This window comes from Ictidomys tridecemlineatus, chromosome 2, assembly GCF_052094955.1.
Source record: "Ictidomys tridecemlineatus isolate mIctTri1 chromosome 2, mIctTri1.hap1, whole genome shotgun sequence".
In the NCBI taxonomy this organism is placed as follows: Eukaryota; Metazoa; Chordata; class Mammalia; order Rodentia; family Sciuridae; genus Ictidomys; species Ictidomys tridecemlineatus.
Window position 1 is genome coordinate 68024786 of NC_135478.1, and position 72089 is coordinate 68096874.

The window sequence follows — 72089 nt, forward strand, 5'->3', positions numbered from 1 at the left end:
GCAGGGCCCTGGGGAGATGTCAGGGCATTCCAGGGCTGTGCCAGGTGCTCTGCATTGGGCATCTAGTGTGAATTCTCTCTTTCTGCTAAGGAAAAGCAGGTGGGGAGATCTTAGGCTACAAAGCTTTCTTCTTCCTCCTTATGGAGCTTCTCATATAATGTTGTCATTTATTGAACACAATAATTATTTATCGAGTATCCTCTATGTGTCAGGCATTTTTGAAGAAACTAAAGACTGAGCCGTGCGCAAAATGCAAGTATCCTTGCAGAGGACAGGGAAATAGGAAGCAGGTCACATTCCTTAATAAGCCAGTTCATCTGGGCATGGGGTGCATACTTGTAACCCCAGTGACTCAGGAGGCAGAAGCCAAAGGATCACAAACTGGAGGCTAGCCTCAGCAAGTTACTAAGGTCCTAAACGATTTAGTGAGACCTTGTCTCAATCAATCAATCAATCAATAAATAAAAGGGCTGGTGATGTGGCTCAGTGGTGAAGCATCCCTGGGTTCAGAGTAAGGCTGATGGCAGGAAGCAAGGCCAGGTGTCTCTGGGTCATGCCAGGTTCTCTCCTTCTGGGTATTGCTCTCAGAGGGGAGCCCCTCTGCCCTTCCCCCACAAAAGCCCCTGTGCCCACACGAGGCCAGCCCATCCCTGTGTCTGGGTCCTGGAAGGAAAGATGGCCACTTTCAGAACTGGGAAAATGCTCCTCCCCTGCCCACGGTGCTCTACCTGTTTGGAAGAGAGGTGCTGCCCTGGCAGGTGGCTCTGAGTGGGCCCTCATGTCAGTCCCATGCTCTTTATCCACTGTCCTGGTCACAGAGGGACTGAGTTACTAGGGCCCCTGCTGCCTGAGAGACATGTGGGAAGACTGTGAATGAGGGCTCAGATGAGCCACCTCTAACTCCTCCTGTCATTCACTCCCCAGCACACAGTGGGCAAGAGATGGATCACTGTTTACATTGGTTGTCATGAAAATGGCGAATGCAATGATGTAGGAGAGACGATTTTGCAAATGGCAACTCTTCCATTTTTAGCGTCTATTAGCATCTGTCCTTGCATTTTCCCAGGTTCTTGCTTGAAGTGGGACTTGAGTAATTCTCTATGGACTGAGTCCTTACTTTATGCAGCAGCCTCTGGGCTCCTTGGCCCAGAGCACCAAGACATGTGATAGTGCATTGCCCAGCACGGAGGTGCGAACACTGAGTCTCAGGGCCCGGGGTGATTTGTGCACAGTCACACAGCCAGGGAGAGCTGCAGCCATGACAGATCCTCTGCTTGTGTCACTCCAAATCTACCAAGTTTCTTGGTGGGTTGCTTTCTTTAGTTTCTTCATTTTTTTTTTGAGGGACAGAGGAAATGATAAAAGTAATGCACTCTTTCTATAGAGATTAGAAAACCACACACCAGGAAATAGAACCTAGAGTCCTACTAACCAGGGAAAGCCATTGGTGACTGTTTTTTTTTTTCTTTTTATTGGTCTGGGTACTCAAGAGTGCACTACCATTGAGCTAAATCCCCAGACCTTTTCATGTTGAGACAGGACTGTGCCAAGTTGCCCATATTGGCCTTGGATTGGTGCTCCTCTTGCCTCTGGAGTAGCTGTCATAACAGGCATGTGGCAATGCACCCAGCTTAACTTTTTTTTTTTTTTGTACTACGGATGGAACCCAGGGGCACTCGACCACTGAGCCCCATCCCCAGCCCTATTTTGTATTTTATTTAGAGACAGGGTGTCACTGAGTTGCTTAGGGCCTGGCTGTTGCTGAGGCTGGCTTTGAACTTGTGATCCTCCTGCCTCAGCCTCTAGAGCTGCTGGGATGACAGGCATCTGTCACTGCGCCTGGCTAAAATCTTCCATCTTGCAGGACTGAAACTCTCTCTACCCATTGCACAGCAGCTCTGCATTCTCCCTCTCTGCCAGTCCCAGCAGCCATCCTGTTCTCTGATTCTATGAATCTGGCTATTTCACATTCCACATGTGAGTGGGATCCTGCAGGATGTGTACTGTGTGTGTGGCTTGTGACACTCTGTCCTCAAGGTTCACCCATGTTGGAGCATGTGACAGGATTTCCATCTATTTTAAAGTTGAATGAAATAATGTTGCATTGTGAATGTGTGTATGAGAGAGAGAGAGAGAGAGAGAGAGAGAGAGAGAGAGAGAGAGAGAGAGAGAGAGAGAGAGAGATATTCTGTTTCTACATCTAGGGTGTCAATATGTTTGGAGAAATCTCCAGAAGCAGGCTTGCTGGATCACCTGGTCATTTTATTTTTGTTTATGGAACCTCCATGCTGTTTCTGGGTGAATGCATCCTTGGATGTTCCCAGCCACAGCTCACCAGCCCTCCCTTTTCTCCCTGTCCTCCCCAACGCTGGCCATCTTTTGCTCATTTTGAAGGTGGCCCTTGGAACAGGGGCAGGGTGGAATCTGATGGTGGTTTTCAATTATATTTCTCTTCCCATAGACCTGCAGGCCATTCGTTTCTTTTCTTTTGGACACCCCCTTTTGTAACCTGGTGTTCCCATATGCCATCCACCACAAACATTTCTCCACATATTCTTTGCTCTGTGGCCAGGCGCAGTGGTACATGCTGGTGATCCCTGCAGCAGCTTGGGAGGCTGAGGCAGGAGGACTGCAAGTTTGAGACCAGCCTCAGCACCTTAGAGAGACTCTTTGTCTAAACAAAATATTTTAAAAAGGTGGAGCTGTGTATGGCTTAGTGCTTAAGCACCCCTGGGTACCAAAACACAAAACAAAACAAAAAACTAATACTGGTTCTATACAACCCTTTCCAGGAAATATAAGAGGAAAGAACATTTCCCAATTCATTTTTTGAAACTAAAATCCTGATTCTAAGATCAGACATACACAGAACAAAAAAATTGAAAAATAAAAAACAAAAATGCTGCCGGACACAGTGGTGCACACCTGTAATCCCAGTGGCTCAGGAGCCTGAGGCAGGAGGATTGCAGGTTTGAAGCCAGCCTCAGCAACTCAGTGAGGCTATAAGCAACCTAGTGAGACCCTGTCTCTAAATAATATTTAAAAAGGGCTTGGGATGAGGCTCAGTGGCTGAGTGCTCCTGGGTTTGATTCCCAGTACAAAAAAAAAAAAACACATATTTTTTCTTTGCCCCTTCCTTCACCCTGAAGGCAGGGATGTGAACTTCACGGCCTAGAAGCCCTGCAATGTCTCTGTCAGTTTTGGCACAGGGGCAGTGGTGTCAGGCTGCCAGGGTAGAGGTGGTAATCAATCCAAGACAGTCTCTGGAGCACTCAAACTGGCAGGATCAACCTTGGTGGCAGACAATCCGAGGTTCAAGTCCAGATTTTGCCACTTGCAGGCTGCCCTGCTTTGGGCCACTGAGTCTGCCTGCGACCCCTGGTTTCCCCAGTCCCACCTCTCCACACTTCTTTCCCCTCCTTCTGAGATGCTCAGGCCCACTGCATCTGCCTCCTCCCAGGCCTCTCTTCAATCCACACAGCCTAGGCCAGTTCCCAGGACAGACACACTGGGGATAGAAGGTGTGGGGAAGGATGGGTGGCAGGGTGCCAGGATTACCTCCTGAACAGCAGGCTCATTTGCTAACCTGAGCTTGGTTCACTTCAGGGACAAAAGAGGACTTCATTTCCACTTTGGGAGAGGCCAGAAGGAAAGAGAGTGTGGTACTACAGCAGTAAAGATAAAGGATGGATAATAAGAGGAACTTCCAGTTGCCATCTAACTTTGATTCCTGGCCTGGGGTACACGTCCTTCTTGGCTGTGGGAAAAGGGCTGAAATGGAAATGACACAGGCTGGGCCTGTAGCCAATGGGACCTTCCCCATAAAAGATGCCACTTAAAAGTGTCATTAAACCCTCAGGACTCTTAAAGTGGAGAATAAGGGAACTAGGAACACCCTGTAAAGTGATATGGAGAGTTCCCAAGAGACGGCCGTGTCTTTCTCGCTTCCCCTTCCTTGGAATGGAGACAGGTGGCTCCTGCGACGTCCCCCTCCCACCAGTTTCTTCTCTGTCTTCCAGCCCAGCCCTACCAACCCTGGGGCCTTGAGCCAACAAGTCCACATTGATTCAGGGGCTTCTCTGGCTCCATCTGCCTTGGTTGGATTCTACCCATTGAGTGGTTTTGGGGGAAGAAAATAAAGCAGTAGGGACCATGGTCTTCCACCTCCAATCGGCAACTTCAACCTTGGGCTGGGAACATTCCTGGGTTCCATTCTCTCCAGACGAGTAGATTGGAAATTAGGTGCACTGCTACTCTCACCATCTTGGGAGCCAACAGAGAAATGTCACCCCAGCCTCTCCTCACCTAGCTCTGATGTTACTTCCCCATCCATGGGGCTTCAGGCTCTTCAGTCCAGGAGACTGCAGTGTGCATTTAGCTAGCTGCCTCGGTGGTGAGTCCCACATTCTGGAAGTCTTTCTTGATGTCTGACCTGAAGCCTTTTTGCTGCAACCAGCTCATTTTTTTTCTCCTCATTCTATCCACAGAAGTGTCAGAGGGAGACTTCTTGTTGAAGGTCACCTGTGAATGGAACTGAGAAGACTGGGAAGCATAGGCTGGACTAGGAAGCCTAAAGAACTCAAGAGTCAGACTGGGGCTGTCGCTCAGTGGTAAAGCACTTGCCTAGCACGTGTGACGCAGTGAGTTCTGTCTTCAGGACCACATAACAATAAATAAAATAAAAGGATCGTGTCCATCTACAACTAAAAATAAAAGTTTAAAAAAATGAAGAGCAGAGTCTGCTAGAGTGGGCGCCTCTCCTTAGGTTAGTGACTTTGAACAATGCTACGCCTACGGTCTTTGGTATTGGCTCCCAGTTCAGCATGCTGTCCCTCAACAGTCTCTCCTGTTACCATTAGTCCTGCCTGTTAGTCAATTATTCAGCCAAGGGCTGTGTGCTCCTCCCAACCCGTGGCACTACTGGGGGTAGGGTTGGCACTGTCAAGGAGGGGACCCATGCGGCCAGGCTGTACCCTTCAGGGGCTCCCAGCCTCACGGTCCTTGCTGGCCTCACATCTTCCTCAACCCAGGTTGGAGGTGGGGGCGAGAGGTGCTTCCAGTGCATCAGAATTGGGTCATTAAAATCACTCCTCTACCCCTGACAGATGACTTCCAAGGTCCGTTCCAGTCCTATGATTCCAGGATCCCAGCTGGGGGGATCCAGTTAACCCTTGTGATGCTTGGCTGGTGACACGGGCTATAGAGTGGGAAGGGGTGGGGTGGACGAGGCCTGAGGAAGGCCACTCTCAGCACACACTAGCACACACTGTCCCCTTTGTCCCATCCCTCCTCTTCTGCACCAGGCCCTGCCAGGGTGCTGTCTTGGGAATTCAAGTGCCAGTGGAAGGAAGGAAAGCACTATCAGTGGTTGTGGGTCCAGGCCAGCTCTGGCCATGTGTGGGCTGGACCAGGCCTTTGGATCAGGCTCAGGCAGAGGGTGTCCCCAAAGCTTTGAAGAACAGAGATAGGAGGATGTGGGGGCTTTGGAAGGAAAAGAGAGAGCAAGACCCCTGGCCAGTAAACAGGCCATCCAGGGGCCTGGAATCTTGGACCATGTGTTGCCACCCAAGAAGTGCAGGTGCCAGGTGGCTTTCTCCTGGTGGAACATTTGGCCAGTTCTCCAAAGGCATGACATTGGGCAAGTTTTGGACTCTGCTCAGGATGCTTATGGAGCTATCCGTGTGCCAATGGTCAGAGGTGAGGTGGGCCCCAGAGATGGCCATAAACAGGCACCTGGGCCACTTAGTACCTTCTGAGTGTCTCCTTTGGCTCCCATCATGCCTACATCAAGAACAAATGATGTGCCATCATTGAAAGGAGTTTTCTACATAAAAATCCAGATTTATAACTTTGAAAATAAACTCTAACAATCTAGTAATCCTGGGCTCACACTCACAAGGCCATAGACAGCTGAGGCTGAGTGGCAGCTGTCCCCTGGGCCAGGGCACATACTCTCAGCTTCTCCATGGCCTTCACCTGCCTGAGTTGGCTCTTCCTGGGGTGAATGGGGAGATCAAAGCCCACAGAGAAAGGAGGGCCCTCCCTGGAGATTCCCCAAGGATGAGGGACAATATTCTCCCTCCACCTTCCTCCCCAGAGCTTGGCCAGAGGCTACAAGGCCCCTCTGCCACCACCATCCCCCTCTGCTCTGGAGAACCGGCAGCCTCTGTTGCCAGGCTTTGCTGGCTGCCTTCCTGCATAGCCCCCTCAGCCACCTGGGCCCCAGCCCAGGCCCAGGCCACCTGTGGGTGGAAGCAGAGGCGCTGCTGGGCCTCCACAGCCCGACCTTCTCTCTCACAGCTTGGAACAAGAATGTCATGAAGTGCAGGGGGCGCCGCTGCCAGGCCTGGGGAGCCTGACCACAGAGCTGGGCCTTCCTTCTGCAAACAGCCCTGACTGGCCCAGCTGGGCCGGCCCTGTGTCTGTGAGCCCAAGGGGCACTGCGGCCACCCATCCTGGCCCCCCAGGCCTCTCTTGCTGCCTCTGATTTCCTTGGCCCCTTCTTTCCTGTGGCCACCCCAGGCTGCCAGCTAGGGGTGGCCAGGGTATATCCAGTAGAGCACGTGGAGTAGGCTCTGAGCTGAGATTCTGGGGAGACCATAGCAGGTGTCCCCTGTCTGGGGACAAATCCTTTCCTCTTAGAAGCAACTCCAAGTAAGGGATCACCTTGGTGAACTTGGGATACTGGTTTCCTGTCAGGAGGCCGTGGTCCTAGGTCTACCCACAGCCTTCATGAGCTTTGGGGATCATCTGTTCTCCCCTCTGAGTCTTAGTGTGGCCAACTGTACAATGAGGTGATTGGAATTAAAGATTTCTCTTTTAGACACAGAGGTCATACTAATAAAAGGATTTTGCAGGATCAGATGACATTAAATTATTAAACTATATCTTAAGGAAAAGGACATCTGTAACCCTAAAAATTAAATGATGTGTTTACATCCCTGACAATTCTGGCAATATGACAAATATCATTAAAGTTTACATGCTCAGATAGAAGCCATGTCCTCAGCTACTTTGTCATGGAAACAATATCTTAGCTCCTGGTTCTTGGTACTTCCTGGTGGAAAACATTGTTAGTCTTTGTCTTTGCCATCATATTCATTGGCACATTCCTGTGCTATGGCATTTATTGCTGCATCAATATGGTTTCAGTACTAACGAATTCTTGTTTCTCTTATAGACCATCCATCACTCAAATGGCCCTCCAGCCTATTACTTCTCAATGGGACTTCTGTCATGGACCACTTCTATAGACTCGATTTTTAAAGGGGGACTCCAAACTGCTTGCCCCACACCATCCCTTTTCAGCCTAAAGAAGCCAGAAAGATCTTCTTCGCACCCCCTTCCTTATAGCAGTAAGGAGTTCCCAAATTAGAGGGGGGGGAATGAAACCAGATTTAAAATTAGGTAGTCAGTGTAGTTAGGTAAATCAGGTCTAATACTGAGTGAAATCTAAAGTGGAGGCCATGCTGAGAATGATTCCAGGGAACGCAAAACAACTCATGAAATGTGAAACCCTTCAGTAATTATGATTCATTACTTTTAAGATTAAAAGTAGTCATAAAAAGGAGTGGGGAATGAAAGGACCAAGCAGTATAAAGCTTTTAAGCTGCAAAGCCTGAGTTAAAATGTAACGGACCAGGTATTATTAAGTTTCTAAGCTACACTCAAAGCCTGAAATTCCTGAGGCAGTTAAGACAATACCCGGTACTGCCCATTAGATATGTGACAAAATCCCCCCCCACCACTGAGTTGTTTAACAACCTGGATCCAGTACACCTCAGCATGCAGGCACCTCAGGGCCTAAACCAATCACTTTGAATGTGTACCCCGCTTTAGGACTGACCTATCACCCCTGTCCGACCTGTTCCCGCTAATGAATGTACTAATCATGTTTGAGTGTTGTTGTTTGATTTTCCCGTGGTGTATGGTGATTTGCTGAAGGGGACTGTGATGTATGCAAAGCCCCTGCCATCCCAAAAAAGTGTACTTAAGCATTGCCTAACCTCTGCTCGGGGCTCTGGGCCACACTCCCTTCTTGAGTGAGCACGGAGCCCCAGCACGCTGGAATTAACCCCCTTTTGCTGTTGCATGAGGCAGTCTCTTGGTGGTCTCTTCCTCCATCGTTCACTGGTCCCTTATACTTGGAGCAAGGAAGTCACTTTGCTTGTGGAAACCTCAGTTTGCTCATCTGTACAATGGGGACAAGAATGATTCCTTCCCCCAAGGGTTGTTGGAAAGATGAGATGAAGAAGCACAGAGGAGTGATTTGTAAGCAGTCAGGGGCTGTCATAGGAGGGGTGTTATATTATCTACATAGCTTGGTTGGAGAAGAAACAGGTAGCTTTTTCTCTATCATCTGAGGGCCCATTCCTCAGTTCTTTCCACTTGATACAGGGGGATTCCTTGAATCCTTGGCCCATGGATGGTCAGGACTCAGAACGCTGGGTTCATGTGTGGCTGGAGGATCTTCTGCAAGCAACTGGACTCTTTGGAGCCCCAGAGAGGTGTACAAAGATGGGTAGAGAAAGGGCAATCTTGCTCCTCCACTTCCCCTCCCAACTGCTCTCCCTCCTTGTGGCTGACATGATCAAAGCAGAGGTTCACACAGAGGTGAGACCCAGTGGCCCAGAAAGGCCCTTTTCAGACGTGGCATGGGGAGAGGGTTGCAGAAGAAATGTGGCCACGTGAGGGCTTGTGCGTGTGTGATGGAGAACATGGCTGGGTGGGCAGGGGCTCTGATGAGGTCCTTTGTTGCTGAGGGTTTGCTCTTTTCTCTTGGGGGCTGGGAGGCCTTGGTACTCACCCCCTCCCCTATGCTCCCTGCAAAGCTGTGCTCGTGGCCCCCACTCAGGCCCAGTAGGAAAGAAGAGTAGGCCACCTACCTGGCTGGCTACAGAGTGCATTTGCAGCCCACCCACCTGAGCAGCTGGCAACACTCCGCCTCCGGAGTGCCACCTTGCCTCTCGGTGGCATGTGCACTCACAGGGCCCCTTGATTCCTGGGCTGACAATTGGAGAACTCTTCTGCTGGCCCCTGATGGCCCAAGTGTCTGACATGTCCCACAGCCTGGGTTTTGCCCACCCCTTGTGTGTATAAAAAGCGGCCTGTGGTAGGGGGCAAGGGTGTCTTCCTCCTGGCCCAGGACAGGGACTCCTGTGTGGCAGGAGAGCTGTGCACTGGCCTGGGCTGGCTGGAGAGGCAGGGCTCAGCTCTGCAGCTCTAAGTCCTCCTGCAAGGGAAAATGGAAACAGAAACAGTTGCTTTGTTTTAGAGAAGAGGAAAAAAAATGGTGTCCCTCCTGAGTCCAATCCAGTATCCCAGGAGCTTTTCTGCCAACTTGACCAGAAAATGTGCCTTCCAAACAATGCCCAGGCCAGCCTGCCCTATTCCCCACTTCTCATCTGTCGTGACCCCTCGCCGGCAAAGGAAACATGACACAGGATTCTTCTTTCAGCAGTTTACTCAGGACCTTTGAATCATGATGAGAAAACAGGAACAAGAAAGGAAAGAGAGCGAGCGGTCGGTCTGCCCTAGCTTAAGTACCCAGCCTCACCAATGAACTAGCACCATGTGGAAAAGTCTAATAGGTACAGTGCAGCGGAACCAGGCCAGAGCCCAGCCCCACAGCCTTACAAGGAGTTGTTTACTTCTAACAACTCTAACCGCTAAGTCATCAGAAGCAGGAGGCCAGCGCCATTTTCAGGGTGTGGTCGCCGGCTCCCAACACCCATCCTTGGTGGAGATCTTGGCGGAGACACCTTTGACCATTGTTTCCAGAGACAGCTCACTAGAGCCAGGCCTAGGACAGGCTGTGGTCCTCAGCTCCCACACCTATAGGGAGGCACAGGATGTCCTAGAGAAACAGTCCTTCCAGTCTTTGTTCTTGGCTGGGCAGGAAGCCACAAGGACACCAGGGCTGGGTGAAAGGCAAGCATTGGGTAGACAGTTTCCCTTTGGATTTCCCTTGGGAAGGGTTTTGAATGAGAGGAGACTGAGGTAAGGAGCAGATACTTGGCTCAGGATAATGGCAGAATTAGAATGGCACCATAACATTGAAGGAACTCTAGAGTTGATTTAGTTACCCTCTTGAATTTTGGGGAATGGGTTTGTCTTGATCAGGGTGTTTCCTCATAGATAAGATCCATGCCTGTTCAATAAATATTTGTTGGGTGCATGAATCTCTGCATTCCAATCTGATTTTTCCACTCACAACACCAAAAGTTGACAATTCTCCTGGTGCTCTGAACTGAGAGTTCTGTTATATCTCTCCCTCCTTCCCTCTCTCCCTCCCTCCCTCCACCCTTCCTCCCATCCTTCTTCCCCTCCTTCCCTCCCTCTCTTCTTTTTCCTTTTCCTTTTCTTGCTCTTTTTTTCCTTTAGCACTGGGGATTGATCCCAGGGGTGCTTGTCCACTGAGCCACATCCCCAGCACTCTTTATTTTTTATTTTGAGACAGGGCCTCAAAAAAGTGTCTGAGGCTGTTCTCCAACTTGCAATCCTGCTGCCTCAGCCTCCCCAGTCACAGGCCTATGTCACTATGTCCAACTAGCCACATTACTCTCTAGCTACATTGCTTTTTATCTAGAGGATGGCAGGATTTGTTTTTTTTTTCTTTCTTTACAAAATGGAGATAGGTGTTTCTATCTGTAAGTTGTTGAGAGTCATTTTCCTGAGGTACCTTTGGGAGGTGTCCTGGTGCATAGTTTAAATGTTTTTCTTTCCCCTTTCTACTCTCTGAGTCTTCTGTTCCAGCAGCCTTAGACATTCCTTATTATTTCCTTTGATCCTCACAACAAGCACTATCAGATGTGGTGTCGCCAAGATCCCCATTTTACAGATGTTGAAACTGAGGCCAGATGAGAGTCATTATAGTCACACAGAATGAGCGAGTCAGGGTTTGAACAGCATTCTGACTGGTTTCTTATGTTTTTCTCTGATGTAATATTTGCCCCTTCCCACAGATGATATCTTCTGTCTGACTCTAGCCTTGGGATATCAGGCTCTTCTCTATATTTCTAGGGCCTTGCTTTCTTCAGCTAACTCATGGGAACAATTATCCCACATGCCCCACCCTTGTTGACAACCAAATTGGATTGACCACTGGTTGCCATCCCTCTGAGTGACTCGTAGACCATGTGCCTTGGACTGCCATCCTCCAGGCATTCCAACCCCTCGCCGCCGTTTTGTGCTCTTTCAGGAAATATATCTGAAAGCAAGGGAGTGAGAGGGACATTATTAGAGGAACAATGTTGGGTCAACTATTGTTTATTAAAACAGCAGCAAATCACTTTAAAAACTATTAGCAACAAATGACTTTTGACACAGTACAACCGATAAGGACACACCAGTGCACAGAAGCTCCTGAGGGAGAACTGCTGGTGTTTCTGATTGCTCTTTTGGGAATGCGTAAAGTCCCATGCAAATGCAAGCAATAACTAGCATTGTTCTTATAATTAGCATTGTTCTTAGTCTGTAAAGATTAACACCAGAGGCTTAAATGCTAAACTACTTGGGTTTAAATGCTGGCTCAGCCACTTCCTGGCTGTATAACAGCAGGCAAGTTACTTGTTACCATGAGACCTCAGTTTCTCCACCTGCTAAATGGGAATAATAACAGTATCCACTTACCAGGGTTGTGTGAGAATCAAATGAGATAAGTTAAAAGTGCTTAGCACAGTGGCTAGTTCAATGGTCCACAAACTACAACTGCCGGGCAAGTCCTTTTTGCTGCCTGTGTTTATAAATAAAGTTTTATTGGACATAGTCATATTGATTAGCTTACCCATCATCCATGGCTGGTTTATGCTACAATAACAGAGATGAGTGATTGCAACATTAACTCTATAGCCTGTGAAGCATAAGATGTTTATTCTCTGGTCCCAGGCAGAAAGAAACTCTGCCAACCCTTGTGCTAGTTCATAGGTGAATTACCCAGTAAATATTAGCTGCTGTTACTCCACTTCATTTAATTCTTCCAACAGCTCATTAACTGTGCACATGAGGATCCAACTCCAGAGAGGGGAAGTGACTTGTCCAAGGCCACACAACTAGGATGGTTCAGGACTGGGAGTTGAACTTTCAGCTCCAGGAACTTTCTAGAATGTGATACTGACTGCTGCAGTCTGGATGGGCATAATAACTGAGCTGCCACAAAGCCTTGTAGATTCAAACAGCAACTCTTTATTCCCCAACTCTCACCGACACTGCACACACCACATGGGAACACATTCCCTCCACTAGGCTCTGTCCAATCTCCCTGAACCTCCGGGGAAACTTATGGGAACTCCAAAGTAGCTGGCAACCAGGCAGCAAGAGCCACCCTATTGCCCGACAATAAAGGTCAAATATACAATACAATCAATCCAGGATCACAGCGATTATACACAGCTTAACTCAAATCATCATCTCAATGGTTCCCTGGCATCACCTTTTAACCATTCCCTCTGGCAAATGCCAGGCATCATTCTGACTCAGCTGTGGCTCTCAACAACTGACCAGGGATTCTCCCATGCTTGGAGTCCTTGGGCTTTGAGTTCTTCCTAAATTAGGACTTAGGAGGAACAGGCTTATCTCCCTAGACAAGGAAGGCCCACTGCCAAGTCCAGGGACACCTCCTCCCTCTCTGTGCCAAAGGCTCTCCCCAGCCAGCAGGCACAGAACAGCTTTGTTTCCCCATTTAGGCCTTTCAACAGCCTTGTCTTCCTTGCTCTCCTTGGGCCCATGGCCTTGCTAGGCTGGGCTGCAGTGGCCACCTCCCTGCGTGATTGATGTTTCTGTTCCACACTCAGGACTCTGTGGTCTGCTTATTGGTCTTGCCCTTGTTCTTGTAATGGACTGGTCTGAGGCCATTTCCATTTCCCTTGGTGTGTTCTCCTGTCCCATAGCAACTACAACATGATTATGTTGTTCTCCCTTATCCTTAATCCTCTCAAACTGCCTAGTTATCTTTAATTTCCTGTCCATTTCCCATACTGGGAAGTTAAGTGGAGCTGAGTCAGGCCTGTAGTGATGGAATAGCATGGGAAAGCTCAGAGATGCTCACCCTGGGTCCCTGGAACCCAGAGAGGTAGCTTGGGCCCTGGAGCCTGTGGAGGCTGGCAGGATACACCACCCCCAGGCTGGACCCCTGCTGCTCCAAATCAGAAATAATTAGCAGACAGCAGTGCTGGGTCTCTGGGCCTTCCTCCCTCTTGGGTAGTCTAGGTTCTTTTGAACTAGTAGGACCAATAACCTTCCCTAGCCACGTATATCAAATAATACACTCTCAGATACCTGTCCCAGTGTCCCTAAGTCTCATGGACCCAGCAGTGACAGGCCCAGGACAAATTCTACCTAGACTGTGCTGTGTGTGTGTGTGTGTGTGTGTGTGTGTGTGTGCATGCATGCATATATGTGTAGTCTTGCTCACGTCCCCATGGCCACAGACTTCCTTTGGCATAGAGTCTGGCATATGCTAGACACTCAGCATGTGGCATTTCCTGCCTCTCTTGGGTGACCATCATGCTTAAGGTTCAGCAGAACTAATCAGATCAGCACACAGTAGATATTTATTAGATGAGTAGATTGACGAAGTGTATTCTTCCTAAAATTGTCCTCTGTACATGTATACATGTGCACATGTGTGCATGTGCGTGAAATAGCTGCACCTTTGGCATGGAGTGTCTATACAGTATGTGTTTCATGTGGGCAGCAGTGTGCATGACATGCTGCTCTGTTTGTCCCCAGGGGGATGGGTGCAGGCAGGAAAGCACAGTTATTCAGAATCTGGGGCGCATACTCAGAAGTCAGAGAGACCCAGACTTGAGTCCCAGCTCTGCACTTTCTCATGGTATTACCTTGGTCCCTCAATCTATGAAAGTCCTAGCTTCGCTTCCTGTCAAAAAGCGAAACACTTTAAAATACCAAACTCACAGGGATGTAGGGAGCTTTAAATGCTCCAGTGTAGATCAAACTCCTACTATGTGAATGACACATGCTGAGTGCCCTATAGGGGATAGTGGCTGATGGTGGGGATGATCATTAGTATGTGGAGCAGCTTGCTTTTCAGGGGCTCATGGTGGTGCCAGAGTGGGAGTGTAAGCATGTGCATGTGCTTGCTGTTGTGGAATGTTGTATGATGACAAGTCTAGAAGGATTGGGTAGCCCCTGGGGACGCCCCTTGGGAAGGGAAACTCAAAAAGCAGGGGCACAGGTAGCTTCAGGCATAGGGTGATCTGGGAGCTGCTGAAACTTGGTAGAAGTGTCTGATGACCTTTTCTTTTTAATACTGCGACTTAATCCCAGAGACACTTCACCATTGAGCAAAGCCCCCAGTACCTTTTAGTTTTAAGACAGGGTCTCACTGAGTGGCTGAAGCTGCCCCAAAACTTGCTATCTTCCTTCCTCAGCCTTTCCAAAATGGTGGGATTCCAAGTGTGTGCCACTGCGTCTAGCAGCATCTGGTGACTCACTGACCATCGTCCCCCTGAGCATCAGAAGGAATGGGGTGAAGTGGGAAAGGACTGTTGAGCTGGAGACTCAAGAAGCAGCCTCCAGCAGGGCAGCCTGAGTTTCCCCCGAGGACCTCCGTGGCTCTCCCCCGAGCACGTCAAACTTTGGCTTATCCTGGAGAGGGAAGAAGAGCCAGAGAGGGCTGGCAGGCAGGCTGTAGCACAGGCTGGCGAAGGTGGAGAGTTTGCAGGGCTGCAAGAGGCTGAAGAGCAACAAGGAGCAGCAGGGAGCAGGGGTTGGGGAGAAGACAGAGGAAAGAGGAAGGCCCATCCCCCTCCCCCTTCACCTGCTGCTGTCCCCTATCCCTATAGGCTTCCCGTATAGTCCCTCAGAGCCCTGGGGCCAGTCTTAAGGGCCACCTCCAATGCCTGGGCTGCAGCTGAGAACATGGAAGGGAACCAGAACTGCAGGTTGACTGAGGGGTGCCAGAGTCTGTGGGAGACATGATCCTTAATCCAGAACAGAATCTGGGAGCCAGACACTCTAGATCTAGCCCCAGTTCTCCTCCAGGACATTGTCCCACTGTTGGGCCCTCTCCGGAGGCTTCCATGTCTCAGGGCACCATCATCCAGCCTGTCTATGGGCCCTCGTCACTTCTGAGGCTCTGCTGAGTGTCATCTGGATGGGAGGCCACTGCCTTTACTGTTTGCAGTCCTGGCCCACTTCCATGCACTCTCCAGGATAGACCTGCACTCCAACAAGAGATGCCTTCTTTTGCCATAGTTGATGTGGGCATCAGAGGCCTCCATACTCCTGCACTCTGGGTATTGATCCTCACTGTCTTTATTTTCTGTCTTAGAACCTATCAATTTTCTCTAGGCCTTTGAATGCAGGGACCAAAATGATCTATCTCATTAATGATAAAAAAATAGTGATGATTTTTGTCATTCTCAGGAATGACGGTGATTATCACCAATAAACATAGTGAAAATGTCAATTGTGATGATGACAGTGTCAGTAACAATGGCATTGTTGGTGGCGGTAGTGATGAAGGTCATGGTGAGGATAACAACAGAATCAGTGATGGAGATGATGAGAGTGGTGGTGAGTGTGATGGTGGTAATGGTGTTAATGGACTTGGTAATGTTGACCGAGGTAGTGGTGATGGTGGAGGTGATGGTGGACATGATGGTGGAGGTGATGTTGGTGGAGATGATGAAGGTAAAAGGGATGGTGATGGAGGTGATGAAGGTAGAAGGGATGATGGTGGTGGAGGTGATGACGGTGATGTTAGAGGTAGAAATGGAAGCAAGGGAAAAAAGGAGGGTGAAAACTATGATTGAGATAGTGACAACTGTGGTGATGACAGACATAGGGATAAGAGTGCAGATGTGGTGATGGTGTCAATGAAGGTGGTTATGATGGTGGCTATGGTGCTTGTTGTAGTAGCAGTGCTGATGGTGCTGACTGACGCAGATGTCTGGGACATTGAGAGCAGTGAATGAGACAGTGTTAGAATAGTTGAATTGGAGGAGAATGGCAACGCTAATGGTTGTGATAGCAATACAAATGGCATTGAGGAGAGAGATGGTAGTGACAGTGGTGATGACAAGCAGAGTAATTACAGAGGGCAATGATGGTAATGATCTGATAACAGAGGATCTAAGAAGTCCACTTCCTATGCCTCTCATCATTCCTCTTCCTCTTCCTCCAGTGATTCTTGTCATACCTTCCATCTTACTTTGACTTTACTTTCCATGTTTCACAATCACTGTGGAATTAGAAAATGGGGCCAATAAATAAAGATACTGTGCAGCTGTTGGTTTTCAAAAGAGAAGCTGGGTTCCCCTAATATCATTTGTTATTGGGGGTGTCTGAATTTAGGAAGTGGTGTCCCCCATTTTCACTAAAGTGAGACGGAGAAGAATTGGCCTCAGAGACTCAAGTTGGGGGTTATGAAGAGCGTCATGATGGCGGGGCAGGCCACACTGGAAGGGGATGTCAGGAAGGCTATGGAATGTCTTGCCTTTGAGATGGCTCAGAGCAAGAGAAGGCCCACACTGGTGTCAAGGAAGGATAATGAATGGCTTTGGGAGTCTGAACATTTACCTTGCCAGGTAGGGACAGGAAGTTTATTTGTTTGGGATGTGGGCTGGGGTGGTGGCTCAGTGGCAGAGTACTTGCCTTGCACACATGAGGCCCTGGGTTCGATTCTCAGCACCACATACATCTACAACTAAAAAAATATTTTAAAAACATTGGACCCATCTTCAAGGCCAACAGGAATCAGATGAGAAGAGGAAGTCAGGGAATCCAACAGGGAACACAGCCTCGTGGTTTGGAGAAATGCTGGAGTTCTTGTACAGATTTCTGGTGGTTGTGAGTGGGAGGCGACTGGGGATGTGGGCCTCTGTGGCGCTGCCTTTGGCCCTGCATCTGCCAAGAGGTCGCCCTCCAGGGACATTGTTTCCCTTCCCCTGGCAGGCTGCCCTCAGAAGGAAGGGAAGAGGAAGGAAAGAGGGAGGGGACCCTGCTGACAATTCGCAGGAGTAATCTGATTTCTCCCACAAACTCTCGGAGCTCTTGACTCCCCTGCAGTTCCCATTTCTAGGCCGTCATCTCAGTTCTGAATTTTCTTTTTTTTTTTTTAAATATTTATTTTTTAATTTTCGGCCGACACAACATCTTTGTTTGTATGCGGTGTTCAGGATCGAACCTGGGCCGCACGCATGCCAGGCGAGTGCGCTACCGCTTGAGCCACATCCCTAGCCCATCAGTTCTGAATTTTCCTCTCAGCACTTTCCATAACAGTCTTAGCTGCTGGCAGAGCCAGGGACTGGGCCTGGCCCCTGGGTGGCCAGCCATGCTTTGCCTCCCAGGGGCAGTGTCTGGGCTCTGGCCTGCCCTGCAGTGGGTGCACCTTCTGATCATGTTGCTTGGCTCCCCAGGCTGCTCCTCTGGTAGCCCAGATAATGAGACCTGGTGCTGTGCTGGAGGGGTCAGCATGGTGCAGGCAAGGCCTGAGGCAGTCTGTGCAAAGCCCGGTGGTGTAGCCATGGCCCCCGTGGATTTTGGTCCTGGAAGCTACACAGACCCATTAGAGCCCTGTGGGCCCTCAGCTGCTGCTGTCCTGTTCACACCCGACACGGTGTTCTCACGTGTGACCTGGGTTGGTCGTGGTGCCTTTGCATTTGGACCATGAGTGCTTTTCCCAGGGGTCATGGGGCCATGAGCTGGTGGATGCACTGACCTCACTCTCCTGCCTGTTGGCTACCAGTAGAGATGATGGCATCTGCTCTCCAAATATGAGCCATCTTTGCTTCCACTGGCTGAAATGGACAATTTCCCTCCTTGGCCACCCACACAAGAGCCTGTCCAGTGACACCTCAGCAGGGTTATCAAATGGAAAACAGGAGCAGAAAGCATGCCTTCCACCCAGTGGGATGAGGGTGCCATGGATCTATGAGAGGCTTCAGGCTGAGTGGCCTGAAGTAGGAGGCCAGAGGCATCTTGGTGTTGGTTACTAAGTCCTTTTCCTACTGTTAAATGGGTCCTGGGAAAGTGTGGCCATGTTTTGGCCTGTGGCCCATGCCATCTGAGACTGACAGTACATCCTGAGCTGTGTGCCTCCTTATTTCTTTGGGCTTTGTGCACAGCACTTGATCCCAAGCAGTTTTTAAGTGTCAGGGGACGTTGGAAACAGCGAGTTAGAGAAGGTGCTTGGCAGCCTTGAGGATCTCTGAATCCTGGTCACAGGCTTCCTTAGCGGTCCCTACCCATGGCACACAGGGACCACTGTACTCACCCACTGGGAAGTTTGGAGTTCTTGCCACCTGTGCACATTATAAGAAAAGCCAACAGGATCCAGAAAGAAGGACATAAAAGTCAGGAAGAGACTTGTGAGGGTCTCCAGTGGATGCCACCTCTCCTGGCTGAGGTTTCTCACGAAATGCCAGGAACAAGAGATGGCAGCCAAGCAGCTGGGAATCTCAGGAGAGATTGTCAGAGAGAGAGGGTGATGCAGAAAGAACATCACTGATGGTTTAGTTCTTAATTTTATCCATGGTTATAATTTTTTATTTTTGGTGGATCTACTTCAAGACTGTCAGATTAGACAAATTTAGATATGTGTAAAAAGTGGCTTTTTTCCCTAAATATATATTGCAATACTGGGAAATCATCAAATATAAGATATGGATACATTTCAAATATTAGGCTGCCAATGGCTTGGTTTTAGAGGGAAGAGAAAATTTTTAAAAAGTATAAGAAGTGTAGATCATTCATATCATGCTGAACATATTAGAACATGCTAGTAATTATAACTACTTGGAGGTTAATGCAGAAAAGTCACAAATTCAAGCTTAGTAGAGCAACTTAATGAGACCCTGCCTCAAAAAGAAAATAAATTAAAAGGGCTATGAATGTACCTCATTTGTAGAATGTCCAGGTATCAAAAAAATAAATCAAAATTCCAAATGAAAAATCAATTACCCTTAATACAGCCAATACTTAGTTTTTTTTTTAATGTTTTGTATGTTTGGGCTAACATGAGATGGCTCAATGTTCTACGGGTTGTACACAAAGGACAGCCTTAGGTTACATTTTTGTCACAATATTTTGTTCTGACTACTGATGTAAAAGTGTTCAAATAATTTTTAATGATAAAAAGGAATATGCAGAATGAGTATCTGAATCACCATATTTCAAATAGGGAAGATCTTCTAAATCATAATAGAAAGAGGACTCTTCACTGTTATAGCAGAACACCGAATTTGGATTTAATATCTTCAACCAGCTGTCCCAATTCAGTCTCCATGTTTTTTTTTTTCTCACAGACAAATTATTTAGAATTGAAATCTCACTATGAGATATATATAACTTGATAATGGGCGTCTCACTCTGAGCTGTTTTCAGTAGACACATATGATGTCATCAATTGGTTTGGTATGATTTGTACACACATAAAAAACTTGGGGTCACTTAACTTGAAAAATGAGAAGTGCAATCAAATTTTTATCCATATGGTTCTTCTGTATAAGAGAGAATAAAAAAAATGTTTTCTCTTTTTCCATTGGGGACTCCCTCTCTGACTACAGTAAGACAGGTACTCTCAAACTTCAGCAGTAACACCAAGATTACCAGTCTACTGAGATGAGCTAAAGCTATTGGTCCAATATAACCCCATCTTGGAAGCCTCAGCTCCAAATCCAGGTAGAGAGGAAGCAGAGAAGATTTCTAGATAGGTGCTGGAGGAAGGCATTTTCAAATCTATTACTACATCATATCCAGGACACAGGTATTTATTTCTAACATGCTACAAAATTTATTTGAATTAAAACTTATTCAAAGTTTTATAGAATTACTTTTGTTATTATTATGATTTATAACATTAACATATTATCTGAAAATTAAATTATCTTTCAGAATTATTTCCTCATAATAACTTACAAGTAATAGTAATTCAAATGGCTATTATATCTCAAATTATATAATTATGTAGAACTTGAGATGTTCAGGGCTGAGGTTGTAGCTCAGTGGCAGAGTGCTTGCCTAGCACCTGTGTGGCACTGGGTTTGATCCTCAGCACCACATAAAAATAAATAAATAAAATAAAAGCATGCTGTCCATCTAAAAAAATGTTCAAAGTACTTATTCATATTGAAATGGTGAATTCAATAACAAAACATACGAGGGCAAATTCAGAAAATATTCTTATTTTATAAACTTAATTGTACAGTAACTGTGTAAAAAAATGGTGTGGTTCATATGAAGTGTGTTTTGTTTAGAAATGAAAATGACATGTATGCAGGGCACCAGTGAAGTTTCAATGCACTAGCAAAACATTGGACCATAAAATCAAGATAAAATCCAGAATGTAGCATGTTTTAGCAAATGGAGTGCTTCTGTTGTTGTTTTGTTTTGAAGGGTTGATATTTGACCTCAGGATTTATACATGCTGAGCAAGTATGCTACCAATGAGCTACACCTCATTCCTCTGAAAAATACAGTTTTACTGCAAGGCCACCATGAATTAAGTTACTATATATTGCAGATTTTAGGCTATGACTGCAGAGAACTTCTGGTACACAAAGCCTAAAAATCTTCATGATGTGGTCCTCTGGAGAAATATTTTGGAAAATCTATTGATATAATTTTAATACCACCAAATATATTGACAGGTTTTTGGATCATGAATCCCTATGTGCAGTCCTCAGCAGCATTCTGATTAATTTGAGAGTCAAATATTTAAGCATTTATCCACTGTTAATAAAAATCAAAATCTAATCATGAGTAAAATTGGGGTACCCAGGTAGAGTGTGAGTGTGGCAGGCAGCTTCTTTCTGCATCTTGGCAAGTTTTTAGAAGTATTAGAACAAAATAAACTTAAGATGTGTTATCACACTCAGTGTTTTATTTGATTTTTTATTAGTTCATTTAATCATTTTAACAAAATCTAGAATTGAGCAGAATTCATTCCCGTGTAGCTAAGAAACTAGCCAAATGCAAGCCCAAGTGTATTGCCAGAATTGAAACTACATTTCCAAATATTACTGGAGTTTTTAAAAAAATTGGGGGCTGGAGTTGTAGCTCAGTAGAGCATACTGGTAGCATGCACAAGGATACCCAGCACCAGGGGGAAAAGAGAAATTCAGCCCTGTCCTAGACCAGCTGAAAGAGTACTCATACTTCACTAACGTTCCTTGCTGGTAAAGCATGAGTCACTGCAGGTGGCCACTGAGGCCTATATGAAGAATGGAATAAAAAGTTCAAGTACCTTGTATCTCTCTTTATTTTCTTTTAATTGTAGACTGTTGTTTTCTTTATGATGCCAAGGATCAAACCCAGTGTGTCACACAAGTGCTCTACACCCAGTGTCTCACACAAGCGCTCTACCACTGAGTCACAACAATAGCTCGCCTTGTACTTATTAAAGGCCCCTCTATTCAGTCCCCAGGTGTAGGATTGCTTCAGGTAAGTTAACATTTGTTAAGCACTTAGAATAAGTGTCAGGAACATGTATTATCTCATTAACTTCATAAGGCCCACTTAAGACAGGTCCTTTCACTATGATGTAAAAGTTAATTTAACTTGACTGCTATACGGAAAGAAATATTTTGCATAAAGTTCTTGGCAGTGTCTGTAACCAGAAAGTACTAAATGAATGGCAGTTGTCAGCAGGAGCCAGGCTTGATGATACAATTAAGGAGGCAGAGGATCACAGTTCAAGGCCAGCCTCAGCAACTGAGACCCCTCTGAACATATAAGGGTTGAGGATGTAGCTTATTAATGGAGTTTCCCTGGGTTCAATCCCCAGTATCAGAGGCCTGGGGCTGGGGCTTGCTTATGACATAGCATTCGATTTTTAGTGAGTAAAGAACTGGGTATTCCAGCCTTATCCTGCACCTTTCCCATTTAACCACCAGGAGGCAGCGACAGGTATTTTCTAAAGCCTGCTGTGGTTCCCCCTGGTGCCCACCAGAGGGCGACATATCAGGGCAGCTGATCTTGGGGTCATAGTGACAGCACTTCTTCTCTCAGTGGGTCTTTGCATAGTTAGCCCCAACATCCCAGGGCCTTAATTAACTTGGAGGAGACAGGCTGGAACCAAATTAATAAATACAATTCAGAATTTATTAAAAATCAGGCCTCCCCTGTTGTGCCTTCCTCGAGCTAAGGAAATAAATTACCAGAAGGGACATTGATGGGGAAAGAAAAATCAATCTCAAGACAGATTTTTTAAACTACCCTTCCCTTTCCCAACCCCTCCCCCTATGTCTCTTGGGACATAGCACCTGAGCAGGTACCTCAGTCCAGGTACAATGTGGCTGGCACCAAGGCATACCTGCCTTGCCCAGGAGGGGAGACAGGCCCTGGGAATATTTGTTTCCAGCCCTTGATAACCCAGAGACCTGCTCCCCGCAGGGGCCAGGGCTGAATCACCAGTTGAGGCACCTAAGGGTGGTGGCGGTAGGGGGAGAACAGGGTAACAACCCAGGCAGCATAAGCAGCTGAAAGGTGGTCCAGCACCCTCTTCAGGTTCAACCAGTGCCTGATGAATCATGTCCCATCCACCCCCCCCTTCTCCCCTTGAGCCTGCCGGCTCTGCACTCAGCTGAGGATATTCCTGGGCAGTTCAACAGAGGCATGGATGAAGAATGCATCATATTGCACATATTTTTGCTTTCTAATATCCTGGTGAGAGAAGAACTTGTGGTATCCAGAGCAGAGCAAACTCTCATCCAAGGAGCCTCACCATGTGCCTGGCTTTTGGAAATTTTTCCAGTTTGGGTCAGAATGGAAAGTCTCAATGGCATGCTGTGGCTTAGCAAGCCCTGGGTCGCATTGGTCTAGCAGGGATAAAGTGACACGATGGGCAAAGAGCCACTCAAGGAGATTGTCAAAGGCACCTGGTAGCACACAAATGTACAGAGAAAGATTTGTGTCATCACTACTGCCGTTGTCATTGAGGAATGTAGACACCTGTAGTTTGTAACCATACTTATGTGTATAGAAGTCTGGGCTGATGCAATCGAGGATGGGCTTGGCCTTGGCCTCTTGTAGCCTCTGCCCATAGCTGCCAATCTTCCAGATGAGCATGCCCTCACTGCCTACTAATTGTTCCTCCAGTTCACAACGCAGCTTCTGCAGCTCCTGTGGCTGCAGGCTCACCAGGACACACATCATAGCCAGATGTGGCTTCACACTCTTCTCCACCATGCCATGCCATTGCCAGCTTAGGGCAATGTTGGCAAATCCCCAGGCAATGAGTGAAGGGAGGACTATTACCAAAACTGGAAGGCTCAGGGATAGCAGGCTCCCAACTCTGCAAGAGAAAGACAGGGTATTAGGAAGAACCTGCACCTGAACCGCAGGGGGAAGGACCTCAAAGAACTAAACTGCCAGAAAACCTAGACTACTGAATGTAAAAGAGAACTTCCAGTGAAATTGAGATAGTAGGCAGGATTCCAGTGTAGGGTAAAGAAGAAGAGTGAGTTTAGGAGTTGGACAAAAGGCCCTTTTTGCAATGGAATAAATTTCTATTAGAGTGTAAATGGGAATGTCAGCACACATGAAGAGTCAGTCACAACAAGGCACTTGGGGAAATAGATATCAATAGTGATGTTAGGAGATCTGGAATGTACAAAATGAGTGACAAGATCAGGGATATTTTGAACAGGGGGGTGGTTGAATTACCCTATCCTAAAAAGAAACAAGTGTTTACTCACCATAGGATTGAAATTTGAAAACAATAGGCAACACAGATATAGATGATTTTAGTAATCCATGCTCTCATTAAAATTAGGCTTTGGTAGAAGAATAAGATAACTGTGAATTTTGCATCTTGTGTCCAGAAGAAGATGTGATGAAAGCAATACATGGAGCAGGTGACATGCGTATTTTTTTTCCACCATTTCTGGGAGCATGTTCTGAAACCCTATCATTTAGGGTTTGGGGATACAAATAGGTGTACCCTGGGTCTATGTATATACAGATGATGCATGAATAGACCATATGGTGAATAAAAAATATAACTGCTTACTATTTTAAATAATGGATTGAATTGATATTTCAAAAAATGCATGAAATCTTGTATTCACATACGAACACTCATTCTAAGTAGTCATACATCCAGTGGTAATATTAGGGTTACTAATGATACCAAACTGTGTTTGAGTTTTGCTTCGAAAATGATGATGGAATTCAAAAGTAATGTGTTATAAAAGAAATCTCATGAAAAAGCAAGTAAAGCTACATGGAGAAATCCATGGATTCTGATACCTGGAGTGAATGAAAGTGAATCATATGCATATCAATTTGTGAATATTGGATGAAATGATACATCCTATGATGTATCCTTTCTGAAGAAATAGGAATTTAACAATTTTGAATGAAAATTTACTTCAAAATACACATCATGTCCCATATGAATATACTTTCATTGATGTTCAACTGGGTCACTTACTGTAGAAATATTAGGGTTAGTACTCAATTTTCACTGAAGTTCATTTTGAGTATTCACAAATGAATATGTATGTGGAGAAAATGAATATGTCCGAGAAATATCTTGTGAAAAGTTGATTATAAATCCACACAGATGGACATGAAAGAATCAGGGTAGTATGAGTATATGACACATATATTTCATGTTTGCAAATCCATATTAAAATGTAAGAGTACATATGCCAATTGAAATTCCTAAGGGGATATATGTCCTTCACATATGTACCCAAAATATTAATTTTCTTCTACATTGTTTCATGTATAAACTTGTTGAAGTATAAGCTCACCACAGCTTGAATTTTCAGTTACCTCAGTGTATTGGGGGGCAGTGATCTCTTCATGAAATTTGTATTTTCCAAAGGCAGAGTACTCTCAAGAATATACCTGTGATGGCATTAGAATTATATATGTCTATATAAAACTATACATTGTGACCCAGGCGACAGAGACAGGGAGTCAGGAAGTTACATATTTGTTAATTTTGAAACTTCATGAAGAAATAAAAGGAGAAAAATATGTGAGAGGTTTTATAATATGTATCTCTGATGAAGCAAAAGGCAAGTCCAAGTATACACCGTGCCTCCTATCAAATGCCTCTACTTCTATTCCTTTAGGAGTATTTTTATCGATGTTACAATAAGGAGTCAGAGTCTAGTAGGTTATGGGTTAGTGTCAGAGATTCGATATTTCAAATGGCAAAATGGAAAATGGTTCTAATATATATGTGAACACGTGCCACATAAAAATATTCCACTGTCATCCACCACAATGCCTTGACATTACTATCACCCCACATAAGACACAATGAGAGGAGAAGAGGAAAAAAATCTGTGAATACATATCTGGAATTAGAAATTCTGAGGAGCTCACAAACTTGGGTGTGGCAGAGGAGATCCCAAAAGTAGGGGGCAGGGTAAACAAACCACAAACATGGAACTTTGCTGGCCTAATGACTTCTTGACTATATGCCTCTGACATTTGTGCACTAGAAATATAGCTTTGTGCTTTAGTTTCCTTTGAAGTGAGACCTAGATAGCAACCCAAAAAGCAAGAGGAGGAGCTGTCAGTGCCATAGTGTTCATCTTGTGGAAAAGTCTGTCCTCAGGCTTTTTTCTGACCTATCATTCTGTTCCCCTGAATGTCAGGAAGGTCTTTGCCTCTTGCCAACACTTTGTGATGCCTCAAGAAAACAGTTTTAAATTGAAAACAAAGGGGCCTCACCTGTGGCTCTTTGGTAAAGTGATTTATAAGGGATGTGTATGTAGCAGCCTCTTGGCCCTGTGTGAGGCTCTGGCTTAGGTTCTCAGCACCCCATGTAACTGAATAAAAATCCCATGTGTCCATCCAAAACAATACTGACACAAAAGAACAGTAACTTAATATGAAATCTCTAACATTTCTATGGTAATTCTCCTGACCTTCATGAAGTGAGAACAGGAATCCTTTGTGTTAAATAAGTAGTTCCAATCTCAGCAGCAGCTAGTACATAGGTGGTGGGGTTTTTTTCATGACTCCAGTACACATAAAGAATCTACTCCCAGCAGTCAGACAGCCTCTAATTTGAGAAATGGAGTAGTATTAACTGCAGGCTTATTTTATCTATCTTGATTCTCTGGAAGGGTGTCTATGCCCCATGATTTTAGGCAAATGAGGGGCATGGGAGCTTACTTGGGACACCATCTTGGACTGCTTCCCGTATGGAATATTCAGCAAGAATGTTATGATGAGTGCCTATATGGAAGAAGATGAGGGCCATGTGGGAGTGTTTTTGTTTGAATTGTGGTCATTTGTGTAGTGGTTGGAAAAGATGACTGGGTCAATCTTAGCTTGAACTCTGATGCGATTCCCATTAGGGACTGAGTTCTGGAACTGACATCTGAGAAGTATTGCTGTGAATTATGTTGGGATTTTAGGAGGCCAAGCATGAGAGGCACCTTTGGAAAACTTGACATCTAGGCCCAGGGTGACTTTCTCCACAGCACTGGGAATCTCTGCCAGGATATCACATGATATTCTTGGTAAACCCTTGTCTGCAATAGCTAAGAGTCAAAACACACGTAGACCTCACATTTAGACCCCAATTGGCCTGGTTACATGTGACCGTTTGGGCACTCTTTGGGAAGCCTTGCCTGTGTTAGCTCATTTAAAGGAAATTCCTTACTATGAATGCTTCCTGAATGAATCAAAACCCACAGTGCCACCTACTTTATCCTTGACATATGGCCAGACCAATATCATAAAATTTTTGAGCTTCCAGGAAGCAATGATGGAGAACCTTTGGATATCCTGCTGCTCATCATGACTGAACCAGACAGTGCCTTGATTGACTGGAATTCATGAAAATAGTGTAGAACAGAGATACCAGTGAGTTGGAGCCATCTGGGAACTGGGCCTAGAGCAGTGGAGTGAAGGTGTATGATAAAACATCTGTGGTGGGGTTGTGTGGATCTGCCATTGGCTTCTAAATGACATGTGACTGACATGGTGCTGCCAGCAGACCCTTACATATAAAGGCATGTTGTTGTTGGGAGATGTTTCAGGTTGATGGTCAGAACCAGGTTGCTATGCTCTAGTAGGAATAATGTATGGGTTTGCAGCTCATTTGGTGTTTTCTCCCACAGATCCTGACTCACCACATGTGACAGAACTTCCTCCACCACTATGTCCCATTTGAACATTTTGTAATTCTTATAGCAAATACCAAATTTCCAGTGAAGCTGCAAGAAACACCATGAAAACTGGAGGATTACCCAATGGCTTCACAGTCTACATGGAGAGATATTCATCTCCAAGTGGCCACAGTTTATGTTCAAAGAGAGGATTCAGCTTTGCTGCCTCATGTTCATTGGAAAATAGGAAAACATGTCCCCCAGTTCACATCGACACAGACCCAGCTTTAATGGTCTTACTACCAAGAAACTTAACACTCCTGAAACCAACATATATTTGAAGTACCCAATGCTCAGAGGCAGGCTGTCAAGAAGTCATTAGTCCAGCACACCTCTATATTTGTGGAATGTTTACCCTGTTCCCTATTTTTGTAATCTCCTCTGCCACCTTTAAGATGAGATTTTTAGCATTTTCTATTTCAGATATGTATTCACAGATTTCCTTCCACTTCTCCTATAATTGTATCTGACGTGTGGCCATGGTAATGTCAAGGCATTCTTCTGAATGACAGTTGGAAGATTTTGGTGTAGCACATGTTTGCATACACATTGGAAACATTTTCATATTTTTGGTTTGAAATATTGAAACTCTGACCTGAATGAATAACCTACTAGACTCTGACTATTAATCTTAATGTTATGGGTAAAAATTAACCTAAAGGAAAAGAAGAACAGATCATTCATAGGAGGCATGGTGTTATACTTGGACTTGCCTTTTGCTTTATCAAGGGTATGGGTTATAAAACTACTTTCATTTACATTCTAATACTTCTCCATGAATTTTCAAAGTTAACCAATATGTAACTTCTGACTCTCTTTCTCTGTAGCCTGGATCAGAAATATATATATATATATATATATATATATATATATATATATATATATATATATATATATATATATATATTTCTACCTGCTATCACAAGTGCATTCTTGTGAGTATTCTGACTTTGGCAAATAAATATTCTGTGAACCAATCACTCCCACCAATCCTTGGGGAAACTGAAAATTCAACCTATGGTGAGCTCCATAGTTGAACAAGTTTATAAATAGAACCATGTATAGTAAAATGAATATTTTTTGTGATCTGTGAATGATATATGTTCCATTATTAATTTCGATTGTAATATACATTGCTAATTTTTAATATATATATATACTCTCTTTGGATTTGATAATATGAAATATGTGAGTCATATTATACATTTCCTTGTTTCCTGTACATTTATGTGAATTTATAATCAACTTTTCACAAGATCATAATCTGAAATATTTATTTTTCCCAACATATTTATTCATTTCCTAATACTCAAAACTAAATTCAGTGAACATTGAGTACTAATACTAATATTTCTTCAATAACTGACTGCAGTTCACATCAATGCATGCAGAGTCATATGGGACATGATGTGTATTTTGACATTAATTTTCTCCCAACTTTTGTACATTAGTATTTCTTTACTACATATACATCATAGGATATATCCTTTCACCTGTAAGTTCACAAATTTAAATGCATATGATTCACTTTCAGTCACTGCATGCGACAGAACACATGTGCTTCTCCAAGTTTTTTACTTGCTTTTTCATGAAGCCTCTTTCATAACACATTATTTTTGATTTCCATAATCATTTTTGAAGCAAAACACACACACCTCATTATAAACTGTAGCCTAATATTACCACTAGATGTACAACTAGTTGGAATGAATGTATGTATATGAATACCAGATTTCATGTATATTTTAAAATATCAATTCAATCCATTATTTAAAATTAGAACCAGTTATATTATTTATTCACACTATGGTCTATTCATGCATCATCTCTATTCATAGACACAGGGTACACCTATTGGTATCCCCAAACATGAGATTATAGTGTTTCAAAACATGCTCCCACAAATGGTGGAAAAAAATACTCACCTGATCTACATATTCATCACAGTAATATTCTGGACACAAAATGCAAAGTTCACACTTATATTATGATTCTATCAAAGCCTAAATTTAGTGAGAGCATGGATTACTAGAAAATATCCAATTCAACTTTGGCAAATGCTTTCCAATTACAATCTTATTGGGGGCTATATATTTGTTTCTTCCTAAGATTATATGTTCAACCACCCCCCTGTTGAAAATATTTCTAACCATATTAATCACATTATATTTTGCCCGATCTCCTAACTTCTATTTGATATCTATTTTCCTACTTATTTTCACAAGTCCATTTTTGTGACTGACTCTTCATGTGTGCAGACATTCACATTTACTGTCTAACAGAAACCCTATTGGAAAGAGCTTTTTGTCCAAAACCTAAGCTCAATCTTTTTCCTAAATGTACACTGCAATCCTACCTACTATACCTATTTCACTGGATGTTCTCTTCTATATTTAATAATCCAACATACAAGATTCTATACCATTTTATATTGATTTATATCATACATCTGTGCAAAGCATAATTCAAAACTATGTATGCAAATCCAGGGCCCAAGGCCCTTCTGTGCTTCAGATCTTACCTGGTTTTCTGTTTTCAAACTTACATTTCATCTATACATACTGATAAATATCACAATTTCCCAATACTAGTATTCATCCAGCAGAATGACTCCTAACCCAAATAAAACATGATATTAACCCTAACCATAATCTGTTCCCTCAATCTAATTTTACATAAGAGAAGTTGATCTTTCAATACAGATATGTAGGGATTCAACACCTTCAGAGAACCTCAAAGGTAGGTGCAGAAATGATCCCTGGAGAAGATATCAACAGCTAGGTAGGGCCTGAAGGGCCTAAGGTCATCTCCCATGGCAAACAAACAGGTCAGGAAGAATAAATGTGTCTGAGTCAGCCTCTCTCTTCTGAATGCATGGAAGATGGACCAATCCAGGCCTGTATGGATAGCTGGTCCTGGGCACCTATGGTATGTATACCTTTCTAAATTGTGAAAATGTCACAGGAAGATGGAGCAGCTTCCATCTCATGGGACCCTTGGAAGCAACTGTTAGGGAAAAGTGGTTTCCAAGGCAGTGATCTCATTCACTTCCTTTAAGGAACTGACCTCATCTCACTTCCTTGGTGATGGACCTCTCTGAACTTGGGATCCAGGTAGCCAGACACTGAGAGCCAGTCCCAGACCCGACCCGGTGGTCTCACTTGTTTGGATCTACCAAGGACAGAGTCATTCTTTCTTGGTACCTACTCATATGGGGATGGCCAAATGCCAGGAAAGCTCTGAAGAGGGGCCTTTCCTGAGAAAGAAGGTACTGGCTCATCGCTGGCTCCTGAAATTCACTGAGTTGGCAAAGGAGACCAGAGCTGAGACAGGACAGGCCACTGCTGGGGAACACAGTTTGACCCAACAGTCAGAGAACACTTTGGATAGAGGCAGACCAACTCGGGGGGGGTAGTGCCTTTGTGGGTCTGTGTTTGAATTTGTGGTTTTGTTTCATGTTCTGAGAATATGGAGGAAAGCGGGTCTGTTCCCTTTGGAGTGGACTGTTTACTAGTGAGTCCTTTTGCTCAAGGCAAGTGTTTCTATGTCAATGGACCCCACAGTGTCTGTGGTGGTAAACAGAGAAAAAAGAATGCATCAGTGGATGTGTCCTGTCTAGTGGAAAGCTTCCCAGTGCTCATCCTGGCTATTTTATGAATGGACTGCTGCTTGCCTTGCAGATGGGCCACACCTACTATGTTCCTAAGTTCCTGTATTCTTTTTGAATTCTGGCCTCTCTACAGAAGTGGCTCGTGGATTTGTGTCCAAGATATATACCATCTGCAAGTCTAGGTCATGGCCATGAAATGGATTGCTGAAGGGAATGTCAAACATCTCAGAAAACTCAGAAATCAATGTGACCAGTAAGGCTCTAAGTGTAGAAACTTTGCTTGACTACATAGCAACCCTAGGAGCATGATCAAGAGCTGTCAGTGCCATAGTGTTAATCTTGTGGAAAGGTTTGTCCCTGGGCCTTTTTCTTACCTATTGCTCTGTTCCCCTGAATGTCAGGAAGTTTTTTGCCTCAGGCCACACCTTTGGGAAGCCTCAGGAACACAGTTTCTAAATGGAAATGAAGGAGTCTCACCTGTGACTCTTTGATTAATTGCTTTGTAAAGGGTTGTGTCTGAATTAGCTTCTTGGCCCTGTGTGAGGCTTTGGCTTAGATTCTCAGTAGCACATGAATCTAAATAAAAATTCCATGTGTCCACCCAAAACAAAAATGACAAAAATTTACAGTCATTTTGGATGAAATCTCTTGCCTTCCTCTGGTAAGGCTGCTGACATCCATGAAACTAGAACAGGGATCCTTTTGGTCAAATGGGTTGTGCAAAGCCCTGCAGTAGCTACCCCATAGGTGCTTGAGTTTTTCCATGAGTTCAGTACACATAAAGAATCTACGTCTGACAGTCAATAGGCCTCAAATTTGAGAAGTGGAGCAGTATGAATGGTAGGCCCATTTTATATATCCTGATTCTCAGGAAGGGTGTCCAGACCACGATTTCATTAGGCAATAGAGGGGAATGGGAGCTTATTTTGGACATCATATTGGGCTGCTCCTCTTAGGGAAACCTCCAGCCAGAATGTTATGATGAATGCCTATATGAAAGAAGATGAGGACCATGTCGGAGTGTTTTTGTTTTAATTGTGGTCATTCATGTGGTGGTTTGAAGAGATGACTGGGTCAACCTCAGCTTGAACTCTGGTGTGATTCCCATTAGAGACTGAGTTCTGGAACTGACCCAGAGAAATATTGCCATGAATTGTGTGGGAATTTTAGGAAGCCAAAAGTGAGAGATGCCCTTGGAAACTGAGATCTAGGCCCAGGGTGGCTTTCTCCACAGCACTAGAAATCTCTGCCAGGATATCACATGATTTTCTTATTAAAGCCTTGGCACCCATCTTTGAGACTCAAAACACACATGGACCTCACATTTTAGTCCCCAATGGGCCAGGCTTCTTGTGACCATTTGGCCACTCTTTGGGAAACCTTGCCAGCAGAGTTCTCTAGAGCTTTCATTGAAAGAAGATTACTCACCACTTCAGGTTTCCTGAATGAATCCAAACCCACAGTGCCACCTACTTCATCCTTGAAATATGCCTAGACCAATATCATGAAATTTTTGTAGTTCACATTACCAAGAAGCACTGTAGAACCTTTGTGTCTCCTGTTGTTCATCATGACTGAACCAAAAAGTGCCTTGATTGACTCTAATTCATAAAAATGGTGTAGAACAGAGATGCCAGTGAGTTGGAGCCTGATGGGAAGTGGGCCTGGAGCTTTGGAGTGCAGGTATGTGCTAAAACCTCTGTGTTTGGGCCATGTTAATTTGTCTTTGGCCTCCAAATGAGATGTGACTTCCATGGTGCAGCCAGCAGACCCTTATGTGTAAAGGTTTCTTGTTATGAGGAGAGATTTGGGGACAATGCCCAGAATTAGGTTGCTCCAATAAAGGGGTATAAATGTATGGGATAGCAGCCTGGATAATATTTTCTCCTGCATACCCTGAACCACCTCATGTGACAGAACTCCCTGCAGCACTGTGTCCCAGTTGACCTTCTTGTATTTCGTGAAGCAAATGCCAAATTCCCAGTGCAGCTGCAAGAAACACCACAAAAATTGGAGGAGGACCCAATGCCTTAACAATCCACACGGGGAGACATTCATCCTCCAGTGGCCACAATTTACCTACAAAGAGAGGGTTCAACTCTGCTGCCTCATGTTTTTTGAAAAATAAAAAACAGTTCACTTAGATGCAGACCCAGCTTTGATGGCCTCACTACAAAGAAGCTAAGGCTCCTTACACCAACATATATTTCAAGTGCACAAACTCAGAGGCAGGTTGTCAAGAAGTCATTGGGCCAGCTCAGCTCCAAGATTGTGGAATGTTTACCCTGATCTCTACTTTTGTAATCTCCTTTGCCACCTCCAAGGTTGTGAGCTCCTGAGCATTTTCCATTCCCGATATGTATTCACAGATTTTATTCCTCTTCTTTTCTATTTGTGTCTTATTTGGGGTGAATGTAATGTCAAGTCATTGTTCTGGATAACAATGGGAAAATTTTGGGGTAGCACTTTTTCGCATACACATTGGATTCATTTTCCTATTTTCCATTTGAAATGCTGAATCTCTGACTCTAACCCATACCCTACTAGACTCTGACTACTAATCCTAACATGATGGATAAAAATAAACCTAACTGAAAAGATGTACAGAAAGTTCATAGGAGGCATGGTGCATCTTTGGACTTGCCTTTGGCTTTATCAAGGATATGTGTTATAAAACTAGTCAGATTTTCATTCTAATACTTCTCCATGAATTTTGAAAGGCAACAAATGTGTAACTTCCTGACTCCCTTTATCTGAAGCGTAAGTAAGAACATGTATTTTTATATGCATATATGTAGTTTTCCCTTCTGTCATAGGTGCATTCTTGTGAGTTCTCTGACTTTGGCAAATACAAACTCCATAAACATATCATTCCCCTAAAACCCTGAGGGAAATGAAAATTCAACCTATGGTGAGGTCCATAATTGTACAAGTTTATTTATAAAACCGTGTTCTGAAAAATAAATATTTTTTTTAAATCTGTGAATTGTATCTATTCCATTATGAATTTTGATTGGCATATCTATTGCTACTTTTTTGGTGTGTAATATGAATATACACTACTTTGATTCTTTCATGTTTATTTTTGTGGATTTATAATCAACTTTTCCAATATTATTTTCAGAAATATTAATTTTAATGGCATACATATTTGTTTCCTAGATCAGTGAATAATACATAATATTCCAAATATTTCTACAAAACTGACCCAAGGTTATCATTAATGAAAATAGATTCTTATGGGACATGATGTATATTTTGACATTAATTTTCATTTAACATTCTTTCATTATTAATTATTCAGCATGTATACATCATAGGATATATCCTTTCATCCACAAGTTTACAAATTTATAGGCATATGATTCACATTCAGTCACTTCCTACATCAGAACACATATATTCATCCATGTTTCTTGACTGCCTTTTTCATGAGACTTCTTTACAAACACATTATTTTTGATTTCCCTAATAGTTTTAAAAGCAAAACTCACACACTTTTCATGATAATTAGTAACCCTAATATTACCACTAGTTGGAATGAATGTATGTATATGAATACCAGATTTCATGTATATTTTAAGATGTCAATTCAATCCATTATTTAAAGTTGGAACCAGTTATTTATTCACAGTATGGTCTATTTATGCATCATCTCTATATTCATAGGCACAAGGTGCTCCTATTGGTATCCCAAAAACTAATGTGTAGGGTTTCAAAACATGCTAACACAAATGGTGGAAGAAACACGCATGTCACCAGATATACACATACATTTCATCACAATAATATTCTGGACCCAAAATGAAAAGCTCATACTTATCTTATGATTCTGCCAAAGCCTAAATTTAGTGAGAGCATCGATTACTAAAAAAAATCCATGTCAACATTTTCTAATGTTATCAAATTTCAATACTATTGGGGACTATATATTTGTTTCTTCCTAAGATTATATGTTCAACCACCCTCCCTGTTGAAAATATTCCTAATCCTATCACTCACTTTATACTTTGCCTGATCTCCTAACTTCTATATTGATATCTTTTTTCCTTTATATTTTTACGAGTCCATTCTTGTGACTGCCTCTTCATGTGTGCTGACATTCACATTCACTCTCTAACAGAAACCCTATCACAAAAGGGCTTTTCGTCCAACCTAAGCTCAATCTTCTTCCTAAACCTACACTGCAATCCTACCCACTATACCTATTTCACTGGATATTCTCTTCTACATTCAATAATCTGAGGTATAAGATCCTATCCATTTTATATTGATTTATATGACACATCCGTGCAGAATGTAATTTCAAACTATGTATCCAAATTAAGGGCCCAATGCCATTCTGTGCTTCAGATCGTACCTAGTTTTCTGTTTTCATACTTACATTTCACCTATACATTCTTATAAATATCTCAGGTTCCAATACCAGTATTCATCCAGCAGAATGACTCCTAACCCAAATAAAACATGATATTAACCCTAACCATACTCTGTTCCCTCAATCTAATTTCAGGTAATAGTAGGTACAGAGTTGGTCTTTCAATGCAGGTATGTAGGGATCCTACAACTGCTGAGAACCTCAAAGGTAGATGCAGAAATGATCCCTGGAGAAGATATAGGCAGCTGGGTATGACCTGAGAAGCCTAAAGTCATCTTCCATGGCAAACACCCAGTCAGAATGAAGGGATATGTCTGAATCAGCCTCTCTCTTCTCAATGCAGGGAAGATTGACCAATCCAGGCCTGTGTCAATAGCTGATCCTTTGCACTTATGGTATGTTACATTTATGATTTGTGAAAATGTCACAGGAAGATTTGTCAGCCTCCATCTCATGGAACCCTTGGAAACAACGGTTTGGACAAAGTGGTTGCCAAGGCAGTGACCTCATTCACTTCCTTGAAAGAAGTGACCTCACCTCACTTACTTTTTGATGGAACCCTCTTAACTTGGGATCCAGGAGGGGAGGCACCCAGAGCCAGTCCCAGTCCCAGTGGGCTCACTTATTTGGATTTACCAAGGACAGAATCATTCTGTTTTGGAAGCTACTGATGTGTGGATGGCCAACTGCCCAGAAAGCTCTCCAAAGGGCCTTTCCTGAGAAAGAAAGTACTGGCTAATCACTGGCTCCTGACAACTTCACAGAGTTGGCCAAGGAGACAAGAGCTGACACAGGACAGGCCACTGCTAGTGAACATAGTTTCGCCCACCAGTAAGATTACACTTTGGATAGATGCAGACCAACTCCTAGGGAGATGTGTGTGTCTTTGTGTTTGTGTGTTTGAATATGTAGTTTTGTTTCATGTTCTGAAAATATGAAGGAAAATGGTTTGTTCATTGTGGAGTGGACTATATACAGTTAGTTCTTTTGCTCAAGGTGAGTGTTTCTATGTAGATGTATCGCACTGTATCTGTTGTAATAGACAATAGAAAAAAAAAGAATGCATCAGTGAATGTGTCCTGTCTAGTAGAAAGCTTCCCAGCACTCATCCTGGCCAATTAATGAATGGACTGCTACTTGCTACTTGCCTTGCAGATGGTCAACACCTTCTATGTTCCTAAGCTCCTGTATTTTTCCTGAATTTTGGCCACTCTCCAAAAGGGACTCGTGGTTTTGTGTCCAAGATATGTGCCACCTCCATGCTCTGGGACATGGCCATGTACTGGATTGAAAAAGTAAATGCCAAGCATCTCAGAAAACTCAGAAATCATTGTGACTGGTAAGGCTCTCAGTAGAGAAATCCTGCTTGGCTAGATAGCAACCTAAGTAGCACGAGCAGGAGCTGTCAGTGCTATAGTGTTCATCTTGTGGAAAAGTCTTTCCCCAGGTTTTTTTCTGACCTATCATTCTGTTCCCCTGAATGTAAAAAAGGTCTTTGCCTCACTCCAACACTTTGTGAAGCCTCAAGAAAACAGTTTTAAAATGGAAACTAAGGGACCTCACCTGTGGCTCTTTGGTAATGTGATTTGTAAAGGGATGTGTATGAAGCAGCCTCTTGGCCCTGTGTGAGGCTGTGGCTTAGATTCTCAACACCCCATGTAACTAAATAAAGATCCCATGTGTCCATCCAAAACAAAACTGATACAAAAGAACAGTAACTTTAGATAAATCTCTCCCCTTCCTCTGGTAATTCTCCTGACTTCCATGAAGTGAGAACAAGGATCCTTTGTGTTAAATAAGTTGTTCCAATCCCAGCAGGAGCTAGTACATAGGTGGTGGGGTTTTTTCATGACTCCAGTACACATAAAGAATCTACTCACAGCAGTCAGACAGCCTCTAATTTGAGAAATGGAGCAGTTTTAACTGAAGGCCCATTTTATCTATCTTAGTTCTCAGGAAGGATGTCCAGGCCCCATGATTTTAGGCAAATGAGGGGCATGGAAGCTTACTTTGGACACCATCTTGGACTTCTCCCCATATGGAAACTTCAGCCACAACATTATGATGAGTGTCTATATGGAAGAGGATGAGGGCCATGTGGGATTGTTTTTTTTTTTTGAATTGTGGTCATTTGTGTGGTGGTTGGAAGAGATGACTGGGTCAATCTTAGCTTGAACTCTGATGCGATTCCCATTAGAGACTGAGTTCTGGAACTGACCTCAGAGCAGTATTGCCATGAATTATTTTGGGATTTTAGGAGATCAAGGAGAAGAGGCATCCTTGGAAACTGAGATCTAGGCCCAGTATGGCTTTCTCCAGAGCACTGGGATCTCAGCCAGGATATCACATGATTTTTTTAGTAAAGCCTTGTCTGCCATTGTTGAGAACCAAAACACAAAGAGCCTCACATTTTAGAACCCAATGGGCCTGCCCTCATGTGACCTTTGACAACTCTTTGGGAAGCCTTGCCCATGTGATTTCTCCAGAGCATTAATTAAAAAAATTCCTCACCACTCAATGGCACCTGAATGTATCTTAACCCCACAGTGCCACCTATTTTATTTTTAAAATAGGGCTAGACCAATACCATTTGGAAATTCCCATTACCAGGAAGCACTGGAGAACATTAAGATCTTTTGTGGCTCCCTCATGAATGACCCAGACAGTGGATTTTTTTACTAGACTTCATGAAAATAGTGTATAATAGAGATGCCAGTGACTTTGAGCCCATTGGCAATTGGCCCTGGAGCAGTGGAGTGCAGGTGTGTGATAACTTCTGTCTTGGTGCCATTGCTTGGAAGCCAGTGCCAGATATACATATTTCTTGGCCAATACCTACTCTCTCCTGCCCCAGCTTCATCATCAGTAGTCTCAAACATACTGGATCTGTTATCTCCAGTATTTTAATGACTTGTGGTCAATGAAGTTCCACTCTTATTTTGTCATGATGAGCAGAGGGAGTTCCTAAGGTGCTTCAAAGCTTCTACCTCATGGGAATTAGATAAATTTCAGGATGTAGGCATAGGCATATGTCAACAATGCAGTAGGCAGCTAGGTAGGTTTTGGATTCAGACAGGGCCCAAGAAGTAGTGAGCAATCTTGTCTAGCTGTTAACATATAAAGAACTCATGCCTGAGGGCTTTCCACATCATATCCAAAAGTCCTCATGCATCAGGTTCAATGGGTTAAACGTGGGTGGAATATATATGCTTCAGGCTCTCACTTTGGCACCTAAGGCTTTATAGAGAATAATGTGTGAAATCATCACTGAGATTATTAATGTGGTAAAGAACTCCACAGTGGGTCTTGCTCTTATTTCCTAAAGACAACTTTGATGCTGGGGTAACCAAAATTCCAACACAATTCACTGTAACACTTCTTGGTTAAGCTCCAGAAAACAGGTTTGTCTCATGTTGTGATTTGATTCAAACAATTTTTACTTCTGAGTTTTACCCAGCTATCTATTACAACCACCACACAAATCACCACAATTCATTCAGGAACCTTCCCTCATGGGCCAAGTCCTTTTATCTTTTTCCTACTAAGAAATTATTCTAAAAACATGGCTGAATATGTCCATACTTACAAAAGTCCAGGATTGTTTCCATCGGAAGTACCCATGCCTCTCATTTGCCTAAATTCATAATGGGCTAGATATCATTCTGAGATCCAGGGAAGTTGAAATGAACCCAGAGTTAATAGTACCCTTCAACTAAAAATAGAGGTCTCGAGTTTGCCAATGGTAGGTATGTTCTTTTTTATGTAAATTGAGCTAGAAGAAATTCAATAATCTAAGTCCTAGCAACTTAAGGGCAAGGACTAATACATTGGTCTTAAAGGGTCACTGTTGTAGTTTCATGAGTGTCTGGAATCTCACATGATGGAAAGGAGAGTCTCCACTCAATTAGGTTTTTGTATAATATTAGTTTTGGATGGAGAAGCAATATAATTAATAATCTGAAGCTGTGTGGAGCATCTCAATGAGTGCCTCACTCAGGTGAGGCAATTGCTTTAGCTCTGAGTAACAGATGCAACCCATTCAAGTAAATTTCTAAAGTTCTTCTCCTGAGGCTTCACAAAAGAGAGCCCTAAGGCAAAAAAACTGCTTCTCATGAGTAGAGCAGAGCAATAGCAAATAATAAAAGCTCTGGACAGAGTTTTTTACAGGACCAAAGCTAGGACAATAAATTTCTTCTATTGCTCATCCTGCTTGGATATCTATGTATCCAGTCAGGTTTCTGCTCTGAAAACCTTACCTTCCACAGTGATTTCTCAGTCTCACAGTGATGCTCATGAGTCTCTGCATGAAGCCCATCGATAGACATGTCAGAGGGCTTGGAGCTGGTAAACATCTTTGACATAAATTATCTTCTCTGTAGTGGCCAAATTTCATGAGAAATATTAAACAAATGAACATAATAAGTCTTTTCCATCCACAAGGCAAGCAGATATCCATTCATTAATTCACAGGGATGAGCAATGGGAATATTTTCATTTGACAGACACCTCCACTGTTGCATACTTTTTTCTTCTTCCTAGGATGACACATGAAGAGGAACATATCAATGGTGAAATAGTAGCCTTCAGCATAGCACCTCACTACAATACAGGCAATTAACAGTGGGAAAAATGCTTTTCCCACCATATTCTCAGGCAATAAGAGACAAAACAATAAATCAAAATACGCATCCCCAAATAAAAACACACACACATAGACACACATCCCTTAAAATGGCCTGTGTCCATCCACAGTGTCAACTTACTGGTGTGTTAAACTACATTCACCTGTAATAGCCGCTATATACTCAGCTCTAGTGTCCTTGGGAAAACTCACCAGAGTTTTCAGGACCATGTCATGGTCCTGTACCTTCATTGTCAGGAAAGCTCCCTCCTTAGTGCTTTCATTACATTTGGCCAACCATAGATCAGTAAATACCAAGAAAGTAGGACTCTGTACTGGGTGAGACCAAACAACTGAGCAGACTGAGACTGTATCTGCCTCTGGGTGCCTAGATACCTTTATTCTTTGTTAAGAGAGTTCTATCACCAAGGAAGTGAGGTGAGGTCACTCAAATGAAAAAAGTGAGATGAGGTCACTTCCTTGGAAACCACTTTCTCCTACCAGGTGTTTCCAAGAACCCCATGAGGAGGAGACTGCACCTATCTTCCTGTGACTTTTTCAAAAGTTGACAGAGTCAAGCAAACATACCCAAGGTCAGCTGTCTAGTGAAAGGTTAATAAAATAGGTACTTGTCACTCCGTTTTTCTATATGCTTAACAAAACACTGTTGAAATCTTAATAACTGTTTGCTAATCTTGTTCCCAGAATGTGCTGTCCCCAACTGTGAACTCTTTGCTAATCTTGTTCCCAGAATGAGCTGTCCTCAACTTCCAAACTACAAAATGTAACTTCTCTCCCTGCCTTCTCCAAGGAAATTATATAAGCTCTGCTTAAGCTGTTCTCAGGGCTCTATCTCTCTTTGCTATAGAGAGCTCAGGCCCCAGCATGCTGGTCTCCAAATAAACTCACCTTTCTGCTGTTGCATAAGACAGTCTCTTGTGGTCTCTTACTCCGACGTTTCGCCGGACCCTTACATTTGGTGCATCGCCCGGGAACTGTGCATTGCCGGACAGGGAGACCTCAACAAGACTCCTTTAGGGAGGTAAGTAAGGCACCTTATCTTCTTCTTCTCCTCCTCCTTCTTCTCCTTGTTTTTCCTTTGCGATCACTCAGAGTCTGGTTTTTGGCTGGAGAGCATGAACTCTCAGAGCCTTCTGGTTTTTGGCTGGAGAGCGTGAACTCAGAGCCTTATGATTTTTTGGCTGGAGAGCGTGAACTCTCAGAGCCTTCTGGTTTTTTGGCTGGAGAGCGTGAACTCTCAGAGCCTTCTGGTTTTTTGGCTGGAGAGCGTGAATTCTCAGAGCCTTCTGGTTTTTTGGCTCAGCGGAGAGCGTGAACTCTCAGAGCCTTCTGGTTTTTTGGTTTGGGTTGGCAGAGTGTGGTTGTCAGCGGAGAGCATGACTCCCCCTGGCGGTGGTGGACAGACGTGTCCCTGAAGCCACAGGCCACATCTCTCAAGGGACATTTTGAGAGACTATGGGGGGAGACGGAAGTACCCCCATCTGGGAGGGACGAAGGTGCCCTCATCTGTATTCTGCTGCCAACCCGTCTGGTCTTGCCGGCAACTATTCTTTCTCTCAGGTTGAATTCACTGTCTGTTTTTAATCTTTGCCTCTGAACTTGTGTTACACGTTTACTGTTTACTGTGTGTCCATGTTTATGTCACGTTTGTATTGTCCCTGTCTTTGTTCAAGTAACTTTCATTATGGGACAGAGTCATTCCACGCCTCTGACCTTGACCCTTGATCACTTGACTGTAGTCCACATAAGGGCTCAAAATCTTTCTTTTTCAGTAAAATGCCAGACCTAGAAGACTCTCCATGTCTCAGAATGGCCCACCTTTGGAGTTGGATGGCCCCCAGAAGGATCTTTCTACTTCCCACTAATTTGAAAAGTCAAAAATATTGTCTTTGTCTTTCAGCCGGGACCACATAGCCATCAAGATCAACAGCCGTATATCTTAACTTGGCAGGACCTCTGCAAATCTCCTCCTCCATGGGTGAAGTCTTTCCTTGTCCCTGCCCCCGCTCCTACTCCTCCCCCCACGATTCTATCTCTCAAACCCTCTGATCCTTCTCCACCCTTTGTTCTCCCTGAGTCTCAAGATTTGACTATGCTGAACTCTCCTCCCTTTCCTTATCCCCTGCCTTTGTTACCCAACCCCCAACACTCTCTAAGTAATTCCCCTGCTGCTGACTCAGCTTCTCCATCATTGGAGGAGGTTAAGCCGGCCCAGCACCCTCCAGATTACTTCCCCAAGGCACACACAGCCCCTCCTCCCCTGGAGGAAACTGGACCAGCTTAAAAAAAAAAAAAAACTCAAAGAACTCACCGGCATTTTCACACCAGCCTACTTGGGATGACTGTCAACCACTCCTAGGGACTCTCTTCATGACAGAGGAACAAAAGAGAATCCTCCTGGAAGCTAAAAAAAAATATCCTCGGACCAGATGGGCAACCGACACAACTTCCCCTTGAACCGACCCAACTGTGACCCCAACACCTTTGATGGTATGGAACATCTGTCCACTTATTGCCAGGCTCTAATAGCGGGTCTCCAAGCAGCCGCTAGATGGCCAACTAATTTGGCCAAGGTAAGAGACATTATTTAAGGGCCTAATGAATCTCCCTCTATGTTTCTGGAGAGAATTATGGAGGCATATAGGAGATATACTCCTTTTGATCCTCAGGCAGAGGATCAAAAGGCATCTGTCACAATGGCCTTTATTGGGCAAGCTGCCCTGGATATTAAAAGAAAGTTATAACACTTAGATGGATTACAAGATATGACTTTGAGAGATTTAGTCAGAGAAGCCAAGAAGGTATACTATAACAGAGAAACTGAGGAAGAGAAGGAACAAAGAATGGAGAAAGAAAGGGAGCAAAGGGAGGATGAAAGAAGCAAAAGACAGACTGAGGCATTGACTAAGGTCCTGGCCACAACAACAAATAGGCCAGAAGTTAGGAGACAGGGAGACAGAAAGGGATACCTGGGCCCACGCCAGAAGCCACATCTGGCCTCAGATCAATGTGCCTACTGTAGAGAAAAAGGACCCTGGGTCAAAGAATGCCCTAAAAAGAAACAGCCATGCCAACCAGCCATTCGAACTTTGAAGGATGACTAGGAAAGTAGGGGCTCAGATCCCCTCCTCGAGCTCAAAGTAACTTTTGAAGTGGAGGGGACCCCAATAAACTTTGAAGTGGATACAGGGGCAGTATACTCAGGCCTTAAGACCCCATTGGGCCTTCTATCAACTAAAAGGGCTCTAGTTCAAGGGGCTAATGGCAGTAAATATCGGGCTTGGAAAACTAAGAGGACCATGGACCTGGGAAAAGGAAAATTCCATCACTCCTTCCTAGTGATCCCAGAATGCCCAGCCCCATTGATGGGTAAAGATCTGCTCACCAAACTCCGGGCCAGAATAACTTTTAACCCTGAAGGCCCCCAAGTGAAATTTCTAAATCCTTCAGTAAAAACTCCTATAGTCATGGCTTTAACTATGTCAGTAGAAGATGAACATCAACTCTTCACACCCCCCAAGACTGATCAAACAGGCAAGCTATCCCAGAAATGGATAACAGATTACCCAGATGCCTGGGCAGAAACTGCTGAGTTAGGCCTAGCTGTAAAACAACCTCCAATATCAGTGGAGTTAAAAACTTCAGCCTCCCCAATTAATATTAAACAATATCCTCTGAGCAAAGAAGCTAAAGATGGGATAAGGCCCCATATTCAGAAATATCTGGCCTTAGGGGTCCTAAGGCCCTGTCAATTGGCCTGGAACACTCCCCTGCTACCAGTAAAAAAGCCAGGAACTGGGGACTATTGCCCCATTCAAGACCTAAGAGAGATCAACAACAGAGTGCAGGACATTCACCCCACAATACCTAATTCCGTACAATCTGCTTTGCACCCTTAACCCCGAGCAAAAATGGTATACTGTCCTGGACTTAAAAGATGCTTTCTCTTGCTTGCCTCTGCATAAAGATAGTCAATTGCTGTTTGCTTTTGGGTGGGTAAACCCAGAAACTGGAACATCTGGTCAACTAACTTGTACCAGACTTCCACAGGGGTTCAAAAACTCCCCCACTCTTTTTGATGAAGCCCTCCACAGAGATCTCAATAACTTCAGAACCATGCACCCTAAAGTCACCCTACTCCAATATGTGGATAACCTGCTACTGGCAGCATACACCAAGGAAAACTGTGAGTCTGGGACCCAAGCACTACTATCTGAGCTTGCTCAACTCGGGTATAGAGCTTCTGTCAAAAAGGCCCAAATTTGCCAGCAAGAAGTAATCTTCCTGGGCTATTCCCTTAGGGGCAGTAAACGATGGCTCACTGAGCCCAGAAAATAAACTGTTGTACAGATACCACCCCCATCTAATAAGAGGCAACTCAGAGAGTTTCTTGGGACTGCTGGGTTTTGCAGCTTATGGATACCTGGGTTTGCAACCTTAGCTGCTCCTTTATACCTGTTGTTAAAGGTAAATGCCCAATTCTAATGGAACCCTGAACACCAACAAGCTTTTGATAACATCAAAAGTGTGTTGCTATCTGCTCTGGCATTAGCACTCCCAGATGTAGAAAAACCCTTTACTCTCTACATTGAGAAAAAGAAAGGAATAGCACGAGGAGTGCTTACTCAAATTTTAGGACCTTGGAAAAGGCCTATAGCCTACTTATCTAAAAAGCTGGACCCAGTGGCTAGTGGATAGCCCCATTGCCTAAAAGCTATAGCAGCGGCGGCCCTACTAATCAAAGATGCTGATAAGTTAACGCTGGGGCAGAAGCTAACCGTTATAGCCCCCCCATGCCCTAGAGAGCATCATCTGCCAGCCACCAGACAGATGGCTATCAAACTCTAGAATAACACACTATCAGAGCCTGTTGCTTGACAAGGACAGAATAATATTGGGACCCCCTGCCCCGCTTAACCCGGCTACACTACTACCTGAACAATCATCAGAACCCGTCACTCATGACTGTCAACATATACTGGCAGAAGAAACCAGTATACGATGGGATTTAAAGGATCAGCCACTGCCCCACCCTGAGGTCATATGGTTCACTGATGTTTATTCTTTGGTGATTAAAGGAAAGCCAGTCAATATGAGACAGTTTTCAACTAAAAGAAACAAAGCTTCTGCTGCTTCTGCTACACAATGTCACTCTACAAAATATAATTCCACATGTAGTTAGCAATTTATCATGGCCTTCATGCAATCAAGATTTTCATATCAATTTCTTGCTCCTTTAAGTTGTCTTTCTTGATTGGCAGAAGGACTTCCATATGAGTCATGTACTTGCAGAAAAGCCTAAGATTTAATAAACTGGAACAGGAAATTATAGGGACTGTAAGTAACAGGCTGCTACTGCCTGCTTGAGTGCCTAGAGGATACCTCTACCCCTCTGAAGTTAAGGGAAAAAAACTTCAATTTTACTCTAGGATACTGTCTTGGGTGAAATTCCTCATCTTTTTTGAATTGTAGTCACACTATACCTATGTCTCCCTCTTTGTTCACATCACATCTTCCCTCCTTTTTATGTTCTCATTTTCTGCTATATCAAAGATTCCTCTGTCATACCCAAATAATATCGCTTCTGTTGTATTTAGGCCAGACTAAGATAATCCAAATGGTTTCTTAATAGAAAAATCTCAATGTCTTAACATATGCAAAGGTCCTTTTCTCAAAGAAGTTAAAATTTACCATATCAAGGTTTGAGATGAGAAAATATATTAATGGAATTGACAATTCGGCCTACTATAGTCATCCTCTGGCCTTTTAAAATTCATCTTATTTGCAAAATATATTCAATATGTATTGAATATATCAATCCAGACATCCCCCAAAATCTCAACCAGAATCTCATCTCTTTATCATCATCTCTAAATCATCATCTCTGTATTATAAGCTCAAAAGTCATAATCTCATCATTTAATGCATTTAAATGGGTGACACTCTGGATATGATCCAAACTGAGGTAAAATTTCTTTTCACTTGTGGACCTATGAATCTAGAAAGCAAATTATTTGTCTTCAAATTATGATAGTAGGACTGACAGAGTATATATATATATATATATATATATATATATATATATATATATATTCCATTTCAAAAAGAAATTATATGTAAGAGAGGTTCACCAGTCTCAAGTTCAAATCTAGCAAAAAAAATTCTGTTAGGTTTTAAGGCCTAGAGGGTAATCTATGACTTGCAACTCTCTTTGCTAGAGTCAAAGATAGACCCCCAGGCCTCAGATTCCATTTATTTATTCACTCTTTCCCTTGCTCCACCAGCATCTGCCTTCAAGTCCATTATGCTTTTTTCTTAAAGGTTCATACATATTTGCAGCCTAATGGCTCAACATCCTTAATTCTTGCCTAAAGAATTTTGACATCTAAAGGTTTCTAATATATGCCTGAATTCTGATTCTGTCAGTCCACAAAAAAAAAGAAAATCTGTTTTTATCAGTTGTATTTCTGTACTAAGCCATTCTCAAAACTCCACTTGTCTGTCTGTAGGCATCACAAAGATACACATTATTAGAAAGGACAGTGCTCCACCGAACATTTTTTGATATCACCATTTCTATTTTTGGCTTCTGATAAAAATCTTTAAACAGATCCATGATTCAAAAATTTTCAGCATAAAGTTAACCAGCTTGAGTCTTTTATTCATGATTTTGTTTTTATAATTTTATTAATAACACAAATGGCTAATGGAATCACCAATTTAAATGACTTAAATTAACTATCCTGTGGAAAAGTATTTTCTATATTATCCATCTTACCAATGATTGTTCATAAGCTGGTTAAAAATGTCATCTTGGACCAAGATAAATCTAACCTTTACAATCAGCCATTATATCATTAAAAAACAAGCAAACAGTAAAATCAACAAACACATAAAAAATGTTCATCATCACTAGCAATTAAAGAACTGCAAATCAAAACCATTCTAAGATTTCATCTCACTCCAGTCAGAATGACAGCTATTATGCATACAAACATATAAGTGTTAGTGAGGATGTGGAAAAAAAAGGTACACTCTTACACTGCTGGTGGGAATGCAAATTGGTACAGCCAATATTAAAAGCAGTATGGAGATTTCTTGGAAAACTGGAAATGGAACCACCATTTGAACCAGCAATTTCTCTCCTCAATCTATAACCAAAAGACTTAAATACAGCATCTTACAGGAATACAGCCACATCAATGTTTATAGCAGCATAATTCACAATAGCTAAGTTGTGGAACTAATCTAGATTCCCTTCAATAGATGAATGGATAAAAAAGTGACATATATACACAATGGAATATTACTCAGAAATAAAAAGAGAATAAAATAATGGCATTTGCAGGTAAGTGGATGGAGTTAGAGAAGATAATGCTAAGTGAAATTAGCCAATCATAAAAAACCAAATCCCAAATGTTTTCTTTGATATAAGGAAGCTGATTCATAGTGGGATAGGAAGGGGGAGCATTGGAGGAATAGACAAATTCTAGATAGGGCAAAGAGGTGGGATGGAAAAGGAGGAGGCATGGGGTAATTAATGATGGCTTAATGTGAGGAATATTATTATCCAAAGTGCATATATGCAGACAGAAATTGGTGTGAATATACTATGTATACAACCAGAGATATGAAAAAGGAGCTCTATACATGTAATAAGAATTGTAATGCATTCTGCTATTATATATAAATAAAAAACAAAATAAATTTAAAAAGCAAACAATGTCACATTTATTCAACTTTTTAAAATAAGTTGCTTGCTGCATTAGAAGTACATGGCTGACAAAGTAATATGAGATAAAAATTTTTAAAGTGTCCATCATTAATGCTTTTCTGATGGGCAGGACTTATACTGATGTATCAAAAATACATTTTGAATAAAATTGAAAAAAATACCCTTGTTTATTTCTTCAATTTCTTACCCCTTAAATGTTCAATTAATAAAACTTACAGTCCATGTGAAACACCTTAATACATGAGTTATGCAATGTTCACCATGGCAAAGGAAAGACCAAGAGCCAAAAGCCTGTCAAGCTGAGAAAATCTACACAGTCCTCTTTCTCTGCTTTACTGACCTGGACCCAAGTACATATGCCTGGAAACAAAAGACAGAACCTTGAAGTATTTCCACAGTGGTAACAATTACCTTCCCTCTCAAGTAAAAATAGACATGCCATCTCAGTCCAGCCGCACAGGAAAGGGCAAGCAGCTCCTGGAATGTCAGCAGTTGTCCCCAGCTCTATCTTGGGTCATGGCTCAAGTGGTCATCTCCAATGTCATGCAGCTGAGGGGTCAATAGTGGATACTCTCACACAGTAGGCAGTCTGGTGGTTTCTATCTCTACAGCATGCTTTGTTCCAGTATTTACAATGCATTTCAGTGAGCCACTTGCTCTACTGCACATCCTCATCAGATGACATTCAGGGCATCAGTAGATCATCACCCTGAGTGTCTGTGAGCAAAAAGCTTGTCCTAGCACAAACTTTGGACAATTCATCAGCCGAGAGAAGTTTGTCTGTGGCACACTGTTGGGAGAATGGCCCAGGATTGGCCATTTCTGGTTCTTTCTCCTCATTTTCTCACCTGCAACTTCTATTTCTGTGCTGTCCTTCAGGGCCTCTTAAATGAGGTTAAAGTTTGTTCTTAGAGCCAATCAGGGAAATAGGCAAGAAACCTTTCTCATCCATCTTTCTCTGACAAAAAAGTCATGTTCCAAGTTTATTCTACTGAAGTAATTATTGGCTCTCTTTCCTTGAGTGCTTGACTGGGCCTCATCATCACTGACATTTTCAATGGGACCATCTAATTTTGTTTCCCAATTTTCTTAATCTCACTGTTACTCCTCTTTTCAATCTTCTTTTCTTTTTCTTTTGTAATTTTTGGCTTCTTATTTCTTTAGCTGATGACACTTTGAGATTGCAAAAAGGTTTTTTCAATGCTAACTCTCCTGGTGTTGGCCAGTTTGCAATATCGCTGAACTCACTGGCCTCATTTGAATTCGTTGAGTTTTCCTACTTTTATAACTTTGCCTGCTGGGTCTCCAGCGCAGGCTTCGACTGCCAGGTGGAGGCAGGGGACTAGTGCTGGGGAGGCTTTTTGGTCCAGCCCTTCTCCTTGGGCAGCAGCGGCTTTGCCCCAGGGCCAGCCAAGGCCAGCGGCTCCCTGTCAACAGGACCCCTGGCCCAGGCTAGGGGCAGCAACAGCGGCTACATGGGCATGGCCACCAGTGGCATACTGTGGCCCAGCACCTGCGCAGGCTCTCAACGCGTTCCCGCGCTTGTGGCGGCCCTCGCTGCCTCCTTTCCCTCCCTTTCTGGCCAGGGCAATTGCTCCACCAGCAGGCTCACCAAGGCCATCAGAAACTCCCTCTCCACGCGGCCTCTCGGGAGGGAGGACACTAGGGGGCGAGCAGACATCCTTCACCCACCCAGGTCTTCCCTGATAGAGGGCGCCCAGAGCCAGGGGACTGGGCTGCGCATCTCTGTGGTGGCCAGGATGCTGAGAGTCTGCCCGTGGCTGCAACTGAGGCCAAGGGCATGCCAGATGCCCAGGCCGGGAGTCGACCAGCTAGACTCTTGGTCCTGTCACCAGAGTGTACTTTTCCAATGATGAATTTTCTTCTTTTAATGTTCTTCACAATTTGGACAGGCTTAGATCTTCCCCAATTACCAAGTGTTGGGTTCTTTTTCTTTTTTTAGCTTAACAGTTTCTTTCTCAAATTGTTTTTTTTTTTTTGTTTTCTTATATAAATTTGTTTATACCCAGCAAAGAAAAATCAGATTGTTCCCTTCACACTTTCCTTGGAAATCCCTTCAGCTAAAGTTCATCACAAATTCTGCTTTGCATAAAAAAGAACAAAACTCAGACAAGTTTTGATCACTATATATTAAGACTTATCTTTCATCACATTCTCAATTATATATTTCTCACTTTGCCCTTAGGTCCACTCCTGCTGTGTTTTAATACTCATAGTTATACTAATATTCTGTTTATGGCATATGTGTATCTTCTAAGGCACTAGAGATTTCTATCTAACTCTCAACAGATCAGTTTTGAAATTCATGTCTACCAACAGTCTCTTTAAAAAAATCTAGACTTTTAATCGTGATTCTCCAATTTCTCCGAGCCTTCGCCTTTATCCAATTTCTAAAGTCACATTAATAATTTCTGGCCCTTCAGGATCTCTGTATTATTTCTTTTATAGCTGATAACATTGGAAGACATCAGTTCTTCTCCATATATTTTCTTCTGTCTGTCCCAAATTTTTCTCTTCTTATCTCTTATTCTGGGTCATCTCTTTATCTCACGACCTTTTACCTTGTTAAACATACAAAGATGGTGTTTTCCTTAACAGTGAAATGTATATGCATTCCAGAATTTGGACATGGAGACAATACATTGAAAGCCACCATTCCATCCACTCAAGGTAGAAGACACCTGTGTGAGAGGACAAGGAGTTTGCCTAGAGGTTGTTGAGAGAGTAATCTGACTATAATGAAAACCTGACCAGTGTTGTAAACTCTTAGAAAGATTGCCCAAAGCAATCTCTGCCATATTCATTGTATCTTGGAAGAATTGTTCATTTAGCTCCTATCAGCATCTCATGTCTTCCAGACTGCAGCAACTGCTGTCTAACTCCTCCTCCTATTTCCCCATAATACAGGCCTCACACTCTAGTCACTGTTATACTTTTAGTACATTCCAAATTTCTTTCTTTATATAGCAAAGACCTAAATGAGACAAACCAAAGATAAGTCTTAGCCCTCACTGTTGTATTTGTAAAAGAAATAATTAAATAAAAACAATTTATAACATTTAAATAGTGTTTACTCTGTACTAAATGAGGTTAAGAACTTCTACATATTAATAATACTAACTTGAACTTCAAAAATTAGCATTTCAAGCATGAGTAAATTAAGATAGGATGGGTTTAGTGTCTGGTGCAAATTTGCAAACTCAGTAATGGTATGAAAGTAGTGAGGGGCAAGTTCAAAGATCAAAAACAAATGGAGGTCAAATATCAACTTTTACGACTTAGTTGTAAAAGGTCAGAAAATAGATATTGATGTATTTGTGGTTTCCTTGCATTCACATTAGAGTAAAATTAACCAGTAAGATTATGGGCTTCTTAACAATCCAGAAAGCACTTTCTGTTCAATAAAGCTACATAGAAAATTAGTTAGAGACTAAGCCATTTTTGTCTGGGATCTCCTCAAATCCCTCTTCAGTGAGCCTCTCTTACTCTTCTGGACCAAACTGAATAAAGTTGGATAAGAGGCCTGAAATATGATCTGATCTCTCCATATGGAAGCATGTGAAATGAAGAGCACATTTTCCTACCCACACACTCCCTGAGCTTCACTAGTCCTTTACTTCCATTGCAACTTTTCATCGCTGCCCTGAACTGAATTCCCACGTTCTCAGATTAGATTCCTTAGAGTTTTAGTGGCATGGTATTATTTTTATTTTTAAAGGAAAAGCTTGTTGATAAAAGGTGGTTCTGTTTTCAATTTTAAAATTTATGTAACATGAAAATACCTGCTTTCTCATATTGTCTGATATTGTTAGTCTTATTCATTGGTTTTATTGATCATGATAATTATGCAAAAAACGAGTCTTTTATGATTTCTTATTCACAGCTCTGAACTTCAGAAAGAATGTTCAGGAATCAATTATTGTTTGATTTAGATTATTTCTCTTACAATTTATCATGAATACACATGTTTTTTAGGTGGAACAACAAGTCCATTTGTAATGTATTTTATATATTTAATGATTTTGCATATGATTATAAAATATATTAATCTATGGCCTAAAGGGGGGGGAAGGGAAATTTTCACATTGAGGAAAAGAGGAAAGAATATGATATAGATGAGAGAACTTTGTTGCACATAAACTTCAGAATAATTCAAACAATGAACTCTTGAACTCAGATTTTGAAGAGTTTTTTTAAGACATCTATGCTAAAATGGCTCTTATTCAATACATACTTGTTGAAGGAATGGCTAGCAAATAATAATAAAGTACTTTTTAAACAATCATGTCTCCCTACTTAGGATGCGTTTTCCTCAACTTTTATACTTATCCCTTAGGTCTCATCTTGAATATCACTGTATCTGGAAAACCTTCCTGGCTTCCTGTGAAGTGAAGAGCACATTTTCCTACCCTACTCTCTCCCTGAGCTTACACTAGTTCCTTTACTTCTGTTTCAGCTGTTCATCACTTCCCTGAATTGAATTCCCAGGTTCTCAGAATAGATTCTTTAAAGTTTTAGTGGCATGGTATTATTTTTATTTATTTTTTTTTAATTTTTATTTTACACTCCTGTATTTAACTGGCACAGAGAAAAAGGAAGTGCTGTTTTACTAGATCTTCCATAAGAGGGATGACCTTTGTTCCTAGCTCTACTATATAGCCACAACTCTCTGTAATTAGCTCTACACAAAACAGCATCATTTTCCTAAGTAAGGTCTCATGAAATTCTAACTCTTCAGTAGATACTTTTGAACTCACATGAATATTTGATTTATATTATTAAGGTCAACATACTAATGCTATTTTTAATTTTCCACAGGTTTAGAAAATACTTTTATTTAAAATTGTAGATTTAAAAGCTCTGTGCCGAAGTGATTTTTTTTTTATTTTCAGCTTTATGGGATGTTTTTTATACAAGTAATTTGTCCTTATGTTCTTGGCCACACTCCTCTTTTCCACTGTTAATATTAGCAACCACCACCAACTGCTTCCCCTAACCTGGAGGATGTCACAAAAGTTTTTTTCAAAGCTAAAATATTTGGAAATTGAAAATTAATATCATATGGGGAAAAGTAAAAGTTCTTATATGGGCAAAATTTTTCTTTAGATGTATAGTTTGTATAAAAAACCCATGTTAATAACTGTGCAGTTTTGCAGGTAGACAAATAATTTCATTTTTCCATTTCTATAAAACTGGCTGAGTTGGAATGAGGTGGACATCACTACCCTAAGTACGTGTATGAAAAAGGCATGAGTTGTGTGAATATGCTTTACATGCAAGCAGAGAGATGACAAATTGTGCTCTACAAATGTAATATGAATTGCAATGCATTCTGCTGTCATATATAACAAATTAGAATAACGAATTTTTAGAAAAGAAGCTGAAGGGATTTGGATATACTTTCACCATTAAGATTATTTAAAGCAAATTTCATTAGCTTTATATTTACTTGTTATTAAAATAAAAATGTTAATCAGAATAATTTTAATTCATTAACACTGTTATTGGAACTCATAACTGATACAGGTCTAGGGGCTTGAAAAATTAATCCTGAATTTAGAGCCACGATGCTTGCTTTCTTAGAGGGAGTTTTCCAGAGCACTTCAGTGGCTTCTAGGCTTACAATTTTTGTTTGGTATATCCAGATAAGTCCTAGAGAATGTATTTACCCAAGAACACTAGCCTATTTATGAATTTATGTTAGTATATATATCATTGTATATCTATGTATATATTCGGAAATTATTAATACAATTTTATAAAGCATTATTTAATGTAGTTTTAAAAGGTAGCCTTTTAGAGCTGGGGTTGTAGTTCAGTGGTAGAGCACTTGCCTAGCACATGTGAGGAACCTGGTTTCCTGGTTTCAGCACCACATATAAATAAATAAATAAAAGGTATAAAAAGATAGTATTTTATAAAGAAATATAATTCATAACTGTGTTCTCTTCATCTTCTTTTTTCACACAAAATAGTGAATTTGCATTTTACTTAATTATTTTAGGCAAAACTCACTTCCACTTGGATAAAAATACTATTTATTATTTTATGTAAGCAAAACAATAAAGCCTATCCATTGTTCAAAATCAAAGTTAGATCCTTATTATGATCTAGAGGTCTGACTACACATACATTTCAAATTTCTAAGAATTACATGTGTATATTATATATGTACATGAAACTTAGAATATGTAACTTATTTAAGGTCAGCTTGTCCTTATCCCATAAGGTCTTTTTTTCCTTATTTGAGAAGTAAAATAAAATAGAAAAAAGATGGTATTGTTAAGGTCATATTAATCTATAATAAGTTAGCTATTAATGTGCCAAATATTAAGTTCACCCCCCAAACCTCATCATTTTTTATTTAATACAATCAGATAAATGAGTTTGGAAGACAGAAGCCACCTAGGAAAACATCACTCTTGAGTGTACAAATGTAGCATAAAGAAAATGGATATTAGTTGGAGTTTACAGAAATCTCAGAAAAGCTTTCTAGGTATTGGCTTAGTCATAATTTGGAGAAGAATCTTTTTTGTCCTCAGCTGTCAAGAACCATAAGAGATATTTAAAATGTTTTAAAAACTTTAATGTATAATAATCTATTATGCATGTGATATTGTGGGAAAAAGCAATTTCAGGATTGAAGGAGTTTAAAGAATCTGATGTAACTGAATTTCTGCCTGATTCCATACAGAAACCCACATATAAACTTTGGGAACACACTCCATACCTACTTTATGGTAGTAAAGAAAAAAGAAAGGCAAATTAGGAAATTGTGCTTCCACATTTTATTGACTTTCCTAATATTTGAAAATATCTCTGGTAGTAAAATATAAGCTAATACACTATTTATTCAACTAAGCCAAATCACATTTGAATTTCTGTTCACCTGCAACTCCAAATGTCTTAAATGACATATGTTTTCTTTATTTATGTCAACCACCCTGACCTAAACTGGCATCTTTGCTGAACCTGTAACTCTATTAGTTATTCCTTTTAACTAATTCCAAATTAGTCCTATAATTTACTCTCCAAACCATCCTCATACTTTATATTGGAAATACAAATGTCATTTTGTCTGATCATAACTTAAAATGCTTTGAAAATTTTTTTTTCAAGTCTCCAAAGGTAATGTACAAAAGCCTTATAATCTCCTATAAAGTTCCCTAATAGATTCCTGTCTACATTCTCAAATTCACTTTTTATACTCTTTCCCCATGTTCTTTGTTTTAATCAAAACCTTCCTTTTAATAAAAAATATTTGAAGGTAACTTGATTTCTCTAGTAATAGGTACTTTGTATTTAATATTCTGTCCTTTATAAGTGCAATTGCTTCTGAAATCCAGCTAATTTGCATAATGTAGAGAACACAGATATGCCATTTAAAAAGGTTATTATTCACACAGGTTAATTAATATACTAACAAAAAGCCATGTTCAAAATCTTGTTTGGTTAAAATTTAAAAAAAAAAGAAATAAAGATGAAGAATTAGACAGTAATATATGCAGGACCCAGCACAAACTCACAGACCTGTTTGAAAATAGTATTTTGAATTATATTACTCTCCTATCAGAGCAGTAAAAGTTTTCTTGTTTTATAGTTCAAAAACAGAATTATCTATTTCTCACTCTAATTATTTCAAGTGTGACTGAATATATTATTTACAGAAAAATTATGCTAAAATTAATAAAATATTGCTTTGCATTAACTTTTGATATTTATTTGTACAACCACATGTGTACATATGAGAATTTTTCCACTTTATTTAAGAACTATTTTCATGACATTTCTGACTGCAATCGTTCATCAAATATTTCAATTCTATTCCTAAGTTGTCACATAGGGAGGGAAATGTACACTCATTAAATTCTCTGGCAATTAAAATAAAACTTTTAAAGAAAATTTTATTGTACAAAAAATTTGCTTCCTCAACATTAACTACACTCTGATATGTATTGTTATGTCTATTCAAAATTCTATCCTACTCTTTTTTTATACCTCTCCTTTCCAAATGTTTTCCTACACCTTCCAAACAGAAGTGAATCCTATTTGTGTATCTTTATTGTAGTTAATTGCACTCTTAGACCTTTTTCAGTTATGTTCCTTTCAGATGATTTTCTCCCTGTTGATGACAGAGCAAGGCAGGTTGTCTAGCACCTGGTCAAAGTCTTCCTTTACACGTAGTCTACTTCAAGTGTATCAAAGTTTCCCATTGAGCTTATCTTTAAATTATATCTCTGGCATTTCCTTCTGCCTATCCCAAATTGCTGAAAGAAATGGTTTAGACATAATTATATAAATAAATCACTAGGTACCCAGATCAAAGGAGATGGAGAAAGGCAAAGGAAAAGCAAATGGAAAGATAAAATATGATTTCAAGTGTATGAAAATGAAAAGCAAAATAAAATGAACCTATGAGCAACAAAGAATTTAATAGTTCCTTTTTAATTGTTCTGTAGCAGTAGTTTATTTGAAACAACATCTGAAAAAGCAAAACTAAACCAAAACAAAGAAAAACAAACAAACTCCCACAAGCTACACAACTAGCATTAATCTGTGCAGCTTATGAAATACAAAACTCAGGTTTAGAATTGTGTTTGTTATAGCACCTTGCACAAAGTGACATAAACAGTAAATATCATAATTGATGTTAGGATCAAGGTCTTAGTAGAGGGCTAGCTAATATTCATTAAATAGCACAGAAATAATTTTCACACTAATTGCTTTTTAATTCATATACTCTATTTAAACTATGACACTAATGGTATTGTGGAGATAAGATCACCTTCCTGATAGATTTGACTTATCCATTCACATCTATTCTTCCACCTATGCATCTCATTATCAGGTAATAAAATTCACTGGTTGCTTGCAAACAAACAAATATGTGTGAACAAAAGTATAAGTTGATTTATGTGCTGAAATCTCAAAATGAGAGATTTCATTACTGGACAAATTATAGAAGAATAAACTGTACTCAATTTTCACTCCAGAAAACACTTCTAAATATGGCAGACATCAGGTAAAGAGGGTGTCTATCTATCCATCCATCCATTATTTTCTAACTAATATTTATCTATCAAACTATATATGAATATTTTCTCAATAAGTACAATTAGCATTATGAATTTCTATTTTTCAAGCTACTTAACTAAAAATAGACACTGGATATTTGTTGAATAAATCGAAAATGGTAATACCCATTTCTGTTATTCATCTTCTTTTAACTAATGCAACAATTTCTACAAATATTTTCTGTTTTTTTTTTTACTTGTTTTGTTTGTTTTCCATTCAGCTCTAACAAATTAAAATTAAATAGCAGGATAATAATGTTGAAGTAGTTTCCTTGTCAAGAGAAATGTTCAAAAATAAATAATACAAGGAAGCTATGACGGGTTGGAAGATCAATTAATTTTGAAATCAAATTTATGCTAGATTTATATAAAAACAAACTTTTTCCATGAACGCTTGATTTATAAAGCTAGTTAACTTTTTCTACTTTAATAAACATAGACCTTTAATCAATTTTACTCCTGCTGTGACTTTATTTAACATCTTTCTCTCATATGCTTACTTTTTAATTTAAATTATTTGCTTAAGAACTATAATCTCTTTGAAACTTGACAAAAATATTTAATTTATCTGTTTTTTAAGCCAGGAGCTGAGAATGTGGAATTCATTTAATAATACTACTTAATGGATGCCTTTCACTATCAAAATTGATTTCTAAACATTGCAATCAAAATTTGCTATTGGAAAAACTAGAGATTAATCCATTGATAGCTGAATGGACTACTGCATAGTAGGGACTACTGAAGGCATGTGGGGTTTGGCTGGAGGAAGGAGATCACTGGGGGTATGGTCTTGGACTATAACCATCCCTGGCCTCTTCCTTTCTCCCCCACCCCATCTCACCTTTTACTTTCATGAGCTGAGCATGTTTTATCCATCATATTCCTTCACCATAATGTTCTGCCTCAACTCAGACCCACAGCAATACAATTGGCTTATCATGAAATGAGGACTCCAAAACCATCAACAAAAATAACCTTTTAATCCTCCAATTGTTCTTATCAGTTACTTTGGTCATATGTATAAAAAGCAGAATAACACATTTTGAATCTGTGAAGTTCTTCTTTCACTGAAAGATTATTCAAACATTACCTAAAATTTAATCAGGAGTTTCTGCTATTGTATCCCTCCGCTTATGAAGGACATGTACCATTGAGGAAAAGAAGAAGCTTATTATTTGAAGATATTTTTAGTGAAAGAGACTAGCCATGTGAAAAGATTTTTAAAATATTTTTTTAGTTATATATTGACATAATATATTTGTTTTTATTTTTATGTGGTGATGAGGATTGAACCCAGTGCCTCACATGTTGGAGGCAAGCACTCTGCCACTGAGCCAAAACCCCAGCCCCTGAAAGCATTTTTTAAAGGAACAAAAATATCTTCATCTCTTTTACCATATGGATTATAGTATTTCCACATAATAAGCCAATTGGCATAAAATTTAATGGTTGTTTGTATTCCCTAAGTTCAAGAGACTAACTGCCATTTAAAGACCAAAGCATCTGAAAAGAATATATATACATTTGAAAAACCACATGCTGATAATGAACATCTGCATTTCTCTATTTAAGTCACACATGGCTAAAACTTAAAAAGTTGCAAAGATATCATCATAATTATTTTATGAACTTGGTTAAGGGTTACATCTTGATTATTTTACTTTAATTTTCAATTATTTTCTCACAGTCTCTAAAATTTTCTCTTTAAAATCATGTTTGATTTTTAAATTTTGATAAATAAGTTATTTAAATATCTTTTAAGAAAAATCATAAATATTTTGAAATATTGTTGTGAATGATATTTTACATAAATTAACAGCTGCTTTGTGATTGCAATTTTGTAAACCATTCTCACTATACCTATAATTTATCAAATCAATATACACGGACAATGACAAATTTATTTATTGGTTTGGGGAAATACTATATAATAATCTTCCCTAAATATAAAAAACTGAGTGAAAAAAATCACCTATTTAGTTAAGTTTTATATAAACTTTTTCTATAATACTTTTTGTACCTTTAAAAATTTCAGATGGAATCAGTAGTTCTATACCCATAAGTCCTGGATGAAATTATACAACATTTGAATCAGAACATCATAGAGTGTTCTGTTTATTAACTTATGCGTTGACTCATTTAATTTATACACACTTGCTGAATTATATATTTGCAAAACAACCAGACAGTTCATGAAAAGTTAAACATGGTGCCAAAAGTAGAATACCAAGATTCAAAGTGCTAATTTTTCCATTAGAATTTTCTAAAATAAACTAACTATATACCCACTGATGTGGAGATTAAGAAAACACTTGGTGTAGCATTGCACAGAATTACTTAATATTGTTTAGATTTTCAATGCATCTTATTGGTAAAGGAAGATATACATTTAACAATATTGATCATATATTCAAAGCTAATATTTAGTGAAATGTTAAATACAAAAATGCTTCTTAATTTTCATAAGGTAAAAAAATTTTGAGAGAAAATATAAAAATTTAAATATTAACTTTCATCATGAAAAAGTTGCTCTTGTAATTCAACTGTGTCTTCTGCACATTCTACCATACTATTTTATCTTTGCCATATGTCACATGTTGAAATGCAAAGAATGTGAGTTTTTGTATTGGTTCCATACCAGAAGAAATCCATGTATTGACTTTCACCTATTAATAATAAACATAATTTTAAATGATTATTAATTTATATATACCCATTGGGAGTGGAACATATTCTTATATAAATTCTATTATTTTATTTTAGCTAACTTGACAATAGTCTTTTTTATTATAAAATACTGATGTTTATGCTGATGTTTATAAAATACTGATATTTCAGAGTCACCATCCTGCCTTTAGTGAAGGACACTTTTGTCTGAAGTGGTGCTTCTTTCTTCTTCTTTTTTATCTCCATGTGCAAATACATGATTTTATTAATCTTTTTCACTCCATATCACATTGTTACATACATAGTGTTTGGCACATAGTTATATATAAAAACAATCTGATAGATTCATATATATTTCACTCCCAAAGAGTTGATTGATCTTGCCTTTGTATCAGAATATATGTATTACTTGTTGTTTGTTAAAAAAATACTAAGAAATTTTAAAAAAGGAACATAATAGAGAAAAAGTAACTAGTACATTAAGGATAACAGCAGGCTAGCAATTATAGTATTTAGACTGGGGTACAAGAAAAGATACAGAGGTATTATGAAAAGGAAAGTAATTTTTGAATCTGAAATAAAATTGAAAATTTGTATTATAAATATACTAGACCAACAATATCTCTGTAACATATAAAAATTTAATGCATGGAATGAAATATAAAACCACAAGTAATGACTTTGATGAGATGGTAAGACTCTGAGAAAATCTCTCATTGATTTCTGTTTTTATTTCAATTTTATTAGTAATTCATCAATTTTAAATTCAGCCTTACACAAAGATTTAGAACATGGGGAAATATAACCAAGCTTTTTGTTTTTCCAGAATATAACTTGAGTGTCTTATTCTCCAATTCCCAACAGAGTCCTCATTTCCTTCTGAAAAGTCATAAGCACAGTCCATATCTCCATCAACATTATGTTTTTTAAGCTCCCACTAGAATTACCCACTCAGCTCCACTTTGAGTTTTCTAAAGCTTTTCCTGCTTGCATCTCTAAACTATTATTTTTTTCCCACAAACAAGTTCCAAAGATTTCTGAATCACATGGTCATGTTAATTATAGTAAGGACCCCACTTCTCAGTACCAATTTCTGTTAGTCAACTTTTCTTCCACTGTGATGCAATTTCCCCAAAAGAACACATTTGAGGAGGAAAACTTTATTTGGGGATCATGGTTTCAGTAGACTCAGATGGCCAATTTCATTGCTTTTAGCTCAAGGTCAAGCAGTACATTATAGGGGAAAGGCCCAGAAGAGAGAAGCTGCTCAGCTCATGGTGGAGTCAGTAAACAGAGATGGGGGAGAGAAGAGAGAGAGAGAGAGAGAGAGAGGCACAGAGTGAGAGAGAGAGACAGAGAAAGAGGTCAAGATAGAGAAGTTTTCAGAAAGAATCAGTGGATTTTTGATTAGTTCCTTTCTTTTAAAAAATCAAAGTGCTAATATTTTATAGAATAATTATCATGTATTTAAAATATTAATATTTGGTAAAGAAATTAAATAAGGAGTACAACTTTTAGACTATGTAATTTTTTATATGTTAGTTTCAAACTAGTTGTCAACTGCCTACCTAAATGGAACATAAGCAAAAACCAAAAATCAGAAATAATTGACAGTAGCTATAAGAAGAAATGAGGTGTGCCTCTCATGGGAATACCCAGATTGATCAATTTTCTAATTATGGTGATTTTTCCTATTTCTTTCATGCTCAATTTTGGCTTGTGAGTAATAAATATTTTATTAGTTTGTCTTTTTGAAGGGAGGAAATAACACAATATCTCTACCTACCTATTTACACAAAGAAATATTATTTAGAGAGAATATGTGTTTCAGGTACAAAAATGCAATTAGTTAGGTGGAATAAGTTCTAGTATTCTACAGTGTAGTAGGGTCAATGTGGTTACCATTATTTGTCCGCTCTGGAGTTTGAACTCTGAATGTTGCACATAGTAGTTACGCATTCTAACACTGAGCAACATCCCCAGCCCTGGTTGACAACAATTCATTATATTTCAAAATAGTTGAGAAAAAAAGAAGTTTTAATGTTCCAAACACACAAAATATTAAATATTTAAGGTTATGGGTATGAAATTATCCTAATTTGATTATTGCATATTATATACATGTATTGAAATATCACAGTACTGCGCTCCACAAATATGTATGATTATTACATATCAATTGCAAAAAAAAACCTAATATATTTTTATATTAAGAGATACTGAAAGACATTAGAAAGATAATATTTTTAAGTCAGGGTAATTTGATAACACTACATAATGGAGAGTTTTATGAAAAAATCAATATTTTATCTTTTAATTGCTTTTATTAGGAATTATGCACATCAAGGCTATTCCTAGGTGACACTTTTTGTTCACTAAAGACAAGCTATATTCTTATTTCCAATGCTGTGAAAGTACATTAATATAAGAACCGTATTATTGTATAATGACATCACCTTTTGACACTAAATTACCAACACAAAGAAGAATTTAACTCATTTTATTTCTACTTAGAAATGCAATTTTTTTTGGAATGACACTCATTAAGATATTCAAATGAGGCAGTCATTGAAAATCATTTATCAAAATGAAATTAATCATAGTAAAATTAAATGTGCCAATATAAAACATTATTCTCTTTATAGATTTATATAGCCATGAAAGTTAGCATGGTACATGAATTAATTATGGACGTTTAGACTGAGACAGCTATAGTGTGTTTACCAGTTCTTGGAACTCATATGGTTTTAGTAAATTTAGTTTTCAGTGCTTCAGTCTCCCCTTTTATATAATGGTGATGTTATTCACCATGGTGACAAAGACTAAAGGAAATATACAAGTGACCATGGTTTGGAAATCATTAACTATTACATAAATGCCATTTGTTTATTTTGCTTAAGAATTTAAACTATAGTGGACAGGGTAAAAACTTTGAAATACCCTCCATTTCCATTAAGCATCTATAAGCATCTACATTTTATTTTATATTTTTAAAACATATTTTCCCTAGTTCAATTTATTTCAAATGGCTGCCTTAGAACTGTCTCTTATTTGTGTACCATGGAATATGTTACAGTACTCCTCAGGCTTTTTGATAGCCTCCCTCCCTGGCCTATCTTCCCATATGATCTACAAATCCCTATCCCACTCTAATGTTCACATCTAGGCACCTCAAGCAGCAGCTTTGCTTAGTTACAGAACAATGCAAGACAATCTTGTTCTGCTTTTGAGTATTTTCTAACTTATGTGTGACTTGCAATGTTGTCTGCTATCTTCTATTTAGGTTTTCAAATATCAATGGGATAAGTGTTAACTTCTAGAAACTACTGGCTATAAATTTTCCTTCCAACCATTGGTTGTGATGATAGTGTACTTGGAGTGAATGCGGGTGGATGGAGGTGGCAGGATGCATCTGATGCCATTTCAGCAGAGATACCTTCAGTCCTTTGAAGAGCAAGAGCTGCTTCTTAATCTCTACTTTATGTTGATGTCAAGCGATGGGATAAGATTTTAGTATTTGCGAATTTTCACTGTTCACATTCGAATTTATTGGTTCTGTCTTCTTTCAAGAAATTCTGTATGTTATATGGGATTTTCAATGTTTTTAATTTCATGTAATCTTATACATAAAGTGAAATTATGAAGGACAACAGTATAATTATATCACGTTTTAAATTCATTCTGCCTCTCTCTGTCTTCAATTTAGTTGACATACTTAGTATATTTTTATATCATTAATTTATTTATTAGGGCTGCCATTTTATTTTTTCCTGCTGTGCAATCATTAGTTTTGATTCTGTTTCTTGAATTCTGATGTATTACTTGAATATTATTTAGAATTCCATTTTGGTATATTTGTAACATCTTTAAGTGTTTCTCTAGATGCAGCTTTAATATTTCTTGTACTGAAGCTTGTATTATATATGCATAACATGAAATTCAACTAGTATGATATTATATCCCTACAAATGAATTTCAAAAATCTTACCTTCATTATGTGGATTTACTTCCAATGTTAATAACATGTTCTAATTAATATCTATATAATTAAGAATATGGCAGATAATATTGTTATTTTTGTTTTAGTTATCAAATATAATTTAGAATACTAATTAGGAGGAGGTGATGTAATGTGTTTACACATACATCTATTTTATATTGTTTGTTCTTAAGGTTCTAAGATTATTTCTGTCATTTCTTTTCTCATTTGAAATCTATTTTCAACCATTCTTTTAGAATAGCTCTGTTGCTGATGATTTTATCACTGCTATAATTATTAACTTTCATTCAACTAAATTGACTTTGATATTTCTTTAGTTTCTGAGATTTTTTTTTTGTAAATAGAATTCTGGGATGGTTGTTCTTTTCTCTTACTCATTAAAAATATTGTTAAACTTTCTTTTAACTTTTATGGTTTCTGATGGGAAACCTACTTGACATTCTTAATGGTTTTTCCAAATGCATAAGGTATCATTTTTCTATTGCTACATTGAGATATTTTCTTTGTCTTTATTTTTTTAGAAACTTGAATATGGTGTGTTTTCTTGTGGATTTATTTAAGTTGATCCTGCTTGGAGTTCAATCAGCTTAGTGGGTTTATGTCCTTTATCAATTTTTGAAGTTTTTACTGCTATTTTTCTGAGTGCTTTCTCCTTTCTGAGTCTCTGTTGACCTGAATTTCAGATCTTGTTACAGCCCCACAGGATCCTGAGGCTATGTTCATTATTTATAAAATCTAATTTTTCTTTATTTCTCAGATTCTTTAATTCTTATTCTGTATTCCAATTTAGTGTCCTGTCTCTGCTATGTATATTTGATTTTACTTTATATTTTTTTATCTTTTGCCAAGCACATTCGAGACCCTGGGTTTGATCCTCAGCACCACATAAAAATAAATAAATAAAGATATTATGTCCAACAGAAAAATAATATTTTTAAAAAAAGAATGAACAATGTAATGTATTGAAGTATCACATAATATCTAATCAATATGCACCAAATTTTTGTGTAAATTATATTTTTAAATGAAAACCTAATTCATTTTGATGTAATGTTTTTATAATTCTATATAATACTTATTTATGTGGCAGATATTTAATTATTACCTAAGTTTTCAACAAAGAGATAATCAACTTTACTTTAATTCTCATAACACTGTGAAGCAATTATTCACTTTACACTTTCAGATAGAATAGTGAGGCTCAGCATAGTCTTTCCAAACCATGTTGAATAAATCAATTACTTACATTGATATTGAACCTATTTTTCTACACTTATCTTTATTAATCAATAATTTCATGTATTTCCACTGAACACTACCAACAGTCAGCCTAGCTACTTGATATATGTAGAAATTTGTGCTTGGATTGGAGGATAACTATCTACAGGAGTGTCATATATCTGCTCATCAATTTTGTAGACCAAAGGGAGTATATACTTAATTGTACTTTAATTTGTTGTGTTCTTTTTGGTGTCTTTTAATCAGATTTGGGTGTGTCTTGTCATTTGATTAATTCAGAATTTCCTAAGGAGGGAGAATTAGTCACTTAAACACTATCTACATTGTCTGATTTGTTTGAATCATTTTCCTATTCTCTGGCTCACAAGAGTTCCCTCTTAAGACAGGTCTTAGAGCCAACAAATATTCAATAGAATGTAAAGTGTTGGCAAAATTTAAAAAAAAATTTAAAAACCCTCAAATTTTAAATGCTACATGAGCATTTTCATTGGCCTTTATTACTCTGCTTTATTCAATTAAAGGAGAAGTTATTTGGGTATGTATTACTGATTTTATGATTATCTATTTGTTTTTAGCTATAATATATTTAAAGTCTACTTCTTTTAGTGAGAAATATACTGTTTCCATCATTTTATGTTTGACAATGAAATCAGTAAGTAGCCTTTGTTTTCATTCATTTATAAATAAGTGGAAGGTCCTTCTTTCCAAAATATGATATTCAATTTCCAACATGCTAATCACTGAAAGAAAGTTCTGTATTTCTGAGAAGTGAAGGGTGGACCACCCACTGATATTGGTGTGATACTTACTGGTGTCCAAGATGGGGAGTCATCTTCAAATTGCATCATCCTTAATTGAGTATTTGATTACAATATATGTCTTGGATAAATGACATTGACCTAAGTAGAATAACACCAGTGTTCTTGGGTAAGGAAAGAAAAAAAATCTCTGGGCAGAGTGATGTGTCTCAAATCCTCTACCTTCCCAGAATATGTTCAGTGATGCAAGATTTCTCCAGAAAAAGCCAGAACTCTCAGAGTCCAGACTATTTTAGGAGCACCTGTTGGCAAAGGTTCTTGGATCTGGTACCTGAGTGGTAGGTGACAGAATAATACGAGCTAAAGTGAAGATAACTTGCCTGTCATTAAGAGTATTCTTGGCAAAACTATACTAGTTATTACATGGAAGCAGAGAAGCTTTGGCAGAGCTATCTGCAAGGCCTGTTGGTGATGGTCATGAAGCAGGTTAACAATTTCATTGCCCAATTTGTTGTTATTGGTGCTAGTCTCAGTACAAATGCTAAGACTGAAGAAACACAGAGTCTTCAGTAAGAGTTACAAACACCATCTGACTTTTTGAGTTCAAACTCTGCCTGCAGAACTTAGCTTCTGAAACTCAGGTAAGTGACTGAATCTTTTGTTTGCTTCTAATTTCCCATCTGTAAAATGGTCTAAATGTTTTTAACCTATCTAATAATATTGTTGGAATAATTAAGTAATTTATTGAAATAAAATATTTAAAATAGGAATTTATACATCATAATTATTAAGTATTTTTACTTATTATTAATATTTTGACTTAGATATAAGACTTGTTGGTTATAATTGATGGTGGAATATGATTATCATTTATGATTATCTAAAGTACATTTTGAAAACATGAATTGATGTGAATATACTTTTTATACAACCAGAGATAGGAAAAGTTGTGCTGTATATGTGTAATAAAAATTTTAATGATTCTGGTGTCAATATATAAATAAAAAATAAAAATAAAGACTTCTTTACTGTTAAGTTTCATTGGTGAAGTGAATGATTCTTTCTGCATACTATGAGTGATAAATTCTTTCAATTAATATCATACACAAAGTGCATTTCAAATTACAAATCTTCCTTAAGAGGATGGGTTTTAAAATGTGGCCTCTCTTGACACTGACATTCATTTATGGTAAATTAGCTATGTCATTACATGAAATGTATTAGTGGACACACATTGAGTTTGAAAAGCACATCTTATGACTGATTTTATTTTGACTAATTTATCTTTAATCTTACATAATACTAACTTTTGTTGATATTGATTTAAGTTTGCTTTACAGATTTCTTATATCCACCTCCCCAGAATTCTTTCTGTGAATAAAGGGAACTGTTCAAATATCACCCAGGAAGTAAAATGAATGCTCTGAAATTACTCAACTTTAGAATAATTAGAGCTTGGTTAATCCACATGTATGCAGACTCAATTAACTCAACAATTAAATTATGCATTCCAAACTCAATCTAAATTACTAAAATATGATTAAGAAGAATGGATTTGTTTCAAACTATTTATGCTAGTACAAGTATTGTTGTAATATTAAACATCTGAAAAATATTCTTTTATCATTATTCACATTTAATTATGACATATGTCGAATTTTAAGTATTGAACACATTTGTTATGCAGGATATTTCTCTGTCACCATGAAAGAGCCAAGTATGCAAAATGTAATTTTAGTAGTTTCTCTCCAAGAAGACTGGCTTTCCAATGCCATCACACAGCTTTTATTACCCATAACATCTTTGTCACTAGCCCCAGGAAATGTGCATGGTATAGTAGTTTCTCTAACTTTTGTTGAAGCTACACAATTCAAAGGACTCTCACCATGCCTTGAAGTTGATGAATACCATGACTGAGTTTGGGAAAATTTATTAATTACTGGAAGAAATAGATAAAGTTAAATTATACTATGAATAATTTTTACAAAGCCTGATTTTAAAGTGTTTGATATAGATTACAAAACTTCTAATGCATAACCCCAACACTCAATTGTGAGGCTGGGGATATAGCACAGTTGGTAAAGTGCTTGCCTCACTTGCATAAGGCCCTGGGTTCAATCCTAACCACTACTAAAAAAAAAGAAGAAAGAGAAGAACTAATTTTAAACACACTTATTATTTTATTGCTAATGTAATTTTTGTACTGTTTCCATAGCATCCCAGGGCTTGCTAACAAGGTGTGAGTGGTTTCTTAGGTTAAAACAAACTGAAAGTGGAAATTTAGCTGTGGTATGTTTAAATTGCAGACTTTACTTAAGAGAGGTGTTATTGTGAACCTCTACAGGATATGAGAATTCAGAAGTTAATGCACATTTCATAATCTCAAATTTTATTTTTATGCTGAATTAAAAAATGATCCTTAAGGGATTTCTTTACTTGGTATATCATACAATGAACTATAAAATATAAATTTAGCCATTTGTTTTATATGAAAACTTATTTTTAAAAGTCATCTGAAATTTTGCCAACAATTGAAAAGCATAACATGCATAAAACTTTTTAAATGTTCCTTAGAAATTTACTGCAATTTATCAGGCAATTTATTTTTGAGTAGTAAGAAGATGAAATCTGCCTCTATTTTTCCTATGGTCAAAAAAATTACACTCATACATTGCTGGTAAGACTGCAAATTGGTACATAAAATATGGAAAATAGTATGGAGATTTTTTTGGAAATCTGGGAATGGACCATCATTTGACCCAGCTATCCTTCTCCTCAGTCTATACCCAAAGGACTTAAAATCATACTACAGGGACAAAGCCAGATCAATGTTTATAGCAGCACAATTCATAATAGCTAAACTGTAGAGCCAACCTAGATTCCCTTCAGTGGATGAATGGATTAAAAAAATGTGTCATATATACACAATAGAATTTTACTCAGCAATAAAAGAGAAAAAAATTATGGCATTTGCAGGTAAATGGATGGCATTGAAGAAGATAATGTTAAGTGAAGTTAGCCAATCCCCCAAAAAACAAATGTCGAATATTTTCTCTAAGGAGGCTGATTTATAGTGGGTAGGGAGAGGAGCATGTGAGGAATAGAGAAACTCTACATAGGGCAGAGGTGTGGGAGGGAAAGGGAGGAATAGGGGGTTAGCAAGGATGGTGGAATGTGAAGACATCATTATCCAAAGTACATGTATGAAGACAAGAATTGGTGTCAACATACTTTATATACAACCAGATATATAAAAATTTGTGCTGTGTATGTGTAGTAAAATTGTAATGCAATCAACTGTCATTTACTTTAAAAAAAATTTAAGAAGACTTTAAGAGGAGTGTCCCATATAATTCACTGTACAGATACATATAGTTTCTGTGTACCTTATGCACTTATTTTGATATATAACGTGTAGCATAAATGTGTAGATAATAAGGATGTGTGCCCCAGAGTTACTAAAAATAACTCCTGAATCATAATAAATATGAACATAAACTCATGTGTATATATTTAATATATTTGCTTGCCTATAATATGTATGTTTCAAAATTTGATTTTCTGAATCTAAGGTTTAAAATAGTATTGTGTAGAAATTCAGTTAGTATTTATTCTCCCAAAAATCTTACAAATAATTTTAGTAATTTTTCTAAACAATAGAAAGAAAAAAAGTCATATTTAACAAATCATTATTTACTTAAAGAAAAATTTCAGTGAAATTGAATTATTCAAACTGCTATATTTGTGTTATAGTTTGTATTCTGAAAATTACCTTAAAATGCTCAAATGGATTTTTTTAACTCTTTCTATGAAAGACCTCATATCTATATTCTAAATTATTTACTTTAGAATACATATGACATATATTTAGCACATACTCAGAACATTAACATGACAATAATTTCACTATATTATGTTTTAATCCCTATTATAACTAGAAATAACTAAAATAATTCATATGATGTATATAATACAATATCTGGTATTATAAAATTATCACCTTACAGCACTATAGTGCTATAATCCTATCGATTTAAGTGAAGAAAATATGTTTCTCCTCAATATAATTGTATTATCTCATGTTTTAGGATACTGTTTCAGGGGGAAAGTTGTACGCTTAAGTACATTAAAAAAGAGGAAACAAGTCACTTTCTTCATAAAAAACCTAACAGCAATGTGATACATTTTGGTCATGTTACTGTCATCATCTGAGAAATAGGAGAAAAAAGATTCATTACCTATATGCCTCTATCTTCTTTCTTGGGTAGTAAATGTAGACATGAGATGTTAAAGAATCCCTAGCAATAATTATAAAAAATACAAGTGATTAAATTTGTGGAAAGAATAAATTAATTGTATTTTACACAAAATTTCATAGCTATAAGTGGTGTTATTTGCACAATAACCCTATGTAAATGGTCAGAATAGCCATTGTTTTACTTCCTGATGTATTCTTATGATATGAGTCATATGAAAATACTTTACAGTCTATAAAAACCCTGTTAATCTGACATAACTTTCCCATGTTCCTGTATGAATACATAACCAGTAAAACTTCACATCAAGTACAACCACAAGAATGAGATTCCAATTAGAATGTTATACTCCATGTATGTATAATATGCCAAAATATACTTTACCACCATGTGCATCTAAAAAGAATAAATAAAAATTATATATAATATAAAATGATCCTAGTAATATAAACTTAAACCAGGAAGTCAATGGTAAGGATATATGTGTGTATGTGTGTGTGTGCATGTGTGTGTGTGTGTACATATATATGTAATTATGTGGCATGCATATACATATAATATGCCACATAAATACATATATATGTGTGTAACATACATATGTGTGTAACATATATATGTGTGTAACATACATATGTGTGTACATATGTGTGTCTATACAAATAAGTACATACATATGTAATTTTTTTCTTAGTAAAATTCAGATTCAAGTTTTTTATTTAAGATTTTCAATTAAGACTAAGGTTTTCTCAAAGCCAAAACACATTAATTCACATAGAGTATATATTATTCTGTGTGTAATTTTGGAATTGGTAAGAATTCTTTGAAAGATAGCCAAGAAACATAAACCCTACCTACAATGGAAAAAAGAGATATATTTGGCTTGGTTTAAATATAAAAGTAAAATATTTAACAAAATTAGAAATCAAAAATGCAAGAAAACAGTATAAATACATTTAAAAGTCAGGTAGTAACTTCTTTTAATGAGGGAATGGATAAAATTCTGTCCATGACAGTAATATCTAATTGTTTCAAAAATAAAGATATATTTTATTTTTGATCTTAAGTTCAAATATTTTTCATTATCAAACATTGATAAGTGGGAGAATAGTTCACACAGGATCCAAAACACTGTCTCATTTTCAGTCAGTTAAATTCAACTGAAAATTTTAGCTCCAGTTCTATAATATTACCCAGTTCTATGGGGGTACTTCAAATTTTCCTGCTTTTAACATGGATGTTGTAGAACTAAATATCCTGTTACTGTACAAATATAGGCTGGTTTTAACATTTCTATTTATTTCTTTTTAAAAACATATTTATTTTTTAGTTGTAGTTGGACACAATGTCTTTATTTTATTTTTATGTGGTATTAAGAATCGAACCCAGGGCCTTGCATGTGCTAGGTGAGCACTCTACCACTGAGCCACAATCTCAGCCAACATTTCTGTTTCTTTCTACTACTAGGGTACAATTATGTCTTTTAAAATTTTGTATGTATTTAAATTTCCATGTTGTATTTTATTTAACATATTCTGTGCTTTTAGAACAAGATAGACACTTAAGGAATATGTAAAATTTCAGATTAACAACCATTCCTACAGACGTCTTTGATTTAGAAGACACCTTTATTTAAATACCACATTTTCCAGAATTCAAAAGCTACTTTAAAACATATAAATATATATGTAATTACTCATACCAATATAAGTAGAACCAATCAAAATTTTATGATATGAAGTATCCTTCCAGGAAATATCTATATTCAGATGATGGAGATTTGTTTTTCAAATGAAAATTAGAATTGGTCTGAAGCTTGTGGTTTAAGACATTCATATGGCATAATTTTTTTTATTTTAAATTACTTCTATGAAACATTTTTGGTATCTTTTTATTTTTGACACAAAAATATAATCCTATCTTATGAAGATGTATGATTAATTTTATAATGTTTTCTTAAGTAAAATATCATTTCAGATGATGATAAGTCACTGTTTCCTGGCTGCCTGGCTCCAATATAAGATTAAGACCTTCTAAGCTTCCATTTTGCTCTTCGTGATTAGTTTTATATTATTTTGAACATGTTATAGTTTGCTCAGATAGTACTAACATAAGAATAATATGAAAAAAAGTTGATCAATACATCTACATAGTGTGGATTCCATTTGTCTTGGAGAAACCTTAGAGTTCAAGCAACCAAGTTAAGTAGATCTAGTAACATGTGAGTAAAATTACTTTACTATAAGGGAAAATAGTTTATCAAATGATAGAAGTGATACAGCTACTGTCATCAGCAATATATTATTAACTAGATATTTGAGGAGTGGAAAATACAGAATTACACAAAGGGAACAGCTGCATGTAGGAATTTTTTGTTTTGGTTTTATAATATACTGGTTTTACAATATACTGAATTATTTAACCAAGTTACAACACCAGTGAAATAAAAAGTAAATGAATAGTACTACTGAACACTGTTTTTGTTTTTCCAAGATGTGTCTAAGCACATGTATTAATATTTTAATCCTATCATACTTATAGCAAGCCAACATGGGAGATGTTATTTCTATTCTTATTTCTCAGGTGAGGATGCTAAAACACAATGTGG

The 72089-nt window shown here is 39.3% G+C and overlaps 2 pseudogenes; one reads left to right on the forward strand and one right to left on the reverse strand.

Moving 5' to 3' along the window:
- Positions 1-22542: 22542 nt before the first annotated feature.
- Positions 22543-39407, reverse strand: LOC144368148 (TNF receptor-associated factor 4 pseudogene; annotated as a pseudogene).
- Positions 39408-39415: 8 nt separating this feature from the next.
- On the forward strand, positions 39416-49343 carry LOC144368152 (uncharacterized; annotated as a pseudogene).
- Positions 49344-72089: the final 22746 nt, after the last annotated feature.